We start from the raw sequence: 60,948 nt of genomic DNA, 5'->3' as shown, positions 1-60,948 counted from the left end.
TTGTAGGGATTCGGATGAGGTTCCGTCTTTAAACCCAACTTGCAAACAACATCTTCAGCGACAATGTTGGTGCAACTTCTTGAATCAATCACCATATCACATTTTTTGTCATTGCATCGCATCCTGGTCTAAAAAATACTGCCAATCTTTATCTTCCTCATTGGAAACTTTCTGTGTAGCCAAGAGGGGGTGAATAACATAGCACTACTAACGCTCGCTATCACTATCAACATCAATCTCACTAGGCTCACGCTCATGTTCAACCACCAGATTGGCTGTCCCTGTGGGCCGTTGCTTCTTTGGATCAAATGGCTTGTCAATGTGGGCTACCAAGGGCACTGAGCAATCATATGGCCATACCCCTTGCACGTGAAGCACGGAATAGCCGTTTTCGGCATCACCGAATTCCTACCATATCCACACTGAGGTGGAGAATAAGGTCTATCTGTTTCTTATCTTTCCAGTTGTCCTACCGTCACACCAGTACCCCCATCCCCTTTCCATTTTCTGCAGCACCCATACCCTTCTTTCTCTCCTTCAACTCCACTGAAACCCCAACCGCAACAATCCCTTTCTTCCTCGCTGTAACAGCGACCAAAAATTAAAAACAAAAAAGCACCAAAAAACCCCATCCATTCATCCTTCTCCCCAACTCCATCGTTTCGATTCCACCCCATAGGGTTCCGCCAGAAACCAGAAACAGAAAAGAAAAAAAAAAAAAAAAGAGAAACAGAAAATCGAAGCAGAAGAAAGAAATTTACATACCTGGTTCAGAAGTTTGCGTCCACATTGCAGTCGAACTCAGAGCAGACGAAGTAGAATCCCCCACCCACCAGAGTAGTTGGCTTCATCGAATTTGCAGTCTCCTCCCCTGGTTCTTCTCTCGGTCAAAGGTTGAAGACGAAGTGTCTTCTCATCTCGCAAAATCGATAACTTTCCCCATTTACTTTGTGCCCGCTTGATAACCATACGGGTGTTTCTGTTCTGGTTATGTGCTGAGAAACAGCAGAACAGTTTTTTCATTTTCTGTGTTGAGAAACCATTTTTGACCCGCTTGGTAAACCTGTTCTGGAAACGTTTCCAGAAGACAATTGGAACACCATTGGTGCTTGATAAAATCTGTTTATGGGAACATGTAATGTGACCAATTTTTATAATATTTGTCTTGAATAATGTACTTTAAATAATAAAGGTTAAAATAAACATTGTAATTAAAAGTTTTATGGTCCAATAAAAGTCTACAACAAAGCAAGATGCCAAAAATGCTCAAATGGGGTTTTAATTTCTTCTTTTGTTTAAATCAAGCTTCTGAACAGCATCAAGGATATCTTTAAATATCCTTGACCTTTCCTTTGCGTCTTGAATTTCTCTAGTTAACAGAAGTAGCTTCCATCATATTCCAGTCATTATGGATTCACCAGCTCATGCTTCGATACTAGAAAATCTAATTCAAGATATATTTTTTTGCTAGGAAGTGGGACTATTATTTCATGGAGGAGTGCAAAGCAATCACTGATTGCAGTCTCCACTATGCCAGCTATGATGCCATGACATAGACTATTTTGTTAAGAAATTTCATTTTAGGACTTCACTAGTGGTAGATAGCATCTCAAAACCACTAAAATTTATTATGATAATTCTGCTACGGTTCACTTTCAAAGAACAATAAAACTACAATTAAATCTAAAAATATTAGGATCATGTATATCACTGTTTGGAACAAACTGGAAAAGCAATATATATATCCATAGTACACATCAACTAAATTCATGCTCAATAAATATATCCATAGTGCACATCCATACTAAATTGGATTAGATACAAGTAGAATTCAAGGTTTAGATATCAATACAAGTTCATCTATCCATACAATTTATTATGACATAAAGACTCGAAAAAAGAAATTGGATTATCTATATTACCACCATGGTTGGGTCCTCTGTTTTGGCCGGTTTAAAGAAACATCAAATGAAAGTTGATCATGAGGGTACAAACTGCAGTGATATATATAAGGGCTTTCAAACTGCTATTTGGCAATCAGATATATGAGAACATATAAAAAGAAACTTGGTGACATAAGTAGCAGTAGAACTGACTACTACCCAGACTCGGTGACATGAAAATCCTCCTTGTATTATGATCCATTTCCTGATATATAATTCCCTCAACATAATCTTTATATTCTAATCTAATACAATGGGAGGTGATTGGTGAAGGGGGTTCATGCCTCCTAGAGTAAAGAACAGAAACTATAGCACACACATAGATCAAAACACAAGTTACTAATTGCGTTTATTGATCAATGGGATGCCACCATACCATTCATGAATCATGAGTCAATAGTCCATTCCCACCATCCCCCCCCCTCTCATTACTGTCCAAGCAATGAACCAATAGACAGCTAAGACATTCAAAACTAGTAGCTATCAAAGCCAACCAGAAATCAATTTTCGTCAATTCAAAACTCACTCTAATCAATTGGTACAATGCTACAGATTTATAGACTACTAAATTGAACCAAAATTAGAATCTGGACCCCAATTTCATTTATCTAGATGCTACCTATAATTCAGCAATACTATGTTTTTGTCTAATCATGTCTCTCCTAAAAAGGAGGTAATGCAAAAGGCTCTAATATAGAAGAACCAGAATCGACAAACAGAACAAGATCACCCAAAACAGAGAAAGAATCATCTATAAGTATGTTAAATGGGTTTTCTTTGAAAAAGGTGAGGTTAAGTTGTTCGTGTATCTATAGATGAGCAATAGCTGCCAGTGGCAACACATGTTCTAGAGCATACTATCAATGCACAGTTGCACCTGCATGATCTTCTCTTATTTTTTTGAGTGGAATCTCCCCTCCCCCTCCCTCATGATCTTCTCTTCTTTTTTTCTCCATCTTATCCTCCCTCTATATTCTAACCTTGAATTTGTAAATGAAAGTTGTCGGGAAGGGTATATATATTCTTAAGGAAAGATACTGCTACAACCTCCAATATGGAACCTCGACCTACAATGCAATTTGAGGAAAGTCAGTTCCTCTTTAAGAGCATGACACTACTACAACCTCCAATGTGGAGCACACAACCCTCAAATATCAATGCTCAAACGCCACTTGCAACAACACAACCCAAAAAATTTGGCAACTTCTCAATTAACTTTAAGAAAGTGATAGACCTCACCAAGGCAGGATGCCTTCACAATTCAAGCCAGACCCCCATTGGGTCAAGGCCCAATGCATGTGTAACCCAACTCAAGGCTTATTTCCACTAAAATACCTGAGCACACACCCCTCCTTGCTACCCTACAACTGAACACACACACCCCCCTGCTGCCCAATACCTGAACACACACCCCCCTTGCTGCCCAATACCTGAGTACACACACCCCCCCCTTGCTGCCCAATACCTGAGCACACACACACCCCTCCTTGCTGCCCTACAACTGAGCACACACTCCCCTTGCTGCTCAACACCTGAGCACACACCACCCCATTGCTGCCCTACACTTGAGCACCCCCCGCCTTGCTGCCCAATACCTGAGCACACACCCCCCTTGCTGCCCTACACCTGAGCACACCCCCCCCCCTACTTCTTTGATTTTTTTAAGACTTCATAGCATTAACTATTCTTCCATGAATTCTCTCCTTGTTTTCTTTTTCTTCCATTCTAAAAAATTGAAGATATGGAAAATTTTTGTTGCCAGTATCTTCCTCCATGAATTTTCTCCTCCTTTTCTTTTTCTTCCATTCTTAAAATTGAAGATATGGAAAATTTGGGCTACCAACATCTTGTTGATTGAAAAGAATATCAATAATTATTAATGCATTTTAATAAACAAACAAACAGAGAATCTATATATCTCACCCAAAGGACTCAGAGGGAGAAAGGGAGGTTAGAACTTAAAAGAAGTTGAATGAAGAGGAAATCTTACTTATTGGGTCTTGTGTAGTCACACAGACATAACCTCACCGAGGTGGGGAGTAAGGACGAACTGGTAGTGTAGGTGCCACAGAAGAATCACTAGCTTGTGGTTTATTAACCGAAGCTGACTTCTCCTGAAAAGAAGACTGATGTGGGCGAAAACTACCACCTCTAGAATATGTGTCAGTAAACTTTCTTCGATTATAATGTTTCCTCAAATTTTCCTCAATCTGATAGGCCACCTGAACTGCTTCCTCCATAGTAGGTAATCTACTGGCGGCAACTGCGACACTGATTTCTGGTTGCAAGCCATTGCAGAACTGCGCCACTAAGACTTCCTCGTCCCACTCAAACTTAGATCGAGTGGCTAAGTAATAGAACTTGGCTACGTCTCCTCAACTGACAAATTATCTTGCCTCAACTGCACAAATTTGAGGTGTATGCGTTGCTTGTAATCAGCCGGTTGGAATCTTCGGTCCATTGTAGTGCGCATCTCAGCCCATGTAGTAACTTAGCCAAGACCTCGAGTACAGTTCTGCTGTTGATGTTTGATCCACCAAACTCGGGCCATGCCTTTCAACTTACCCTCTGCAAATATTAGTTTCCTGGCCTCTAGCAAATTGTACCATCTAAAGAAAATTTTCAAGCTATGAACCCAGTCAAGATATTGCTTCGGGTCGTGGTGCCCATAAAAATAAAGGATTTCCAACTTTGCTGCTTTGTCCACTCCTTCATATTGTCCAACCCCATATGATGGTAGTGGTGTTGGTGGTGGTGGTGGGATGTGATTCGAAGATTCCATAAATAGCATGGGACTCTTTCCTTTCTCAGAAGCCACCAATCGATCAATCGAAGCTTGCATAGATTCCATCATTGTTTGAATGGAATTAATAGTGGTGATAAGAGTGTCCAATTTGGCATCTATTTCAGCCTTATAAGAATTTAACTGCTGGTGAAGTTCACTGTTGGTTACCGTGGTTATGCTAAAGCAAGAAAACACTCAAAAGACAAAGATTGAATGGCAAAACAGTAAATAAACGGATGGCAGAAGTATAAATATGGAAATTTCAATGATAAGCACAAGTATAACGTATAGGAGAGGGTTAAATATGAAAACAAATTAGAATATGGATAGAAGGGATAAGCGGAAAAGAGGGGCAGTTTAGGGAAACAAAAAAGTAAAGAAAGAATCGTGGGTTGGGGATATGTTAGGAAATAATTTTGGGCTTGATTGATAACCTTACGAGAAACAGTTTCTAGTAATTTTTTATTTTAAGAAACACACAAACATAAAAAAATCGTTTAATAACAAAGTGTTGTGACTGTTTTTTAAACAAAAATCAAAATTTATGTTCCCTAAAAGTTTTTGACAGATGTTTTGTCGTTTCTCAGCCCAAAATTGCAGACTTGTTCTCGATAAAATTGAAACCATACCTAACCACTTACCCAGCTCTCGCAAGGTCGTCCTCTTCACATCACAGGGTCTGAGAAGAAAATCCTAACGGCGGCAAGCTTGGTAGATCCATCGACGACCTCAGGTACCATCTATCTCTCCTGACTTTCTCTCTCGCTCTCTCGCTCTCTCGCTCGCTGTCTCTGTTTTTCTCTCTCGCTCTTCCGTTTCTTCTGTTTGATGTCGGAGATTTATCAGTCCTTGGCCAACCGAACGAGCCCCGGTAGTGGGGATAGATCCTCTAGGAGACAGAGGAAGAAGGGCAAGGAACGGCAGGGAAGGCGGAAATGGGAACCTGAGCATTTCGTGAAGATCGTCAACTGCACCCCCACGCCGTCACGTCCTTTGCAGGGCCTCTGGAAGGTGCCATTCCTCTTCCCTTTCAACTGTTTTTTTTTGGTTTTGTTTTGTTTATTTATTGCATTGCCTTGGACAATTGAGGACTGCGAGTAGTTTGTTAGGGTTGTTTTCTCTCTTCCATTCTCTCGTCTCTTTATTCTGTCCTCGGCATTGGCATTTCTCTTCCTCTTATACAAACTGTTTATATTCACACTTTACGAAGGAGAAATCAAACTGTCATATACTAGTAAGGAAACAAATTCAGGAACAGAAGAAACTCTCTTTTATTGATTGTGTAAGGAGATAATTCAATTATCAAACACACATTAAGCTTTTTCTGCCAAATACAGTAGATTTCAAAACCTATGGCAGCAACAAAGAAAGGGGAAAATAGGCTATCGGTTAGAATATAGAGGGAGGATAAGAAGGAGAAAAAAAGAAGAGAAGATCATGAGGGAGGGGGAGGGGAGATTCCATTCAATTTTCTAAAACAGAAAATCCAGATTTTACATGTAGAAACAAAAGGGACTTAATTTTGAAGATTAAAATTAAGGTAGGTAAAGAGAAGAATTGGAGATTTGAATGCTTACAAGAATGGGATAAGAGAGATGGACAGGAAGGGGATGGATCCTTTGGGCTTTGATACCAGATAATGCAGAACCAGCGGGGTGGTCTGCTATGGTAGGCTTCACAGAAAGACAGTAGAAGAATTAGAAGAAAGGAGGGGAAGGGAAGAGGGACCTCACGTTCACACACACACACACACACTCTCACAGAGCTTCACAAACAACTTTCATTAATCAAATCTTCAAATCTGTTTCTCTTGTACGATTACAATGAATAAATAGAGAATAGCATAGAAACCTAACTAAAATAGAAACAACCCAAAATGGAATCTACTAAAATAGACCATAGCTAAAGAAAGGACACTACCTAAGATACTCCTACGTAATCTACCCATGATATAAAATAAACCAAATTAAATATTGCATCCTAACTCCTAAGTGAACTACCAGCCCTTGCCAGACCAGAAAACCGGTTTAGGACCAGTCCTTGGTTTGGGCTTCCAAAGTGGGTCATGTCGGTCCAGCCAGGCTAAGTCAACTGCTTCAACCAGGTTAAGTTGCATTCCAGAGACATAAATGTAGAGAATAGCAACAAACTCTTCTAATGCTTTTACTGTTGCTGCTTTTAACTTCCATTAATTTCATCCCGATTCGTTGTAAGGAATACAACTGCAGGAATCATGACATTAAGACATTTAAACAATGAACAATTGAACACTAGTACTCAGTCCTGCTTTTGATCTGTAACGTGGTGGTTGAATCAGTTGTATTCTATTGGTTGAATCATTACTTGCAATTCTAAGATTAATAATCTTGATTGTCAAGTTGCTTGAGTAGGTCCTCAACTGTAGTAATGATTTACTTGAATGATCATTCTATTTTCTATTAGTTGCTTGAATTAGTACATTCCTGACCTATCTCTTAATTCTTGTGGAACTTCATTTAGTTACTTAGATGATACTATGTACTGAGCTTCATACCCTGCAATTGAAGCTGCCTTTTTTGTAAACAATTCTAACTGTATAATGACATTCACTTGATACTTTGATAGTAATCGGAAGAGTAAGTCCATCATGCACTTCTTTGTACAAAATTTTCAAATAGATAATATTTACTTATGTCCAACTGTAGATATTTTCCATGTTCACATAAGGTTATTTAATCAAGGTCCACTGCAAATCCCAACAATTATATTTTCATCGGGGGAGGGGGTTTAGAAGCAGATTCTAGCTTTTGTTGTCCACTTATGCTACCTACACAAAATCTGTTTCTTTACTATGTCTAAACTCCATGCAGATCATTTTTGTGGTGAGCTTGTTCTAGAAAACCTGTAGCTAATGAGCTTGCATGTGATGGGGCTGGGGGCCAACCTTCATGTTTTGGGATTGTTACTTCTTCATTATGTGTCTTTGTTAGTTGATGCTCGCGGTATATTTGGAATGTTATGTGTTGATGTTCATGGCCTGCCTCATGAGACTTGCATTTAGAATGAAAATCACAGACAATTTGAAAATGCTAATCAGATGATGGGAGTTCCATTCATTTTAGAGGTCCGTGGAGGATAGGCTGCCAAACTACATAGCCTCAGGCCCATCAAAATACTCTTAAGCAGCCATTCCATAGATGTCTTGGAACAAGCTCCAGTGGATCATTAACTCTGAAGGAGTGTGTAGATATGTTGTCCATGATGCTTGTTTGGAGTGTGTTCATGGTAGTTTCAGTGACATTTTACTTTGCTTTTAGTTTTGTGTAATCTGGGTTCTAGTTCTAATGTTCTATTATAATTTTAGGGTGGGTGCTTTTAGAAGCTAAATCCCTTCCATCATATGGTTTGCGAGTTTGCTCCTTCCATTTTATGAAGCTTTACAAAGTCCTTGGGAGAAGTTGACTTGTTTTTGTTTTTTTGTTTTTGAGGGGGGGGGGGGGGGTTCTCCCTTTCACTTTCCGTCTTATCATGCTTGACATGACAACTGAATCTTATGTTTATCTCTAAAATTTAAATAATATTACTTATACCCCAATTATGTTATTGAAAATTTGAACTGTAGATTTTTTCTAGTTTGTTACTATAATAGACACAGTAAAGGAGAAGGAAGATTATGCTCTTTCCCTCCCCATTCACGTTTTTGTTGATTATTTATTAGTGTTATTGTTGCTATAAAATGTTATAAAGTCCCAAATAATGGGATAAGTATTTCGATAGTGAGATAATTAGGTTGTATTCACTATTCACACAGACATTAGATGGTTGTCATGTTTATGACCATTGAAAAGTCGACAAATTGAATATTACTACCCCATTTCCATACTATTTTCCCCCGTCAAAGGTGTATGGTTTCATATTGGCTGTTCTTAACTAAATGGTAGAATCTTTTATCTAAAGAAATGACTTTAATAAAATGTTGAAATGACATGAGAAAGCAAGGGTGCATTCAAGGTCTCTTTTGATAGTATATGCTAATAGAAACCTTCTTTTAAATGTATTATATTTATTATACCTATTTTTCTATTAATATTTTCGTAGATTCTTCCATAAGAAATCCTTCGTATAATTAATAAATCAGTTAGTCATGTGAAACATATTTATGCTGCCTATGTTTTATGATTTATATTGATGGCTTGCTAATTCATTCATTCAACTCACTATCTTGGTTTATGGTCTTGGAAATAAAGAATGAACGATTGAGGTTGGAGGTTGAGATTTGAGGAAACGAATGCTATTACTTTCTTAATTATTATCTACATTTCATCTATTCATGTGAGATTTTTTCCCCCCTTTTTTTGCAGCTATTGGACAAACAGGGTGGCAGTGATGGTTTTTTAACTCGTTCGATTCTTCGTTCTCACCACTCACCCTGTTCTGTGTTCCTGGCTCTAAGATTGTTTCAAGTTTGGTTATACTCCACATGCTGTATTGTTCTCAAATACCGATGGACGGATGATCCTGGTCTTACTATCAAGGGAAATGCTAGATTCTGTTGTTGCATTTCATGTTTCCCCATCTTCTGTCCTAAATAATACCGCTGCTTGAGGTACATCCTGTAGCACCAAAACTCATTTTTTGCGTTCATAGAATATACAAAAAATATCAAATCCTAAATGCACCATCATTCCACTTCAGCCCAAAAAAATAAAAAACAAACTCGAGTTTTGAGTATAGAATGAAATTGAAACCGTAGTTATTCTTGAGTTGGATATCAACCACAATTGTCTTCTGTTCTCATATTTTCTCGTCTTGTTTTTTCTTCCAATTCTCAGAGATGCAACTTCAAACACTTGCTCCATCAAAATATTATCCTAATGCACCTTGTCTACCAATTTTTTCTTTTTGTTCCATCCGCTTCCAGCCCATAGGCTCATATAGTAAAGGTCTCTCCAACTCAAATTTCATTAGTGAGTTTTGTAGTTTGAGAAAGGTTACTGAATCTTTAACTAGTTGGAGGAAGCATGATGGTTTAGTTAGTATCAGATGTGAGGGTTTCAAAGAAAATGATGATAGTTTTTATATGAGGAGGTGTGTGGAGCTTGCAAGAAAGGCAATTGGGTGCACAAGCCCAAACCCCATGGTTGGATGTGTCATTGTCAACGATGGACATATTGTAGGTGAAGGGTTTCACCCAAAAGCAGGGCAGCCTCATGCTGAGGTAACGATCGTTTGAACTTTTTCCAGTTTTTCTTTATTTACTTGAAAAATACAAACTACATTGTCAAGTTTTAAGTTTATTGACCTTGATTTGCAGTAGGTATATTGGACTATATCTGTTATTTTTCCTTTTCCTATGCTCATTTAAATATTCGTGTTTTATTACCTTTTTATTTTTATTTTTTGGTGATCTTTCTCTTGCTCATTTTCGCAGAAAAAAATATTTCAGTTTGGTTTATTGTTTAGGTATAGTATGAAAGAGAGGAATTTTGTTATTGATTTGTGCAACTGCTGGTGAGGTTTTTGAGGTAATCTGTGAAATGTGTAGGTTTTTGCCTTGAGGGATGCTGGGGATTTGGCTGAAAATGCAACAGCTTATGTCAGCTTAGAACCTTGTAACCATCATGGGAGAACTCCACCCTGCACTGAAGCATTGATTCGGGCCAAGGTGAAAGAGGTGGTGGTTGGAATGGTGGACCCAAACCCAATTGTGGCTTCAAAAGGTGTAGAAAGGCTAAGAGACTCTGGAATTTATGTGAGGACGGGTATTGAGGAAGAACTATGCAGGAGGCTTAATGAAGCATATATCCATCGAATGCTTACAGGGAAGCCTTTCACCACGCTTAGGTAGACTAAGTTGACTACTCCTCTCGGTTTAGAAAGAATTTAAACCCTCCAAGCATAAATAAAAAAAATAGATCTTTTTATTGTGCAGTTGTTTCATACAGAAGTGTAGCCTAAATTAAGGCTGCGTTTGATATACATTCTTGGAATGTATTCTAGGTCGATTTCGCATTCTTGGACGATAATGACAACTATTTTTATGATCCGAGAATGCAAAATTGACTTGGAATGTATCCCAAGAATGCATACCAAACACAGCCTAATTGTCAAATAATTTGTGTATATGCTCTAGATTTGGCTTTTAAACTTAGTTTGTCCATGAGTTATCAATTTCATAGTATGACTACCACAAAATTTGAACGTCTCAAGAGATCTAGCTAGAAGTATTGATTGTTGATACTAAATGTACACCTATAACAAAATCTTTTTGTACCTGACTTTATTTTCTGTAAACTTTGATTATAGAAATTTTTAATCTTTAATAAGTAAATTTCTTAGGAAGCTCCTCATTATAAGTATGAATTGTTATGTTCTTATTCCCATTTTCTTTTTGACTTGCAGATACTCTCTGTCAGTCAATGGCTGCATCCTAAATCAAATAGGACATGGAGCCACAGAGGCCGGTGGATACTATTCAGAATTACTTCAGGAATATGATGCAGTTATGCTTTCTAGTGCCACATCTTCTCTGTCCTTCCCTATATCCAAAGAACCTAGAGCCAATCAACCTCTACAAATTATCATAGCTACACGTCCAGAATCATTATTACAGTTGCCTGTTCTCACCACAGAGACCACTTCCCGGGTGATAATTTTTACCACAAAAAGCATAGTTGCTGGCCTAGAAATGGCTCAACAGGGAATTGAAATTGTGGCATTTGATCAGATAAATTTAAATATAATCCTGGATTATTGTGCAAAGCAGGGGTTGTGTAGTGTTTTGATGGACTTGCAGGGGGATTGCACTGATTTTCGAGAGCTGCTTGAAGAGGGTCTTGTGCAAGGGTTGTTACAGAAAGTAGTGATGGAAGTGGTACCACTCTGGAATCAGGGTGAAGGAAGTTCAGTTCTTGCATTAAAGAACTCAGATAAGAGATCTCTTGGTTTAAGAAACTTAAAATCAAGGACTATAAGGGAGATCGTTTTGGTGGATGGCTATTTTTGTGAGAGTTAGATGAGACCCTCGAACAAATCAAGTGATGACTCTGAATCATGCAATGAAGTAGGATGCTTGTGTGGAATTAAGAGAAGGAAAGAGGTTTCTTGATAAGTTCTCTCTCTCTCAATTGTTGTGGTTTTTTTCTTTCTCAGAAAACAATTTGTTGTTTTTCATATCTTGACATGTTATTTACTATTGACTTTGATTTGAAAAGTTTTAGTATGCTCAGAGATGAATGTTCATTGACTTTGAACTTGGAGTAGATAAAATGATAGAGAATTTAAACATAAAACATTCATCACTGAAAAACCCCAAGAATTAATTTTGGCTTTTGGCTGTTTGCATTGCAGAGAATACGGTAGAAGAGTAGAATTGTGATAATATATTTTTATTCTTAAAATATTTGGATTTGGTTTTCTAGTTTTACTTAGGCTCCGTTTGGTTGAAAGGGAAACGGGAAAGGGAAGTGAAAGAAATTTTTTTTCTCCCTTTTAAGACGTTTGGTTGCAAAGAAGTGAAGTGAAATTAATTTAGCTAAGTTGTTTGGTTGGCTGTAAAATTGATGTAAAATTTTTAAAATTTGTAAACCCACTTTACTAATTTGCACTTATTAAGGTTTTTTCTTGGTAATTTATTAAAAAAATAGAAAAACATACACTGAAATTCAAAAGAACACAGTTTATCTCAATGCATAAAATTTCAATTTTAGTGAATTACAGTGAAAACAAACTTTTGTTATATATCAAAGAATTTTGATGACTTTGAAATTAAGTGTGAAAATACATCATAATTACCCAGTTGAAACCCACACCCAGATGCGCATAGGCAATTAGAAAGCCTTTGAATTCTAACAATTTGGATGGTTGAGAGAGGGTATTGCTCATCAGTTCGGGGATATTATTGGATATTCATAAGTAGGTGAGTAAACATGTATAGTCATTATTGACCATTGTGGTAAAACCTAGCTATAAATTTGGTCCTTATGATTCAAAATGCAAACATTCAACAGACACCTCTTCTGCAATTTTCCAACCTTGTGTGGCAGAGAAAAATAAAACAATTTCCAATGATAAGCTGGATAAAGGAAATGTTAACTACAATCAGTTGGTTTTTACCTCAATCAACTAAAGAGTATATTTTGCTTACCAAAAAAAAAAAAAAAAAAAACCCACAAGTGGTCCCAAACAAGACCAGCCTCAATGGCATGTCTGTATCAGATTGCAATGTCAAGTTCCTAATTTGAAGTTTTCTATACGTTGTGAGTACTGCATACAAGGGCAAGGATAGGGTCACAACCATTCCTAGGTAAACATAGTTTTTCCAAAATAGTAAAGCCCTTGGCCATTCTCTGAAAACTTTTGTTCATGTCTTCCTTCAAGCTATTTGATCTAGCCATGATAATCATCTTGGAAGTAGCAAATCCTGTAACCTGAACTTCCTTACATTTTTTACTAATTGTACGAATCTGCGAGTATTGGGTATAGGTTACAATCGTCTAGGCGACGAATTGCCCAATTCCATATCCAATCTCTCGACTCAGCTCAGGATATTCACTATGGGTTCAAACATGATACATGGAAGCATTCCTGTGGGAATTGGTAACCTTATCAGTTTGACATTACTTGGCATGGAAGGGAATATGTTCACTGGTACTATCCCTGCTGCCTTGGGGACACTTAAGAAATTACAGAAATTGTATTTAAACTATAACAGATTGTCAGGTCTAATTCCTTCCTCCATAAGCAACTTGACCCAATTGATTGCAGTGTTCATGGAGGAGAATAACTTAGAAGGAAAGATACCTGCTAGTCTGGGAAATTGTCAAAATTTGTTGCAATTGAACCTCTCTTTTAATAACCTAAGTGGTACCATACCAAAAGAAGTTATTAGTATTTCTTCCCTTTCCATTTCATTTGCAGTGAAACATAATTCTTTGACTGGTTCGTTACCAGTAGAAGTAGGTAACTTGAAAAATCTCGTGGAGTTGGAAGTCTCTGAGAACAAATTTTCAGGTGAAATACCAAGCACACTTGGCAGTTGTGTTAGCTTGGTACGCCTATACATGGCTGGTAACTCCTTCCAAGGATATTTTCCACTCTCCTTTGAGGCTTTAAGAGCACTAGACGAAGTGGATCTTTCACTCAATAAGCTTTCTGGGATGATACCACAATATCTTGAGCATTTCTCATTCTTGAAGAAACTTAATCTCTCTTTCAATGATTTCGAAGGCGAAGTACCAAATCTAGGGCCCTTTGCAAATGCAAGTGCAATTTCAGTAGTTGGAAACAGGGGTCTCTGTGGTGGTATGCCAAAATTACAATTGCCCAGATGCTCCAAAGAAGCCCCTCATAGAGGAGGGAAGGTTTCTTCATCAGGTATAAGAATCATACTTCCTATTGTGATTTTGACGATTGTTGTCATTTCATGTCTCGTTACTATCTTCTTTTGGACGAGACGCCCACGGAAGAGAGCTTTAGTAGCATCTTCTTCTAATGATTGGCAATCACGTATCTCTTACTCGGAGCTATTTAGATCAACTAATGGATTCTCAGAGGATAATTTGGTTGGTCTTGGTAACTTTGGTTCTGTGTATAAAGCAGTTATACAAGAAAGTGAAGCAGTAGTTGCTGTGAAGGTATTGAACCTTCAGCAACGAGGAGCTTCTAAAAGTTTTGCAGCTGAATGCGAGACCTTGAAAAACATTCGGCATCGAAATCTTCTCAAGATATTGACAGTCTGCTCAAGTATTGATTTTGAAAAGAAGGAATTCAATGCTAAAGTTTACGAATTCATGCCCAATGGGAATCTCGACGAATGGTTGCATCCAAGAATTGGTCAAATCAAGCCTCTAAACCTTATTCAGAGGTTAAACATAGCCATCGATGTAGCTGCTGCCTTGGAATATCTTCATTTTGATTGTGAAACACCAATCATTCATTGTGATCTGCCAAGCAATGTGCTTCTTGACAAAGATATGACTGCTCATGTTGGTGACTTTGGACTTGCACAATTTCTTTCCGAAAGATCCATTACTTCCTCCAACAGTCAAAGCATATCAATTGGGTTAAAAGGATCTATTGGGTACGTTCCTCCAGGTATGAGCGTCATCCCAATTATAGTGCTTCCATAATTTCTAAATTGATCTGTTAATTAAACTTCCATATGTCGTTTCTTTTGGTATATATATAGTGTGATACGTTCCTCTTTGATCTAAGGATGTTAAACGGTCTGGTTTAAATTGTTAATTAACGGTCTCAATTTTGAAACCATAACTGAACCATTTATTAAACGTTTTCACGGTTTCGATTTTAAACGGTTCGGTTCCGGTGAACGGTTTCTGCTTGATTTTTGCACCTTATGTACATTTAAGAGTGTTAAACGGTTTATTCGGCTAAATAGTTCGGTTTGGTTTAAATTGTTTAATCAAACAGCCTCAATTTTGAAACCATAATGGAACCATTTCTTAAACGGTTTTACGGTTTCGGTTTTAACAGTTCGATTTGGTTTCGGTAAACGGTTTTGGTTCGATTTTGACACTGTTACTTTGATCACTAAAAGATTATATAATATATGATGAATTGTAGAGCACGGTATGGGAGCCCAAGTGTGCGTACTTGGTGATACATTCAGGTATGGGATCCTATTACTGGAGCTGTTTACAGGCAAAAGCCCCACTCATGACATGTTTAAAGATGGTCGAAGCCTCCATGAATTTGCTGCAGCAGCGTGGCCTGAACGAGTGATGGAGATTGCAGATCCTCTAATGTTCTTGGAAGAAGAGGAGGTCAGAAATTAAATAGAGGTATCACCAATAATCCCTCAAGGAAGTAGAAGTGGCAATGATGAAGAAAAAATCAAAGAAAGCTTGATTCCAATAATTCATATCGGCCTCTCTTGTTCTGATCTGTTACCAAGAAATCAGATAACAATGAAGGATGTTGGAAACAAATTGCATGCTGTTAGAGATTCAATTCTTCGAAAATCAAAATAGGAACAATAAGAAGATATATAAAAATATATTGTCAAAAAAAAGAATAAGAGGAGGGAAGTAGTAGTTTTGTGTTTTTTTTGTTTTTTTTTTTAATCTTTGTTGCTTGTAATTTTAACTTTGTTCCAAGGGAGATTAACAGTGTGACTGTCTCCCTGGCTTGGAGGGCTCTGTTGGTGACATGTGCAACGGTTTGACCCAATGCCATTCCATGGATTCTGGAGATGTGTTTTTCTCTTTCCATGTGTTTTACATGTTGACTATGATTAAAATGTTATTCTACTAAAAAAAAGTGTTCATGCTTTAGCTTTATGAATAAATTTGGGTGTAGTCACCCGCCCTGAGCCCGAACAGGGCCTGGGCTAAGATTTCTGGCCCTGAGGGCGGGTTAGGGCCAAAAATTCCTGGCCCTGAGTCAGGGTCGGGTCGGGTCAGGGTTGAGACCTTGGGTCAGCTCGACCCTGATTTTGGCCCTGAAAAAATTTATTTATTTATTAAAAAATAGAAGCTATTATTCATATATCAATTGCGCTTAGGTAGTTTGTTTTGTGTAAAAATCAATTGTTACCAAAAGGTCTTGGGTTCAAGCCTCCTCTCTTACATCTTTCATAGTCTTGTTATTTTAATTTAATTATTGCAGGACCCGGGCCAATCAGGGCAGGCTTGGGTTGGGCTTGGCCCGTCAGCGTCAGGGTTAGGGTCAAGGTATTTAGGCCCTGAGTCAGGGTCAGGGCGGGCCTGGGCCCAGCTAAGGGGACTCAGGGTTGGGCTAGGGTTTTAAAAGGCCCGGCCCAACCCGACCCTGTTGCAGCCCTAATTAATAGTATGAAAAACCAGCCCATTTATGGCATATATTTGTTTGGTAAGCATTTATTGCATTTTTTTTTTCGGTAAAAACATTTATTGCATATCAATGTCATAAATAGAAGAGGGGTGACTGGATGAGCCCACCTAAATGTACCACATGAAAAAAATAAAGTTGATACTGGAATCTTGATACCAATGCAGGGAGTCACATCATATTTTAGGCCCCTTATTAATTTTTGGTTAAGAAAGCATTTTTGAAAGATATATAACTCAAATTTCCAACCATTAACAATGGAGGATGTTGGAAACAAATTGCATTTCGTTAGAGATTCAATTCTTCGAAAATCCAAATAGGAACAAGAAGAAGATATATGAAAATATATTATCCCAAAAAAAAAAAAAAAAAAAAAAAGAATAAAAGGAGGGAAGTAGTAATTTTGTGGTTTTTTTTTTTGTTAAAATAATGAAATTGTATTAATCTTTGGTTTATATTTACATATTTTTTGTATTTAAAGTGCTCATGCTTTAGCTTAATGGATAAATTTGGGAGTAATTTAAGAATTCATAGTATGAAAAACCAGCCCATTTATTGTATATATTTTTTTGGTAAGACAGTTATTGCATATCAATGTCAAAAATAGAAGAGGGTGATTGGGTGACCCCACCTATAAATGTACCACATGAAAAAAATAAAGTTGATGCTAGAATCTTGATAACAATGCAGGGAGTCACATCATATTTTAGGCCCCTTATTAAATTTTGGATGAGAACTAGGGCTGTAAACGGATCGGATTCGGCTCGGATAGTGCTATATCCGCATCCGCATCCGCATCTGATTAGTTATCGGACAGATTCGGATAGTGCTAAACGGATATGGACACGGATACGGATCGGATATTTTATCCGTTTACATGTAAATATAGTTTTTCGGATAGCTATAGCCTATCCGTATCTGCATCCGTTTAGCTTTCGGACGGATTCGGATAATGCTAAACGGATACGGACACGGATACGAAAACAGATTTCGGCTATTCATTTACACCCCTAATGAGAACATAGTTGGAAAACCAGGTTTAATTTCTGACTAGACTCGTCTTTTAGAAAAACATGGTGACTCAGCCTTGTCAAACCTCAAGGCGATTCATGTTTTTTTTTTTAATTTTTAATACAATAAATATGTAAAAATTAGTAAAAAATAAAAAAAATACAGAAAAAATATGGGAAAAAAACAGATAAAACAATGAATCACATACCAATGCATTTTGAGTTTATACCATTGAATAAGAGAAGGGAGTCGAAGAGTTGAGAATTCTTATTGTTTTAAAATACAGATTTACTATTTTACTGAACTCAAATTCTAAGTGAACCGGCTTTACGATTTTTTAAAAAACGATTGAACTCGTCGAGTTTGTCATGACTCGGGAAAAAATATCGAGTCTTATTTGAGTCGCACGATGTATGACCCAGTCTCGTCATTTTTTACCTAACCTAGTCTACATGACTCTTGACTAGGTTTTCCAAAATTTTGACTCGACTCGGGTGACTTGTCCCAGTCAAAACCCAGTTTTTCAACTATGGATAGGAAAGCATTTTTGAAAGATACATACCCCCAATTCCCAACCACCAACACCATAACCCCTTGAGAACCGAACTAATTATATATAAAAGGATTTTTTATTATCAGTTTATTATGTTTGAAGCTGAAACGGTACCGAAAGAAAGCTTTTCCGATCTGATACGAAGAATTGATCCTCATGCAGTATAGGGTATTCGAAACAATATCTAAATATAGGTTTAGGGTTACCTCTTTAGTGCCACAAATGCAGCACCTCCAACGATTCACAACACTTGAACACCGAACCCACAAAGGTAGGAATCAATCTCCACTCAATATTTTGATGGAGAAGAACAAAGTGGAACTCTTCCTCTAACAATGACAATCTCTAACTCTTTGAGAATAAGAGAAAAGAAAAGGATAGAGAATTTCAATTTTGGGAGAAATTTTTTGTCTCAAAATTTATGAGCTAATAATTGAATTGTTATCGTTCTCTCCTCTTTAAAGATATATTTATAGCCAAACCTTGATTCCTTTCCTTATTGGGATTACAAGTGTCAAGTGATGCGATCCTATTGGATCGTATACCAAGGTAGCCTACACTGAGTCATATCCAATCGACTAATTACATTAATTAGACACAAGTGCACCTTAGTTTTGGTAAAAACCACTAAACCCATAATTGATATAAAACATTACGTATAGGTCCCTCCACTTTACAACATCTCACAATGAATCTCAAGGCATGGACTTAATTTACTGTCACTACCCTTGTCCATTGAACAACTAGTATAAAGCCTCTTGATCACTATTGAACAACAAAACAACACGATAAAATATTTATAAAATATATTTATTAAATAATAATAATTTTATAATACTTTTGTAAACACTTTACAAACCACCGAGCTTGGGATTTTTGTCCAATCAAGTTCAAGATTCTCTTTTTAGATATTCTCCCTACACGGGAAGTGGATTCCTTATTAATTAAGCACCACTTTTTTCTACAGGTAGACATAATTGACCTAGCACAGTGATGTATAGCCAGTCATGTGTATTTTTTGCTAAAAGATAATTTATTAAAAAAACCACCAAAAAAGAAAAATATACACAGAACTAGGGGCGAAAACAGCCCCTAAAAAAATGCCTAATAATTTCCCCACCTTCGGCATTGCCATCAGCAGGGAAAATAAAAGGCCAAACAAACAGAAGCAAAAAACAATCTCAGGAATAGACAAGTCTGAATCTCGGTCTACCCTGAGCATACAAAGCAAAGTCATCCAAAATCAAGGCCGGAAAAGACACCATCAACGAAGATATCTGTTGAGTTGCCACAGATTTAGCCAAGCAAGTAATCAGCAATAGGATTCGCTTCCCAGAAGCAGTGAGAGATCTTCCACACAATCGAGTTTAAGTACGTTAAAGACCATTCCAGCACTACCAGAGGAACCAGGGAACAATAGACCTCAATGACCCGGCTGGCAATTTGAGGGTTGAAGGGTCGGAGGTGGACCCGAATTTAAGTGAAGACAAGATTGGGTCTTCGGACTCTGATGCTGGCTCGTCTGCTGGCTTGGACCAAGGGTGCGACTAGGGTATGGTTATTCTAGAGGGGTCTGTGGACCTTGTGCCTGATTCCATGATTGGTGGTGATTTAGGGGGAGTGACTATTGCTCGGCCTAATTGTGGTACGGTGGGTAGAGGGTCAATATCGCATGGTGGGTTGATGAATGTAGAAGCTACGCGTACGATTAGAACTCATAGCTCTTACCATGGAATCCAGCTATTGATGCAACTGCGAGGGGTGTCAATCTGGCTAAGGATGATGGTGGGGCAGTGTCCAAGAAGATGAACAAAAAAGGTCAGAATAAAAAATTTGACAAAACCAACTCTTCAAAGTGTTGATGAAGGTCCTTTTCTGGAATATTAGGGGGGCAATGAAGGCTGCTGGTCGTCGGGCCTTAAGTAACATTTTGAGGGATCTATCTCCTGATGTGTTGTGTTTAGCGGAGCCTAAGATCTATGTGGATAAATTTCTTGCTTTGATTTTTAATAAAAGGGGGGTTTGTTGCGGATGTTATTGCCAACAATTGTCCAGCAGGTTGTCCCCATCTGTGGGTTATTTGAAAATTACAATTTCCTCGACCCTCTATTATTTCGTCTTTTGATCAACAACTGTCAGTGGGGCTGGACTAGCTGGGTCAGAGAGTGCATCTTTCCTTTATTCATGCGAACTGTTTTCGTGCCAAAAGAAGGGAGTTCTGGCTTGATTTGGTGAATTTGGCTTCTTGCCAGGTCCCTTGGTATGTGGAAGGTGACTTCAATGTGACCTTACTTTCCAGTGAGAAGCGGGGTCCGGGTCGATTTAATATTGGTTCGGTGGCTAACTTCCAAGAAATTGTAGATTCCTGTTCTCTTTTTCAACTCCCCTCTCAGGGAATTTCTTTACCTGGTCGAATAATAGAAGAAGAGGTAATGTGGCTACTATTCTGGACAGAGGTTTTTTTCCATAGAGATGGCTAGATTTGTTTCAAGATTGTGCCCAGAGAGTGCTTCCCCTTATGGCTTCAGATCATTCTCCTATTTTGGTTTTTTCTGTAGGTGTTCCTAAACCTGCAAATTGTCCGTTTTGGTTTCATAAATTCTAGTCGAAGCATGAGGATTCATGAGGGTGGTGTCTGATTTCTGACAAGGAACGATTGTTGGCAATCCAATTTTGGGCTTTTGTAAAAAGCTCAAAGGGCTCAAATTTGTTCTTAAATCTTGGTCCAGACAGGCTTTTCCTAATATTAATCAAGCTTTTGATGCTGCTGAAGCCAAATTGAAAGAAGTGCAGGAGAATATTGAGAGAAATGGCATGTCAGACACTCTTTTTAATCTGGAAGCTGAGGTTAAGATGGTTCTACTTAAAGCTACTGAGTTGCATGAGAAATTATGGGCGGAGAAATCAAGAAATAGATGGCTTAAAGAAGGAGACAGGAATTCTAAAATTTTCCATCTATCAACCAAAATTCGGAGAGGGAAAAGCTTAATTCGGTCCATTAAAAAGGAAGATGGCAAGGTAGTTTCTTCTCAATCTGATATTGTTGATTATGTGGTTAGGTTTTATGAATCTTTTCATAAAAAAATTCCCCTTTCTGCTCACCATGATCTTCTTGATTGTATCGCGTGAGAGATTCATGTTGTTGATAATATGTGTTTGGTGATGGTTCCCTCTTCGGTGGAAATTAAATCTACAATGTGGGATTTAGACCTTGATAGTTCGCCTGGTCCACACGGTTTTTCTAGATTATTTTTTAGAAAATGTAGGGAGGTGGTGTCCAATGACTTCAGTGCTGGTGTTAAATTCTTTTTCTCATCGGGTAGGCTTCCAAGGAGTGTCAATAATTGTTTTATTACCCTTATCCCAAATATTGAAGGGGCTTAATCTTTGGATAAATTCAAGCCTATTTGTATGGGAAATTTTCTGTGCAAAACTATCTCTAAAATTTTGGCGATGAGACTGGCTATCAAGTTTCCTAGATTGGTGTCAAAAGAACAAGGGGCTTTTCAGAAGGAAAAAATTATTTCTGACAATATTAGCATGGCTTCGGAGTTGGCTAATATCATGTTCTCGGTGACTAGAGGAGGTGGGATGGGCATTAAAGTTGACATTCAGAAGGCTTACGACACCCTCTCCTGGGATTTCCTGTTTGCAGTGCTTAGAAAGATAGGTTTCTCTGAAGTTTGGGTGGGGGTGGATTCATGAAATTCTTCTCTCTTCTAGAATTTTGGTCTTGCTCAATGGTGGCCTTGTGGGTTTTTTTGGCGTTGAAAGAGGCCTTAGGAAAGGAGATCCCATCTCTCCTATGCTTTTCATTTTGGCAGAAGAGGTGCTCTGTAGAGGTCTTCGGGCTTTATTGATGAATAACAAGATCAAAGCTCTCCCTAGTCCTAGAGGGGTTGCGACACCTACCATCTATTATTTGCTGACAACATTTTTATTTTCATGAATGCTTCTAGCAAGTATACTCAAAATCTGAAGTCTTTCCAGGTGAAATACTAGGAGTTCTCGGGTCAGATGGTGAGCTTGGATAAAAGCAAGTTATTTTTTGGTGGAGTTCCTGTGCAAAGGAGAAATAGTATTTCTACTGATCTTGGAATTCCTGTTTGCTCTTTGCCTATGAAGTACTTGGGTGTTGAGATTTTCAAGGGCCGTGTCAAGCGCGATCATATTCTCCCCCTCCTGGATAAAATAAAGGCGCGTCTTTTTGGTTGGAAAGGTAGGCTTCTCTCTATGGCTGGGCGTGTGGAGTTGGTCAAATCGGTGATTGTGGGCATTTTGGTGCATAACTTCTCTATCTATTGATGGCTTGATTCCTTGGTGAAAATTCTGGAGAGGTGGATGATTTTATTTTTGAGTAAAGTGGCTGATTTTATTTTTGAGGATCGATGGTGCCTTCCTCAAGTGGATCCGGTGTTTTTGAAAGATGCTTTTGATTCGGTTCGGCAGATTTCTATCCCCCCTCGGCCTTGGAAGATAGGTGCTTTTGGTCGTTATCCCCTGATGGTGTCTTCTCGACGAAGTCGGCTTGGGAAGCGATCCAGGTGAGGAATCCTAAGCCGCCGTGGCTACAATTAGTTTGGAATAAACATCTTTAGCCAAAGCAATCTATTTTTTGTTGGAGATTGATTAATGGTAAACTGCCTATTGATGATCACATTAAGAAGCGTGGCATTCCTGTTACTTCTCAATGTGAGTTGTGCTGTCGGGCTGAGGAGTCGTTTTACCATATTTTTTGTGATTGCCCATTTTCCCAATTTCTCTGGTCTTCTTTCTCGAGTTTATTTGGGGTTGGTTGATAGCATCACAACTCTCTTTCGAATATGAGTATCTGGTGGAAAAACAAGGCGAGAGTTGTCTCTCTCACGGAGGTGTGGATTTGTGGTTTTTCCCTTATCTCTTATTTTATATGGCCTGAGAGAAATTCTAGAAGATTTGATGGGTGATGTTGCTATCAGTCTTTAGTTTGGTATTAGGTTATTAGGGAAATTTCTTTTATTTTCTCTTCCAAGCCTTGCCAATCGGTAGCTTTGCAGGACTTCCTTCTAGGAAGGAGGCTCAACGTTCCTTTGAGTCCCTGTGGCCCGGCTCAGTCCTTGGAGGTTTGGTCTTGTCCTTCTCCAGGATGTGTGAAGTTAAACATTGATGGATGTTCCCTGGGTAATCCAGGAAATTCAGGAGCTGGAGGTGTCTTCTGTAATTCTGATGCTCAGGTTATTTTTTCTTTCAGAAATTTCCTAGGAGTGGCGACTAATTTTGAGGCTGAGTTCCACGCTTTTATCTTGGGTTTGGAGTTTGTAAAATCCTAAGGCTTCTCAAATCTCTAGATTGAGTGTGACTCAGTAGCTGTTTTCATGCTCGCTTTGAGGGCGGTGGTCCCCTGGTTCCTCTGCCAATGCTGGTATGGTCTGTTATCGTATTTGGGTTCGATTGCTTGGAAGATTTCTCAATGTTTCCGAGAAGCAAATCCAATTGCTGATTTGTTTGCTAAATCGGCAGCATTGCATCAATGTTCTTTAGTCATGGTTTCTTTCCCAGCCTCGATTCAGGACACCCTAGTTGTGGATGCCTAGGGTAGATCAAGATTTCGTCTTGTTTATTCGTGATTTTTTTGTCTTTGATCGAGGCATTTTCCTCTTCCGTTGATGGCTTTGCCGAAGGTGGGAGAAGATTAGGTGTTTGCTCTTGAGGGGTTTTTGTCCTCTATTTTTGTATTTTTCTTTTTCTTGGTTGCTTTATTAATATATGATCCTTTAGCGAAAAAAGAAAAAAAAAACACAACACTACTACTTCCCTCCTTTTATTCTTTTATTATTATTTTTTGGACACTATATTTTCATATATCTTCTTCTTGTTCCTATTTGGATTATCGAAGAATTGAATCTCTAACAACATGCAATTTGTTTCCAACATCCTTCATTGTTAATGGTTGGGAATTTGGGTTATATATCTTTAAAAAATGCCTTCTTATCCAAAAATTAATAAGAGGCCTAAAATATGATGCGACTCCCTGCATTGGCATCAAGATTCCTGCATCAACTTTATTTTTTCCATGTGGTACATTTAGGTGGGCTCACCCAGTCATGGTCCCCTCTTCTATTTATGACATTAGTATGCAATAAATGTTCTTAACAAAAAAATATATGCAATAAATGTCTTACCAAAAAAATATATGCACTAAATGGGCTTTAAAGCATGAACACTTTTTTTTTTTTTTTTTTTTGTAGAAAAACATTTTATTCATAGTCAACATGTAAAACACATGGAAAGAGAAAAACACATCTCCAGAATCCATGGAATGGAATTGAGCCAAATCGTCGTATATGTCACTGACAGAGCCCTCCAAGTTTGGGAGACAGCCACACTGTTAATCTCCCTTGAAACAAAGTTAAAATTACAAGCAACAAAGATTAAAAAAAAAATTAAAAAAAAAAAAAAAACAATTTAATACAATTTCATAATTTTAACAAAAAAAAGCACAAAAATACTACTTCCCTCCTTTTATTTTTGTTTATTTTTATTTTTATTTTTTTTGACAATATATTTTCATATATTTTCTTCTTGTTCCTATTTTGATTTTCGAAGAATTGAATCTCTAACAGCGTGCAATTTGTTTCCAACATCCATCATTGTTATCCGATTTCTTGGTAACAGATCAGAACAAGAGAGACCGATATGAATTATTGGAACCAAGCTTTCTTTGATTTTTTCTTCAGCATTGCCACTTCTACTCCCTTGAGGGATTATTGGTGATACCTGTATTTCATTTCTGACCTCCTCTTCTTCCAAGAACATTAGAGGATCTGCAATCTCCATCACTCGTTCAGGCCACGCTGCTGTAGCAAATTCATGGAGACTTCGACCATCTTTAAACATGTCATTAGTGGGACTTTTGCCTGTAAACATCTCTAGTAATAGGATCCCATAGCTGAATGTATCACCAAGTATCGACACTTGGGCTCCCATACCGTACTCTACAATTCATCAGGATATATTATTATATCTTTTAGTGATTAAAGTAAGGTTGTCAAAATCAACCGAAACCAAACCAAACTGTTTAAACCGAAAGTATAAAATTAATTGTTTAATAAATGGTTCTGTTATGGTTTCAAAATTGATACCATTTAATTAAACGATTTAAATTGAATCGGACCGTGTAGTTGAATACACCGTTTAACACTCTTAAATGTACAAAAAGGAATAAAAATCAAGCAGAAACCGTTTACCAAAATCGAAACTATGAAAACGTTTAATAAATGATTTGGTTATGGTTTCAAAATTGAGACCCTTTAATTAAAGGGTTAAACCAAACCGAACCGTTTAACACCCATAGATCAATTCAAGAGGAACGTTATCACACTAACAACATATGGAAGTTTAATTAACAGATCAATTTAGAAATTATGGAAGCACTTTAATTGGGATGAAGCCCATACCTGGAGGAACGTACCCAATAGATCCTTTTAACTGAATTGATATGCTTTGACTGTTGGAAGAAGTAATGGATCTTTCGGAAAGAAATTGTGCAAGTCCAAAGGCACCAACATGAGCAGTCATATCTTTGTCAAGAAGCACATTGCTTGGCTTCAGATCACAATGAATGATTGGTGTTTCACAATCAAAATGAAGATATTCCAAGGCAGCAGCTACATAGAAGGCTATGTTTAACCTCTGAATAAGGTTTAGAGGCTTCATTTGACCAATTCTTGGATGCAACCATTCGTCGAGATTTCCATTGGGCATGAACTCGTAAACTAGAGCATTGAATTCCTTCCTTTCAAAATCAATACTTGAGCAGACTGTCAATATCTTGAGAAGATTTCGATGCCGAATGTTTTTCAAGGTCTCGCATTCAGCTGCAAAACTTTTAGAAGCTCCTCGTTGCTGAAGGTTCAATACCTTCACAGCAACTACTGTTTCACTTGCTTGTAGAACTGCTTTATACACAGAACCAAAGCTACCAAGACCAACCAAATTATCCTCTGAGAATCCATTAGTTGATCTAAATAGCTCCGAGTAAGAGATACGCAATTGCCAATCATTAGAAGAAGATGCTGCTAAAGCTCTCTTCCGTGGGCGTCTCGTCCAAAAGAAGATAGTAACGAGACATGAAATGACAACAATCGTCAAAATCACAATAGGAAGTATGATTCTTATACTTGATGCAGAATCCTTCCCTCCTCTATGAGGGCCTTTTTTGGAGCATCTGGGCAATTGTAGTTTTGGCATACCACCACAGAGACCCTTGTTTCCAACTACTGAAATTGCACTTGCATTTGCAAAGAGACCTAGATTTGGTACATCGCCTTCGAAATCATTGAAAGAGAGATTGAGTTTCTTCAAGAATAAGAAATGCCCTAGATATTGTGGTATCATCCTAGAAAGCTTATTGCGTGAAAGATCCACTTCGTCTAGTGCTCTTAAAGCCTCAAAGGAGAGTGGAAAAGATCCTTGGAAGGAGTTACCAGCCATGTATAGGCGTACCAAGCTAACACAACTGCCAAGTGTGCTTGGTATTTCACCTGAAAAATTGTTCTGAGACTTCCAACTCCATGAGATTTTTCAAGTTACCTACTTCTACCGGTAACAAACCAGTCTAAGAGTTATGTTTCACTGCAAATGAAATGGAAAGGGAAGAAATACTAATAACTTCTTTTGGTATGGTACCATTTAGGTTATTAAAAGAGAGGTTCAATTGCAGCAAATTTTGACAATTTCCAAGACTGGCAGGTATGTTTCCTTCTAAGTTATTCTCCTCCATGAACACTTTAATCAATTGGGTCAAGTTGCCTATGGAGGAAGGAATTAGACCCGAAAATCTGTTATTATTCAAATACAATTCCTGTAATTTCTTAATCTTCCCCAATGTATCAGGGATACTACCACTGAAAATGTTTCCACTCATGCCAAGTAGTGTCAGATTGACAAGGTTACCAATCCACACAGGAATGCTTCCATGTATCATGTTTGAACCCATCTTGAATCGGCTGAGCTGAGTGGAGAGATTGGTTATAGAATCGGGCAATTTGCCTCCGAGGCGATTGATTTCTATTCCCAACATTTGCAGATTTGTACAATTAATCAAAAAGGTGAGGAAGTTTAGGTCACTGGATTGCCCACTTCCGAGATGATTGTCATTAAAATTAAGTCTAATTAAACGCTTTAAGCTCCCTAGACTCACAGGCACAAGACCAGTGATTCGGTTCTGGGCAAAATCAAGTATCACAAGCCCAGAAGCATTCGACAATGACACAGGAATTGATCCAGTAAAATTGTTTACACCTCCAGCAAATACCTCAAGATTAGGGAGAGTGAGGCCTACATCAATGGGAAGGCTACCCTGCAAACGGTTTTGTGTGACAGAGACGTAATAAATGGAGGAGATATTGTAAAGTGACGAAGGGATCTAACCCGTGAGCTCATTACCATAGACTTGAAATTTTCCCAAGCACCAAAGCCGTCCAAGGTCATGAGGTATGTTTCCATGGAAACTATTTTGTTTAAGATTGAGTATGGTTAGAGATGAAAGATTTCCTATCCACGGTGGGATGCTTCCTGTGAGATTGTTGACTCCCAGGTTGAGAAGTCGTATCTTGGAGAGTGAACTAAGCTGGTCTGTGATATACCCTGTGATTTTGTTGTAAGATACTTCTAGGGTTTTGAGTTCCGTGCAGTGAGTGAGCTTGAGAGGAATCTTGCCTCCTATGGAATTATATGCCAGACTGAGATTTTGTAGAGTCTCAAGCGACCGATTTCTTGAGGAATCTCACCTTGGAAACCATTATTTTGTAGATTGATTGCAAAGAGGGAGGTAAGATTTCCAATGAAAGGAGACAAAGATCCAACTAACCTTTTAGATTCTAAGTTGAGAACAGTAACTCTTTGGGTTGCAGGGTTGCATGTCACTCCGGTCCACGTACAGAAATGGAGAGAATCGTTCCAAGAGTTCATGATGCGTAGTGGGTCTCCAATGATTCCATCCTTGAAGGCGAGTAAAGCCTGGAGATCGGAGTGGTTTCCAATCTTGGAAGTTGCAATTGAGTGATTCAACCATACGCAAGAGAGGAAAATAGATCGAATGAAGATTGACCTAAAGACTCTTATCAGTCTCACTTCTGGCTGATGATGATGATCCATTGAGGTCTTTGGAGTTTGGATAGCCTTGCAGAAAAGAAGCTAGGTTGCAAATATATGTGCAATTCTAGAGAGTCAGTGGGGACCACATAGCGTTACGCATAATAAATTCTCTAATGATCTAATTAATGTCTTTCGTTTGTGGAATAAATATTTCAATATGGTACGAGAGATTGCTAGGCTCTTGTCTTTACACGTTCGTCGAAGGGTCTTTATTAGGGCTGCAAGTTTGGTCCTGTCGGCCCGAACCCGTCCTGAGCCCGAACAGGGCCTGGGCTAAGATTTTTGGCCCTGAGGACGAGTTAGGGCAAAAAATTCGTGGCCCTGAGTCAGGGTCGGGTCGGGTCAGGGTTGAGACCTCGGGTCAGCCCGACCCTAATTTTGACCTCGAAGAAATTTCTTTATCTATAAAAAAATAGAAGGTATTATTCATATAAACAAGCGCATAGCACAATTGGCAATTTGTGTTGTGTAAAAACCACTTATTATCAAAAGGTCTTGGGTTCAAGCCATCTCTCTCACATCTTACATAATCTATCTTAATTTAATTATTGCAGGGCCAGGGCCCATCAGGGTCAAGGTATTTAGGCCCTGAGTCAGGGTTAGGGAGGGCCTGGGCTTAGCTAAGGGGACTCAGGGTTGGGCTAGGGTTTTAAAAAGCCCGGCCCAACCCGACCCTGTTGCAGCCTTAGTCTTCATGCCTTAAAAACGTTGATGAATGACACTTCCAAATATTCTAATAGAACCATGCTGTATTTACCATGGTTCAAGCATCTAAAATTTGATTGATGAATCGTCCAATTTAGAATGGAAACGGTAGAGTCCGATCTCGATTCCTATGGATTCTAATCACAGATTTTGGAATTGAAATCAGATTGGCCGATATGATCTGATCTAATTTTCTTTGTTGCATCATACCGATTCCAGGGTTGATTCCCGCTTGTAGGGCCGATCCCACTTCTACATTAAAATGGATTGGAATAGAAAACCTTGACGGACTCGATTCCTATGGATTCTAATCACAGATTTTGGAATTGAAATCAGATTGGCCGATATGATCTGATCTAATTTTCTTTGTTGCATCATACCGATTCCAGGGTTGATTCCCGCTTGTAGGGCCGATCCCACTTCTACATTAAAATGGATTGGAATAGAAAACCTTGACGGATTCAATCCGATTCATCAATTCGACACTTGCGAAACAAAACAGTAGAGTGAATTTAGACTCAATAATCTATCAAAAAAAAAAAAAAAAAAGTCTCGACAAGGATAGGTTCTAACCTTATTAATGTTCTTTTTCTTCTTTTTCTTAGCATTAATTTCGAGATGTGGAATGCCCAGAAAAACTCATGTTGCTGTCGAGATCTTCCTCTTGTGGTTCGGTTCAGGCCTACACACAGTAGAAATAGAAGATAGAGTGGGTGTCCCCCCCGGAATTCGTTCCCGGGGGACTCTCCGATGCCTAAGTTAGATCTTAGAGTAAAACAGTAGTTAATGGGGCCAGAGACGTAAAACTTGGTTCTGGTCTGAGCCAATGGAACAGTAGTAGGAGCGATGGGTGCAGGTCTCTCTTTCGTTACCTTAACTTATTTGGGCGTAGTTTCCTTATTTATATGGCGTTGTCTTAAATGTCCTTCTTGTTCTTAGGGTTGTGTATTCCTCAAGTTGGGCAGGAGATCCGAGCAGGAACCGTTAACAGAATTTGTCAGTACCTGAGCTAGTGTTTTCAGTGATTGTGCTCTTGGTAGGCCACATGTAAAGTTCCTTACGCATGATTTCAGCATGAGACAATGGCTGAAGGTCCAACAGGGTTGTGAGTTCTTATTTCCTAAACCATTCTTTGGTTTTGTCCTGTTACATATGTCCTTATGCTATTGGAGATTGGATTTTGTATATATCATAAGTCCCCCACTCCTTCAAGTCTTGTAGAAAGTTGGAGTAAAGTAGAAGTTTGAAAAATCGGTGTGGCTCAAGGCATAGTGTGCTCTGTTGCTTTTCTTGTTGATATATCATAAGTCCCCCACTCCTTTGAGTCTCATACAGGGTCGATGGAGTATGATATTCGAATCTATTGTTCAGGCGGGAGGCTGTCAATCCTTTGTCATTCGATAGATGCGGGAGTGACAGTATTCTTTCGAGAATCACTCGGTTGGGACTCTCTGGTCTCTGTTAGATTAGAATCTTTGGTCTTGTCATTCATCAAGCAGCCCTTCTTGATGTTGGTTTGTCATTCTTTTTTATTAGGAAGCGGCTTTGACGAGCTTCAAACTTGTCAGTAGTTAATGCGGGCATTTTTTTTAAATCATGAAATAGGGCATGTGATGATCTTGGTCGTTCGCTGCTATGTATTTGAACCATTGGATCTGGCAAGTGGTTTCTTGTTGAAACGTATATATGTGTGCCTCTTCTCTTATGGGGGCGTTTCTTTAGCTGCAAGTTATCTTTCCCAGGTTTCTTCTTTGGTTCTTCAAGTTTTTGTCTTTTTGTGAAGTTCTTCAATTTGTTATGTTGTGATTTTTGCTATCTGTCTTCTGGGAGAATGGGGGGGGGGGGAAAGGTATTTCGAAGCCCATTAGGGGAGATGACACTTCTACCGGTGAGTTGGACCGTTCTTCGTCTAGAGAAAGGGGTTCTGGTGACTCTTCCAACTTGTTGTATCCTTCAGGCCAAGAATTGTCATCGCAGAGCCCTGAGAAGAGGAAATCGGAGTCCAACTGAGGGGTGGTCACTTGGTAAAGGTCCGAGGGATTTTCACTTTGTACTTGAAGAGAAGGATTTGGATGCCATTAGGGTCAAGCATCACATTCCAGCATCGTCAAGATATCTTTACCCAAAAGAACAGAGATGGCCCTGTCCAGGAGGCCTGGAGCTGCTATTTTCTATGAAGATATGTTCCTATCTGGTCTGCATTTTACCTTGCATCCCCTGTTCGTCGGTGTCCCTTGCCATTGTGGGATTGCTCTAGTTCAACTATCTCCCAATGCTTGGAAGTTTATTGTTGGATTTGTTGTAGCTAGTAGGCAGAACGGATTTGATCCTTCCGTCAAAGTCTTTTCTCACTGTCATGATAAAATCACAAGGGGAGACACTTTCCTGGTATTACTTTTATTTACTCCCTTTTTCCTACTTTCTTGCTTTTTTCCCCTTTTGGGAGTATTTTTGTTGCTTCCATCTCCTTTTGCAAAATATGATTCTTATACTTGATGTAGAAACCCTCCCTCCTCTATGAGGGGCTTCTTTGGAGCATCTGGGGAAATTGTAGTTTTGGCATACCAACACAGAGACCCATGTTTCCAACTACTGAAATTGCACTTGCATTTGCAAAGAGCCCTAGAATTGGTACTTCGCCTTCGAAATCATTAAAAGAGACATTGAGTATCTTCAAGAATGAGAAATGCCCAAGATATTGTGGTATCATCCTAGAAAGCTTAATGCGTGAATGATCCACTTCATCTAGTGCTCTTAAAGTCTCAAATGAGAGTGGAAAGGATCCTTGGAAAGATTTTCCTTGGAAAGAGTTACCAGCCATGTATAGGCGTTCCAAGCTAACACAACTGCAAAGTGTTTTTGAGTTCAAGTTACCCACTTCTACTAGTAATGAACCAGTCAAAGAGTTAAGTTTCACGGCAAATGAAATGGAAAGGGAAGAAATACCAATAACTTCTTTTGGTAAGGTATAATTTAGGTTATTAGAATAGAGGTTCACTTGTGGCAAATTTTGATAATTTCCAAGACTGGCATGCATGTTTCCATCTAAGTTATTCTCCTCCATGAACACTGCAATCAATTGGGTGAAGTTGCCTCTGGAGGAAGGAATTAGACCTGACAATCTGTTATAGTTCAAATACAATTTTTGTAATTTCTTAAGTTTCCCCAAGGTAGCAAAGTTACTACCAGTGAATGTGTTCTCTTCCATGCCGAGTAGTGTCAAACTGACAAGGTTACCAATCCCCACAGGAATGCTTCCATGTATCATTTTTGAACCCATAGTCAATATGCTGAGCTGAGTTGAGATTTGGAATCAGGTAATTCGCCTCCTAAATGATTGTTAGCTATACCCAATACTCGTAGATTCGTACAATTAGTAAAAAATGTGAGGAAGTTCAGGTTACTAGATTTTCCACTTCCAAGATGATTGTCATTGAAATTCCATCTACTTAAGCGCCTTAAGCTCCCCAGACTCAAAGGCACTAGACTAGTAATACGGTTCTCGGAGTAATTAAGTATCTCAAGCTTATAAGCATTTGACAATAACACAGGAATAGATCCAATAAGATTGTTTATACCCCAAGTGTATACCTGAAGATTAGGGAGAGTGAAACCTACATCGATTGGAAACGGTTTTGAGTGACAGAGAATAAATAAATGTGGGAGATATTGTAAGGGGATGATGGGATCTCACCAGAGAGCTCATTAGCGTAAACTTGAAATATTCCTAAGTGAGATAGTTGTCCAAGGTCATCAGGTATGCTTCCTTGGAAACTATTTTGTGTAAGAGAGAGTATGGTTAGAGATGAAAGATTCGCTATCCACGATGAGATGCTTCCTGTGAGAAAGTTGACTCCCAGGCCGAGATATCGTATCTTGAAGAGTGAACAAAGCTGGTCTGGATGTAACCTATGATGTTGTTGTAAGATTCTTCAATGATTTTGAGTTTCATGCAGTGATTGAGATTTTGTAAGAGTCTCAAATGACCGATTTCTTGAGGAATCTCACCTTGGAAGTCGTTATTTTGTAGGTTGATTGAAAAGAGAGACGTAAGATTTCCAATGGAAGGAGATAAAGATCCAACCAACCTTTGAGATTCTAAGTTGGAGAACTGTTGTGAATGTTACCATTTTATAGCCGTTATCTAGCCATTGGCTTGTGGTGTATGAATGAAATTCTCTTTTTGTCTTTGTGGATGTAGGTTTAATACCGAACCACGTTAAACTCCTTGTGCCATTTGTTCTTCTTAAATTCTATATGGTATCAAAGAAGAAGTTTGGAACTTAGAGATCCCATCTTGATGACTAAGCTCAACACTTGCTACAGCTGTTGCACTTAAGCATTATTTCTTGAAAGCACAAAGAATAATTCTCAAGCCTTAAGGCGTTGCCACTTCTGAACAAGTGGAAGTGACTGTACATCTTTAGTAATATCCCTTCTTTTTTCCCAGATGTGAGTTGTTCTCTAACTCAATAAGGAGAGAACAAGATAGGAGGTCGTGAGCACAAGAGAAGTCGTTGGAGTTTTTTTCTCTCGGTTCTCTTAGAAAAAGTGAACTACAGGTGCTTACCTAGAGAATTTTTTTTTCATTTCCTTTTTCTTCCATTTTTTGTCTCTTGCAATTCCGTTTCTTCCTTGTGGTTATTGTTGTTCTTGCTAAGTCTCTGTAGGAAAATTTTTGGTTAAAGGATCCTTCGCCTAGAAGTTTCCTTGGCTTGAGAGAAACTCTCGTAGATTTGACTGGCGGTACTCCAATCATTCTCAAATTTGGGACCGGATTTCCAGGGAGATTGTGGTTATTTTTTCGTCTTGGCCTTCTCAATCCCTTTCCATCCAAAATTTTTTGTTAGGAAGCAGTTTGAATATTCCTTTGAGACCCCATGGCCCTTCTCGGATTTTGGAGATTTTTTGGTCTCGGCCATCCCCAGGTTGTGTTAAATTAAATGTTGATGGTTGTTCCCTGGGCAATCTAGGAAGATCAGGGGTAGGCGGTGTCTTCCTTAATTCTGATGCTCAGGTTATTTTTTCATTTAGGGAATTTCTGAGGGTGGCAACTAATTTTGAGGCTGAGTTCCATGCTTTAATTCTGGGTTTGGAATTTGCAAAAGCCGAAGGCATCTCTGATCTCTAGATTGAGTGTGACTCAGTGGTAGTCTTGATGCTTGTTACCCCCACTGGGTTATCCTGATCCACCACAAGCTGAATCTCACCACGATTCTCAAGGTTTGAATTACTTAAATTCTCCACGTTATTTATACCAACATGGGAAGTTTCCAAAGTGGGAGAGATTCCTTGAGAGGGAACCAAATCATGGCTTCTCCTATTGGAAGGAGCAGAATTAGGAAAGTTGTCCAAGGAACGGCGATTCTGAGGGAGATCAAATTTCCTTGTAAGGAAACGCCATCTTGGTGATTGTCCCCACTGTGACGGACCTGGGCAGGAGGCGCAACAGCCAAACCAGGCTGGGAACCACCAATACCGCCACCACCAAGAGATTGCCTCCCTCCACGAGAATTACCGATAGAAGCCTAAGGCAAATCACTAGGACCAACTTGCCTACCCCTATTCAAACTGTCATCCCCTGGCGTAACCTGCTGCACCTTAGTAGCCTTGGCTTCATCCTCCTTCTTCTGGCGATAACCATTACTCATATGACCCACTCTCTTATAATAACTACATCGGTCGAGTTCGTCTTCATAGACAATGAACTGCTTAAAGAAATAAGGAATCTCTGAATGGGGCTGCTTTCGTTCAACTTGGAATTCATAGACCCTTGAATAAGAAGACGAATCTTCCACTTCCACCAGCATACGGGCAAAATGCCACATCACCCCATTCCGAGTACGCCTGTCTAGATCCACAGGCTGACCAATAGCCTTGGCCATCGACAGAAGAACGTCTTCATGCCAATATTCAAAAGGGAGATCTAGAAAGCGAACCCAAACAAGTTTCATATCCACATGCTTGTCATGAATACAAAAATCCGGCTTCCAACGTTGAAAATGAATTAGTTGCCTATCGAACCTCACAAGAGATCTTCTCTACATCTGAGACATGTCACATTCCTGTGAAAACTGGAAGACGAAAAATCCTCTCCCCAAAGCTATCATAGACACTTCCCCCTTGAGAGACCATTGCCCCCTAGCCAAAGCACGAAGATCTTGCTAAGCTTGTTGATAATCTTCTTGAGGAATAACAATCCTCATAATATTCCTAGCCTGAATCGGAGAAGGTAGGGACTCGATATTCACCTTTTCAGGACCACTACCGACCACTGCCGCATAAGAATGAGGTTTGGCGATCCCTACTGCACCATCACCACCCTTCCCCTCCAACGTCTTGGCATCCGAATCACCTTCCAAATCCCCCTGTTGATCGTCACCAGAGAGAGAGTCATCATCACCTACCACCACTCCCCGCTACATACTTCCTCTTCAAGATTGGAACTGCCTTTTTTTTTTGTTAAAATAATGAAATTGTATTAATCTTTGGTTTATATTTACATATTTTTCCTATTTAAAATGTTCATGAATTAGCTTTATGAATAAATTTGGGTGTAATCTAAGAATTCAAAGTATGAAAAACCAGCCCATTTATTGCATATCAGCATCATAAATAGAAGAGGGGTGACCCTACCTAAATCTACCATAAGAAAAAAAATAAAGTTGATGCTGGAATCTTGATACCAATGGAGGGAGTCACATCATACTTTAGGCTCTTATTAATTTTTGGATTGGAAAGCATTTTTGAAAGATATATAACCTCCAATTCCCAACCACTAACACCAGATTGCAAAAGCCAGCCCATTTATTCCATATCAATGTCATAAACTTCTGTTGGAAAAGGAATTCAATTTTGAATCAGAATTCGATTCCCACTAGGAAAACCCAGAGGTAATTACTCCATCACTTAATACTAGGGTTTTTCAGTATATAAAGATATGTTGTGAAAAACCTTGGTAGACACTCATAATTTTGTTGAGGTTTTCCATCTTCTCCAGTTTCCTTCTTTACCAGTCTCTGATCAGGGTTTTGGCAAAAACCCAATTGATTGTGAAGGAGTTTGCATTCAAGGGAACGCAAAGTTGTACGTGTCCGTGTGACTCATTGTGAAAGTGCTAAGTTCATGTGGAGGCTTTGCGTGTCACACCCGCAAACCACCCCCTAGAAGGATTCGGCTAGTGACCTGAATACCTGAAATATTCGAAGACCTCAAGGATCCAGATGTAGTATTTACACGACACAAACACAATACCATATCAAGATAAAAGTATCTCATTGATCAGAGTGAGCGAAAAGTACAATTCACAAGTTTATATATATATTATTTACATTCAGATCCCCTTTTTCTCAAACAGCCTGGATTTACATAGTTTCATCCATCGGGCCAGAAACAAGCTATACTAAAATATTTACAGTGGAAATACATTCGCCATAAAGAGTAGAGTTTTAACAAAAGAAAACAAATGAAAAGACTACGCCATCAGTCCCAGTTCTCCAAGTAGTCCCCTTCGCCACCATCGTATCCACCTGCAAGATCATCTAAAAGAAAATATTCCATAGGGGTGAGCTCCACCGAGCCCAGCAAGTAAAGCATAGACCACACACAAGCAATCACACATACAAAGCAAAAATCCTAATGCATGGATTCAATTTTAAACCTAATTTTCACCTAACAAATAATGCCTAAATCTCTAAGTCGTACTACGCCAACAACTCGGGAAAACAGACTTGGGTCCGTCATCTCAACCCAAGCCGAAATCCTCAATTGTTGCTAGGAGCCCACACCGATCGTAATCCCCAGATCCCCCCATGGGTAGACTCCAATAACATAGCCTGGACCCTACCCCGATATTTCACACACTCCTCAGTGACAGGGATCTATGATCACGTAGCACCTGGACCCCTGCTGGTAAGGGTTGTAGTACCAAGGAATGACGTCCCTAGCCATGTGCAGACTATATGGCATAGTACCAGGTGTATAGTGCTCCCGCATCCCATACTACGACGCGCCATACCTCTTGTTTCCAAGCCGTCTACAACATCTATTCTAGCATACAAATCACACCTTCAAACATATCCCACATTTCATCATAATTCCACAATTTCATAATCATAAGATATGAATGAAGTAATTAATAAGACAAGTTCTAACAAGAATAAATTCATATATATGCATGTTTTCTGATAATTAATCTAAAATGATAAACACTCCAAAATAAAATCAAGGCCTGTCCCCACTCACCTGGCTTTAGTTGATTTTGCGCTGCCGGGTTAGTTCACGAGTCGTTTACCTGTAGGTTCAATGATCCAAGAGTTAGGTCCTAATATTTATAAACCAAACATATATATTAGGCGATATTCTAATGTTTTTGGAGTTCCAATATAGGTTAGGGTTAATTTAAAACAGGTTTGAAGCTAAGAGAACACCTGACAGCAACACTGGTCTGTGTCTCTGATTGACCAGTGACTTCCAACAGAGACAAACAGTAAATGAAAAATTGACTCAAGAGTTAGGTTTCTAATAGTTATCAACTAAACATTCATGCTAGATGATATTCTAATGATACTGAAATCCCAAGATAAGTTAGGGTCGATTCGGAATAGATTTGGAGTTAAGAAACACCTTTCAATAACACTGGTTTATGTCTCTGGTTGACCAGTAACTTCCACCAGAGACAACCAAAAATAAAAAATAAAAAGGAAAACAGAGTTTTAATTGAGGTTTTGGGTTGGTATTCCCCAATTGACATCAGGGATGATTCCTACAAATAAGATTGAGTTCTTGTGACTCAAAATAGGCTAGGGAGATGGGCAATTTGGGGAATTGGGGTTAAGTTAATGATCATGGTTGTTTAGATATGCAAGAAATGTTCAAAATTATTTTACATGAGTTGAACCAATTGAGTATGGTTGGGAACTAACTTATACAGTAGGATTAAACTAAATAGGGTGCTAATTGATGGTAGCACCATCAATCTATGACCTAGATGAAACTTCCTAATAGAGTCTAGCATATAAGAAGGTAGCTTAACTACCAAACAAGCTTCTAATTAAACTCACACCCATGAAGCTGGGTGTTCAGATTTTCTCAAATCAAGGATAAGTTTGATACAGAAAACAGGGTAAGGGAAACTGAAATTTAGATAGCATCAGGTATGGATGAAAAAACTCTTACCAAAACAGATTTTCTTTTGACTTCAGCCTTCTTCTTCTCCTCTTCTTCTTCTTCTTCTTCTTCTTCTTCTTTCTATTTCACTCAGCTTTCGTTCGTTTAGAGCTGAAGAGAGGTGAATAGTGGGAGAGGTTTTATTTTTATATAAGTGTATTAGTCGGTCTCCTAAATCTTATCTCTATTTAATTAAAAATGATTATTTAGCCATTTTTGTGTACGAAGGTTAAGTAAACGGGTCCCACGTACCAACGTTGTTGGATAAACATTTCAACAAGCTAAATGAGATGCGACGACAAGATCCCCGACTTGAGGCACCGGGTCCCGCACTCCTGAGACAGGAATCTGCAGTAACAGTACTCTGCTTGATATATGTGGTTGACCAGAAGATCCACCAGAGTGTGTTTTATGTGCTGACCAAGTGTTGAAACGCCTCGAGTTTGGCGATTTCACATACAAATACATTTCTAACAATGTTTTCATGCCCTAAATACCTAAGAATTATGGTCAGAGTTGCTTACCCAGAATTGTACATTTATTTGTGAACTTTGCAATTGCATGGGGGAGGTATGCGTCGTTTTATCGGCAGGTGACGTATTGATGCAAGAATTCCATCTTCCGTGTCTACTCGCTCAAACACCCAATCCACGTTCCACAGGGTACACGAGGGCTACAACTTCGGGTTCCGGGCCTACAATTAGATTCGGGTAAAAAAAGCCAAGCTGTAACATTCTCCCCACCTTATAGAAATTTCATCCTCGAAATTTGACATGTTTGGGGGTCCGTACAAGTGAGGACAATCACATTCATCTTTTTGCCACCCAGATGTTCTTTTATCGGGGCGATTACTTCATAGTACCTTTTTGTCTTGTATGGGCATGCTACTTTCGTTTGATTGAGCTACCAACGTTCAATTCTCAAATATCCAGCCCTCAACAAGTGATGTAAATCACACTCAGGTTTGGTTAATCTAAGACTCTACTTAATATAAAGACCCAAAGGAAATCGAACCCCAAATGTACACTTCAATAAATCAACTGATCAAGTTATCCCCGTGTATTCCACCCACTTTCTTACAACTTTGGGTTATATAGTATAAGTTTATACTACCTTGCTTACAATTCTTTTTCCTGTGAAGACCTTCACTTCATGTTCTTCAATATCTAACTCAACTTTAGAATGAATAGGGTATTAATGGGATCACTACTGTTCACTCCCAATGACAGAGGGGATATTCGGTGATCCATTACTCCACTCATACCTATTGTTGAACAAGGTTTTGTCAAAAATCCTTCAGTTCTAGTTCCTTTTTGTCCTCGGTTGTCCTTGGCTACATTAACATCCATTTCCATCAGAGCATGCTGGAGTTGAATTAGGATAGGGTCCTTTGGGAGCCTTAGTAGGTGTCCCAGACACTTATGAAGTCATAGGTCTCTTCTTAGACCCTGATCGTGTTGCGTTCTTAACTCCTTGTCCTTCTTCTACAAATTTATCGGGCACAAGCAGTGTGTTATATACAAGAGAAATCCCTAGTATGGGTTGTGCCTGTTGCACAGCTTGAATTTGTGCATTCAAGCAAATCATGAACTGCTGCTGCGGTTGTCGCATCGCAGCAATTGTATTGCTCATGAACAATCCCTGTTGTTGTTGGAAATCTTTCATCACACCTCCTATGATTGCAATAGCATCTTGAGTTGTACGCACTGGTGGAATTGTGGGGGTTGTAAGCATGGTAGGATTAGATGGCCCAATTATTTCCTTATCTTACATTACTGCTTGGAATTGGGTACTCATAGTTTGCATGAAGGCTCGTTTTTCCTGTTGCATAGACTGCATCATATTGGCCACAATGACAGCTACCTCACTAGCAGTCATATCAGGGGAAGGTGTAGGTGCATGAGTTGGAAGGCTTCAAGTACTGGTGTAGGAGGAACCTCAGGTACACTTACAGAGGAAGCAAAAATTTCTATGTTCTGAATAATGGGTTCATCGAGATGTCGAAGCGGATGAATGATAGGAGGACACACTCCACGAGGAACATTTCTGTTGGATCGAGTTCGAACCGAGATTGTTTTCTAAAAAGAAAATTTGGGAATATATATACTTACTTGGATTCAATAAAAAGATTTGACATATCACATATGTTGGGACAATGTTATACTCTCTAAATATTAGAATAGAATCAATCAAGGATACATGCTTCACAAAAGTATGATTTAAGATCTTAAATTTACAGTCGAAATGTTTAGATAGAAGGATGATGAGGCAGGATTAAGCAGAAACATATACTCGTGTGTCCTAACTTAAACACTGGATTTGGTCTGACCGTGGATGGAGTAAGATTTTGATATGGGTTGTTTGAGTCTGGAGTTATTCTATTCCTTTTCCGATTACGCAGAAGTCCTTGGCTGTCAGGGTTCAATTGTGGTACAACTAGGTCTGGAGATATTTACAATTCATTGATTATCTTTTCGAGTTTATTATTCAGCTCATGAGCGTCGTAATTGTCATAACAGTATTCTTCGATTGGTCTTAAGGTGTAATTCATTTGCTAATCTCCTTATGGCATTAATTTTTCGCTTTGGCTGTAGTCAACTAGAGTAGGTTCAAACTAGGAGTTCGATCAAACCACATAGTTCTCTATCCGTTACTGCACATTTGAGAATCTTAATTTTTGTACTTAGGGAAGCGTATTCCATTAGATGGGTATAATTTATCTTGTGAGTATAGAGGTTAAATCATGGGTGAGGTGTCCAAAACTAAGTTTCAAAAGTATTCAACCCAATCCCAATCGAATTTCATTGTCTAGCCAGTCTCTGGTCTGTGTGAGGTGTCGATCAGTCACATCAACCAGAGTGACGGGGATAGGTTTTTTTTTTTTTTTTAAAAACCCAAATCACACTTTATTTTCTCCATTTCTTATTAGACTTTTGGAAGAGCGGTTGCTCTTAGATCGACCAGAGACTATCTTTTTTTTTTTAGCATTCTCTCATCATTCTAAGACTTTTCTTCAAGGTTCTTGTGCTCAATATTGCAAAAAGGTAAGTTTTATTTGAAATCCTTAAATTTTTTTGTAAATTTTTTTTTAATTTTTACAAACCCTAGGTCTTTTCTTGTCAAATCATTTTTTTTTTTGCTATAAGCTATGCTTCTAATTCTTGTTTGTGATGTTTATGTGTATTATAAATTTTTTTTTTTTTTTTTTGAAAACTTCTAACTCTTTTCATCTCTTATTGTTTCCTTGTAGCCATGTCTTCAAATAGAGTCGGTGGTGCATCAAAGAAGACTTTGGTTAGTAAATGCCAACGACAAGAGTCACTAACCCAGCCATCATCATCATCATCCTCATCAACTGAGGATGAGCCATATGTTGCTTCAACAGAGGAGGAAGAGGAAATGGGGAATTTAATGAGGATCGATTCTTGAATTACTCCAATTCTCAAAAAAAATATGGGGTGTTATCGTGTGAAGAAGGTGGAGGATGGTAAGATGATCAATACAGAGCATCCCAGGAAATGAATTTTATGAGCGTTCCAATGCTTTGGGTTTGATTTTACTGATGAGGCGAAAAGTGGAGAGGGAACAGAACCAATCAACAATGCTACCCTCAAAAGAATGTAATTATTTGACTAGGCTAGTAGCGATGAGGAAGGAGGACCGCATCAGGGTGCCACTATTGGAGGTCATGCTGGGGCCTCATCATTACAGGGACCGTTACCACCAGTTGGAGTTTATGGTTGGGAGGACGTGATGGCTTGCCTTGACAGCTTGGGTACAGGGCTCACCAATATATCTATCCGGATGAATCAGGGCTTCGCAAGAGTGAAGGGCAGATTGGGTATCATGGAGCGGAGGTTGGACTTCTGGGATGCACGTTTTCAAGTTGATTCGCATCCTCCGCCATCAGCACAGGACCCGCCTCAGGAGTAGACTTAGACCTTAGGATCTTTTGGAGTTGCTAGCTATGTTTATGTTTTTTTTTTTGTTTTTTGTTTCTTGCAGTCCTGATGTAAAAGCTTATGCTCTTAATTAATATATACATTATCGACTTTTGCACCTGACTAGTCTCTTATGGTGTTCTTCTACCCCAAATTTATACTTATGTTATTTATTTATTTATTTATTTGTTTTTGGCTTTAGACTTTTTTACTTTTGCTTCCTTCGCTTGTGAGTGTAAATAGAGCATCACGCTCTGATACCATCTTTGTCACACCCACAAACCACTCCTAGGAGGATTCGGCTAGTGACCTGAATACCCAAAGTATTCGAAGACCTCTAGGATCCAAATGTAGTATTTACATGTCACAAACACAATACCATATCAAGATAAAAGTATCTCATTGATTAGAGTGAGTGGAAAGTACAATTCACAAGTTTATATATATATTATTTACATTCAGATCCCCTTTTTCTCAAACAGCTTGGATTTATATAGTTTCATCCATCAGGCCAGAAATAAGCTATATTAAAATATTTACAGTGAAAATACATTCGCCATAAAGAGTAGAGTTTTAACAAAAGAAAACAAATGAAAAGACTACGTCATCAGTCCCTGTTCTCCAAGTAGTCCCCTCCGCCACCATCGTATCCATCTGCAAGATCATCTAAAAGAAAATATTTCATAGGGGTGAGCTCCACCGAGCCTAGCAAATAAAGGATAGACCACACACAAGCAATCACACATACAAAGCAAAAATCCTAATGCATGGATTCAATTTTAAACCTAATTTCCACCTAACAAGTAATGCCTAAGTCTCTAAGTTGTACTACGCCAACAACTCGAGAAAACAGACTTGGGTCCGTCATCTCAACCCAAGCCAAAATCCTCAGTTGTTGCTAGGAGCCCACACCGGTCGTAATCCCCAGATCTCCCCGTGGGTAGACTCCGATAATCATAGCTTGGACCCCACCTTGGTATTCCACACACTCCTTAGCGACAGAGAGCTATGATCACCCAGCACCTGGACCCCTTCTGGTAAGGGTTGTCGTACCAAGGAATGACGTCCCTAGTCATGTGCAGACTATATGGCATAGTACAAGGTGTACAGTGCTCCCGCATCCCATACTATGGTGCACCATACCTCTCGTTTTCAAGCCGTCTACGGCATCTATTCTAGCATAAAAATCACACCGTCAAACATATCCCACATTTCATCATAATTCCACAATTTCATAATCACAAGATATGAATGAAGTAATTAATAAGACAAGTTCTAACAAGAATAAATTCACACATATGCATGTTTTCTGATAATTAATCTAAAATGATAAACACTCCAAAATAAAATCAAGGCCTATCCCCACTCACCTTGCTTTAGTTGATTTTGCACTGCCGGGTTAGTTCAAGAGTCGTTTGTCGGTAGGTTCAATGATCCAAGAGTTAGGTCCTAATATTTATAAACCAAACATATATATTAGGCGATATTCTAATGTTTCTGGAGTTCCAATATAGGTTAGGGTTAATTTAAAACAGGTTTGAAGCTAAGAGAACACCTGACAGCAACACTGGTCTGTGTCTCTGGTTGACCAGTGACTTCCAACAAAGACAAACAGTAAATGAAAAATTGACTCAAGAGTTAGGTTTCTAATAGTTATCAACTAAACATGCATGCTAGATGATATTCTAATGATACTGAAATCCCAAGATAAGTTAGGGTCGATTCGGAATAGATTTGGAGTTAAGAAACACCTTTCAATAACACTGGTCTATGTCTCTGGTTGACCAGTAACTTCCACCAGAGACAACCAGAAACAAAAAATAAAAAGGAAAACAGAGTTTTAATTGAGGTTTTGGGTTGCTATTCCCCAATTGACATCAGGGATGATTCCTACATATAAGATTGAGTTCTTGTGACTCAAAATAGGCTAGGGTGGTGGGCAATTTGGGGAATTGGAGTTAAGTTAATGATCATGGTTTAGATATGCAAGAAATGTTCAGAATTATTTTACATGAGCTGAACCAATTGAGTATGGTTGGGAACTAACTTATACAGCAGGATTAAACTAAATAAGGTGCTAATTGATGGTAGCACTATCAATCTATGACCTAGATGAAACTTCCGAATAGAGTCTAGCATATAGGAAGGTAGCTTAACTACCAAACAAGCTTCTAATTAAACTCACACCCATGAAGCTGGGTGCTCAGATTTTCTCAAATCAAGGATAAGTTTGATACAGAAAACAGGGTAAGGTAAACTGAAATTTAGATAGCATCAGGTATGGATGACAAATCTCTTACCAAAATAGATTTTCTTTTGACTTCAGCCTTCTTCTTCTCCTCCTCTTCTTCTTCTTCTTCTTCTTCTTCTTTTTCTTCTTCTTCTTCTTTCTACTTCATCCAGCTTTCGTTCGTTTAGAGCTGAAAAGAGGTGAATAGTGGGAGAGGTTTTATTTTTATATAAGTGTATTAGTCGGTCTCCTAAATCTTATCTCTATTTAATTAAAAATGATTATTTAGCCGTTTTTGTGTACGAAGGTTAATTAAACGGGTCCCACGTATCAGCGTTGTTGAAGAAACATTTCAACAAGCTAAATGAGACGCGGCAGCAAGATCCCTGACTTGAGGCACCGGGTCCCGCACTCCTGAGGCAGGAATTTGCAGTAACAATACTTTGGTTGATATATGTCATTGACCAGAAGATCTACCAGAGTGTGTTTTATGTGCTGACCAAGTGTCGGAACGCCCCGAGTTTGGCGGTTTCACGTACAAATACATTTCTAACAATGTTTTCATGCCCTAAATACCTAAGAATTATGGTCAGAGTCGCTTACCCAGAATTGTACATTTATTTGTGAACTTTGCAACTGTACGGGGGAGGTATGCATCGTTTTATCGGCAGGTGACGTATTGATGCAAGAATTCCATCTTCCGTGTCTACTCGCTCAAACACCCAATCCACGTTCCACAGGGTACACGAGGGCTACAACTTTGGGTTTCGGGCCTACAATCAGATTCGGGTCGAAAAAGCCAAGCTGTAACATTGCGTTTGTGAAGTTTAAGGTAACGATCGTAACCCTAAGTTTCATTTTGAGATTTGAATGACTTCTCCCATCGGTTGCAACGATTCCAATTCGCTTTCGCCGAATTGTACTCACAATTCTAACAACTTCTATTTTGATTCTCCTAGAAAAGTAAATTTTCTCAGCTCTTTCTCCCTTTTTAATTCAAAATACCTAAATTACATGTGATCCCCATCCCTCCAACTGTGTCCCCTGCCTTCCAGTATAACTAATCTCTGCTTTTTAATTTTTATTATTGATAGCTTCTAATATGTTGAGAGTTTTCTTGTATGGTATCTCAATAAAAAATGCATTTTGTGAGAACACACAAAAGACACTTGAGAATTCTATTTCCCATGATACATGTCTTTGCCAGATACCATATTATTTTTCATATCTCCAACATCAAGTTATCAAGATGAGTAACTTAAGGAAGAAATTACAAAACCATCATAATTTTAAAGTCTATAGAAGTTTTAGCTGCATTATGTCCTTTTGAATCACTCCGTTAAATCTGTCTTGTCCATAGTTTGGTCCATACCAATGAGACCCACTAAAGCACAGTTAATTTTGATGGCCGCGACATTGTTGCCAGAGTAGAGAATGAGTTTAGTCGTACAAGCATTGATGTGGTGGGATGTCCAACAGTTCCATTGTTTATAATTTTGTTACTGAATCTTTTGATGGAACTAGTTGGATGAATTGGTAACATGCTTGGATGCGTTACCTATTAATGTATAGTTGATCATGCAAGATTATAGGAGCATGATTAACATATGTGGTTGTATGGCTGGAGTGTATACCGTGAATGTAGATTACGGGATTATAAGTGTAGATTATGGGATTATAGGAGTATATTACGGGAGGGATCTTTTTTTTTTGCTAAAGGTCAGCAAACTATTGTATTAATCTGTAAGAAAAGAAATAATTACAGAGAATGCCTGAAACAAATCCAATGGAGATCCTTCCCCACCTTCGGCATGACCATCAATAGGGAAAAAAAACTCCATCCAAATAACTGAAACAACAAAACAAAATCACCTAGAAAATATGTATCTAGGTCTTAGTTGGGCATTCCATCTAATGTCATTGAGAATACAATAAGGAGCCGCACCCCAAATAACTGAGGTCCTTGTTGATGCTGCTTGCTTGGCTAAAATGCCCGCTACCACATTTGTTTCTCTGAAGTAATGAGTTATCTTACAAGAAATCTCCGCCAAATAGCTACTATAAAAATGCCATCTCTGTTGAAAACTCCATGGAATTGAATTATTTTTCACACAACTTACCAACGAAGCAGAATCGCTTTCATTCCACATCTTATCTATCTTCATCAAAAAAGCATGAGAAGACTCTTGAAAAAGCCTTCAAACTCTGCCATGAAGTTGGTACCAACTCTAGTATAATATGCAAAACAAACCGTGTTCTCCCATTGTAATTTCTCAAAATTCCACCAGCCCCTGACCGACCTGGGTTACCTAGTAAGCAACCATCAATATTTAGCTTAAACCAGTCCTGGAGAGGCGGCTGCCAAATAACTTCAATAATCTTCCTGCTGGGCTGTCTAGTTTTATTTACAAATAATTTCCTTGAAAGCAACAAATCTGCCATAGAAGAGATTTGCAATAGAACAACTGATGACACATCTTTGAAATCCTTGAGAATCATTTTGACAATAGATGAAGGATTATGGTGCTTATTCTCAAATCTATGTCTATTCCGTTCCATCCAAAGTTGATACGAGACGAGAATAACCAAAGCTGGCCATATTTTTGGGAGCACAACACTGGCCTTTTTCCTCTTCCACCATGAAAATAGCTCCTGAATAGAAGGAAAACCAGTCCATCTCTGATCAAAAGGGGAGAGAACCGCAGACCACACATGGGCAGCAAATTCACACTCTAGAAAAATGTGATTAACATATTCTTGGCATTTATTACATAAATCACAACGAGACACACCTGAGACTGCCCGCTTTGCAACATTTTCATCAGTTGGAAGACTTCCATGCAACAAACGCCAACCAAAAATTGAAGATCTTGGGAGCACACCTTTTTGCCAAACCAAGTTCGGCCATCCTTGCTGTGATAAGTGTAACCGCAAACTTTCCCAAGTCGATTTCATCGAGAAAGCCCCAAGTTGCAACCGCCCGTGGGAGATTCAAGACTATAGTAATAGAAAAGAATCACAAGAGATTTCAGCTAGAGTGAAAACAGAGCGCTAGACATGGAAGATCAAGACTGTAACAGCAAAAACAGTTCATGAGGGATTTCGGCTAGAGTCAAAATAGAGCAACCTAATTTCTGATACCTTGTTAGTTGAAGAAAATTATCACTGTTTTTGTTTCTTCGGTATGCACAATGCACAATATATAGAGGCACCAAGAGTGAAGGAGGTCATGGTCTTCGACGCCTTAAAGAGGGGAAAATAATTACATACTCAAGGAGATCCACCCCTCCTCCCAAGCAAGTGCAAGACCCAAGGGGGGAAGAATTACCAATAACCAAACAAGACATAGAGCATCCCCACCACCCAGCGGAGCACTAACAAAAACCAAAACCAAGCTATACAAAAGCAAACATTACAAAAAAACCCCAACAAAGAAGGCTACCAAAACTAATACTTACACTTACACAAATGCATCATCTTAAAGTCTATTTGAGAGAGATCCCCCTATTTCTCCAAAGGAAAGAATTTTGAGGGGTTCTTTTCCCCTTAGTATTGACTCTACGAAACTAATCCTCAACCTCCATACAGACATCTCCAATAATGCCGGGGTGGGTCCAAATGTTATTCCAAAAATCCAAAAATTCCTCTCCCTCCATAAATGATCGATGGTATAGCAAAATGCCGACTTAGAAATACATCACATGGTATCTCCGTTGAAAGTTTTATTGACCCACAAAGACTCCAAGATTACTCTGTTCTCTGGTCTCCTTGACGGAGCACACAACTTAAGGATGTCTCTCAAAATCTGGGAACACTCAAAGAAAAGGTGGTCTCTAATCTCCATACAAGCCCAACAGAAGCAGTAGTAGGGAAAGCAAGGATATTCCTTTTCAAAAGCTGGTGTTTAGAGGGCAGCTCATCTATGGATGCAAAAGACTGATTGAGATTTCTACTCTCCCTTTTATGTTCAGATGAAGGGAAGAGAAACAAAAAATAGTGCAAGGCGTCTATTGAGGGCTGGGGATTGGAGACGATCGTGCACTCTGACTCTAGAGACATTTTTTGAGGAAAAGGACCATGTTAGTTGAGATTTGACGAATCTTTGTCATAGTCCTTAGTGGGAAAAGGACGGGAGCATCACCTTGGGGTAAATGTTCTTTTGGAATCACCACCTAGATCAGGGCTTAGGACCCATAAATGTCTCCCCCTTTCCAGGAAGTACTATATTTGAATTAGTGATGGACAAGCCAAAGGTCTACCTCAGATATTGGGGTAAGTTCAAATTTACCGGTTGGGAAGGCATGAGGCACCTCAATAGCCGTCCGGCCAATGGCTAGTCTCTTTCTATGTAGACCAACTCCTACGCTAATTAGTCCCAGTAACTAGTCCTAGATACTAGCTTGCATGTTAATGATATTGCTTGAATGTAAATGAAAGTTGCAAAATGTATGTATGTATGCAATATTTATGGTAAATGTGTGCAATATATTTAAACATATAATAATATAAAATATATATGGGGACGGTGTGCAATATATATTTGGGTGATCTTTTCTCGATATTAAATTTTTTGGAGAGATTTCTGGCGTTTCTGAAGCTGTTGTGGGGCGTGGTGGCTTGGAAGGAGATACTGATGCTAGAGTCCTGGAAGGTCAGGGAGGTTTAGCGGCAGGTTCTAGGGACTCTCCTTTTCAACCGCAGGTGGAGGCTCGTGGGGGGAATAACCTTTCTCCTATGCAGCAATGGTTGGAGCACCCAAATGTCTGAATTTAGAAGATTTGCTAGAGCCTATTCAAGCAGGGACATGAGGATTGTCATTCCTCAAGCAGATTATGAGCAAAATCTAGAGAAATTCTGCTTCGCCTTAATCGGCTGTGTTAATTTTCGCTTTGGTTCTATGGATGACCTCAGGGTTTATGCCAGGAAGCACTGGAATCTCAAATATGGAGTTGTTATGACAGCATTGGGTAAAGGCTTTGTGGTATTCCAATTCTCCTCAGAAGGCGATATATCCCAAATTTGAAGGAGATTCCCAGTGAGGTTTGGGAAGCAATTGATTCGCTTCCAACTTTGGAAGCCACACTTCAACATTCATGACAAGTATGTCGATAAGAAACTCGTATGGGTTAGATTTTTGGATCTCCCCTTCGAGTACTAGCACGAGAATGTACTTTTGTTAATGGCTATGGTGTTAGGTCCTCCAGTGACCTTGGATCATCGAACACACAATGGCGTAATGGGGCACTTTGCTCGTGTCTTGGTGGAGTTGGAGGATTCACCATCGTTTTCAAGAGTTTATGAGTTCTAAGTGGAGCGTAAGCAGCCAAGTTTGGATGAATTTTTCTGTGTCAAACAGTTCGCAGAGTATGAAGACGAACTGAATAGATGTGGGTATTGCAAAAATCTGGGTCACATTGTGGGGACCTGTCGGGTGAAGCTCCAAGATGAATCCAAGACTGCTTGGTCTTAGCCTCCTTAGACTATCCCTAGTGCTTTGTACGTGGAAGAAGGTGGAGTTCCACCGCCAGCCAGGGTGGTCGCTACTCCTCCTCAAGCATCTCATGGTGGCAGCTCTATTTTGGAAGGTCCGATCGGCAATCAAAGAGTTTCCTTGTTGGAGGGCAGATCTTGCTGTTCAGAGTAGGGTTGATAATGTGAGTTCCATCAGGGATGAGATTATGATGCAGCCAGCGTGGAAGGTGACAAGGTAAAAGCCGCAGTATCACACCCCAAGACCCTGCGGAGATCGGCCCAGATCAAAGAGAGACTCGGCCAGCGTGGTGACCAATCTTTCCATGGATAGACGATGATCACATCTCCACTAATAAGGAAAGATTGATTGCATCTCCCTCTCCCCTAATAAGGATTGATTTTATTTACTGAATAAATCCCAACCTATTGGGCTGATTTGTAGTTTCCTTTTTTTCTTTTCTTTCTTGTAATTCTAGTCTATATTAAAGGTACTAGGAGGGAAAGAAAGGCAAATTTGGATATTGAATTAATTTTCTCTTTAGAGCTTAGAACTCCATTAGAGTTTCTGCAAGTTCCTTCTTCTTATTCGATTAATCAACTCACTTGTCACGTTCGTGTGAACTCGATTCTCCTGATCCAAGCCTTCACCTAGGCTACGCCAGTTTGGTATCAGAGCTTTGGCGGAGAACGAGAGACAGAATGCCACCAAGGCGATGCGGAGGTCACGCAGTCCCTGTTGAGGAAATTAATGCAAGAGACGAGGTCTTGCGCCTGCAGCAAGAAATTGCAGCCTTGCGTCTTGAGAATGAAGAGTTGAAGAATGCCGCCTGACGTCCGATTCCGAGTGAGGAGACGTCCGACCAGCACTCGCCTTCTTCTAATGAAACATCACCGGTGCGGGAGAGGAGAACTCACCACGATAGGTTTTCCCCTCAAGATCGGCGCAAGCCTGAATGGGACAAAAATGCCCATCGTGACATTCCCAAATTCTTGGGCACAACGTCCCCTGATGAGATCGTCGACTGGCTAGCCTTAGTTAACGAGATTTTTCAATACAAAGAAGTTCCTGAACACCGACGCATTGGAATCATTACCATGAGACTCTATGGGAAGGTTGTTACGTGGTGAAGGGGTGACAAATAGCTTCGTGCCAATGCTGGTAAGGCACCCATCACGCGTTGGAGTAAGTTGGAAGAAAAAATTCAAAAGATCTTTCTTCCACACAGCTATCATCGAGATTTGTACCAGAAGTTCCAACCCTTACAACAAGGAACTCGCATGGTGGAACAATATACCTCTGATTTTAATGATTTGGTGGTTCGCAATAACATTACTGAGGGCCTTGAAGGTTGAACAGGCATGATCCAGGAAGTCCACTTTCCCAACTTCAAAACGGATTACCCCAACTTCAGGCGGTTCTAGCAAGGGGGACGTGCTACCCCCCAAACTCAACAATCCCAACCACCGAATCGTTCTGCTCCATCAAGGGGTACCAACCAAAACCCGATTCCTGGGCTGCGGTGTTATACATGTGGAGAACTTGGACATCGTTCCAATAGCTGTCCCACGAAGAAATCTAATGGGAAGGGCCTCTTGTTGGAATACGACTTAGAGGGTCATGAGGAGGAACCATCCTATCTTGAATCCGCTAGAGATCCGGGGTATGATAGTGAAGGTGAGCATGTATTCCAGGCGGATTTCAGAGAATTGTTAATGATGCGCAAGATTTATTTGACGCCTAGACAAGAGACCGGCAGCCAATGGCTACGCAACAACATCTTTCACTCCGCTTGTACTATCTCAGGGAAGGTGTGCCAACTAATTGTCGACTCAGACTGTTGTGAGAATGTGATCTCGGAAGAGGCGGTGCGCAAGCTGCAATTGGAACAATAGAACCACCCAATACCTTACAAAATGACCTGGCTAAAGTGTGGGATTGAGGTAACCGTCAACAAACGATGTCAGGTATCGTTATCCATCTCCAATACGTACTTTGACAAAGTTTGGTGTGACATCCTTCCCATGGATGCGAGTCATTTAATTCTGGGTCATCCGTGGCAGTTTGATAGGAAGACAATACATGATGGGTGTAAGAATACCTATTCCTTTGAATATAATGGCAAGAAAATTCTCTTAGCCCCATCTAAGGAGTCTCTTAAGACTCCGGTTGCTGAAAGTTCTAACTTATTGTCTCTAAAAGATTTGCGTAGCATGACCAATGACACACAGGTGATCTATATCCTATTGAACAAATTTGACGAGGAGACACCTAACTCACCTGTGCCAGAGTCGGTTAGGCCGTTGTTGAAGGAATTCTACGATGTGTTCCCCACTGAGTTGCCACAAGGCCTTCCACCTATGCATGATATTCAGCATTAGATAGATCTGGTGCCTGGGGCGTCCCTCCCCAACTTACCCCATTATCGCATGAGCCCCTCCGAGCATGAGGAACTGCGGCGTCAGATTACAGAGTTGATGGAAAAGGGCTTCGTACGGGAGAGCATCAGTCCCTGTGCAGTCCCAGCCCTGCTTGTTCCCAAGAAGAATGGTGGCTGGCACATGTGCATTCATAGTTGGGCGATAAACAAAATCACAATCAAATATCGCTTCCCGATTCCGAGGTTGGACAATTTACTGGACCAGCTTTCTGGTGCTACCATTTTTTCAAAGCTTGATTTGAAGAGCGGTTATCACCAGATCCGTATCCAGCTAGGGAATGAGTGGAAAACCGCTTTCAAGACACGCGATGGGCTGTTCAAGTGGCTGGTTATGCCATTTGGGTTATCAAACGCGCCATCCACCTTTATGTGGTTCATGACTCAGATCTTGTGCCCCTACTTTGGGAGGTTTGCCGTAGTTTATTTTGATGATATTTTGATTTTTAGCAAGTCTACTGATGACCATTTGCAGCACCTCTGGGAGATCCTCTCCGTCTTGCGCAGGGAACATCTATTTGCTGCCACCGATAAATGTTATTTCATGAAGGAGAAGATTTTATTTTTGGGCGTCAACGTTTCTGGTGGCATCTCTATAGATGACGCCAAAATAAGGGTGATTCAAGATTGGCCAGTTCCTAAAAATATTCACGAGGTCAGAAGCTTCCATGGGTTGGCATCATTTTATCGACAGTTTATTCCACACTTCAATTCCATTGCTGCGCCTCTGACCGCATGCATGAAGAAGGGTCAATTCGAGTGGAATGATGTTGCACAACAAAGCTTTGAAGAGTTAAAAGACCGGTTAAGCACAGCCCCTGTTCTAGCGCTCCTTGATTTTAACATTTTAGTTGAGGTGCATTGCGATGCATCCATTACTGGTATTGGTGCCGTACTCAGTCAGGGAGGCCGGCCCATTGCTTATTTTAGTGAGAAGCTCACGAGTGCACGGCAGCGTTATAGCACCTATGATCTGGAATTCTATGCACTTTATTGTACTCTGGAACATTGGCTGCATTATCTGATACACAGGAAATTTGTGCTTTACACCGACCACGAGGCACTCAAATATATTGCAGGACAGTAAAAATTAAATTCCAAGCGCTCCAAGTGGGCAGAATATTTGCAAGAATTCAATTTCATTATAAAGCATAAATTTGGCACACAGAACAAGGTAGCAGACCCCCTGAGTTGCAAGCGCACCCTCCTCTACACCATGCGCACCACCATTCTGGGATTTGAGTCATTCCAGGAACTCTATGCGGAGGACTTATTTTTTTTAACCATTTTGGAGGGTGTACACCATAATAAATGTGCTGATTTCACTCTATGTGAGGGGTTCCTTTTTAAAGGAAATCGAATTTGCATCCCTGATTGTTCGTTACGCCTCAAGGTAATAGCGGAATTGTATAATGAAGGCCACTTTGGACATGATAAAACGCTGCAGCTAGTGTCATCCCGTTATTTTTGGCCTCACCTCAAGTGGGACGTGGAACCATTTTTCATGCGCTGCCGGGTTTGTCAAACCTCAAAGGGGACAGCTACAAACACAGGGCTTTATTTACCGCTGCCCATCCCTAAGCCCCTTGGTTAGACATCTCTATGGATTTTGTCTTGGGATTGCCACGCACTCAACGCAGTATGGACTCCATCTTTGTAGTTGTCGACAGGTTTTCTAAGATGGCCCGTTTCATTCCCTGTCGAAAGACAATGGATGCCTCGCGAATAGCAGATTTCTTCTTCAAGGAGGTATTCAAACTCCATGGCATTCCAAACACCATCACGTCCGATCGTGACACAAAATTCCTTAGTCACTTTTGGTGACAGTTGTGGAAAGGCATAGGTACCAAACTGCAGTTTAGCACCGTATTCCACCCGCAGACCGATGGCCAAACTGAGGCGGTCAATCGATCATTAGGGAATTTATTGAGAAGTTTGGTCGACGACAACCCCAGGGCATGGGATGTCCGCTTGGCTATGGGAGAATTTGCTTTCAATTGTTCTGTCAATCGTTCCGTGGGGTTCAGCCCGTTCATGATCGTGTATGCAAGACAACCCCAAACGGCATTAGACCTTGCGCCAATTCCATATCTAGGGAAACCCTCTTCTACAGTCAAAGATTTTATTAGCCAATTGCAGGTCATCCATGAAGATGTGTAGGCCCGTTTGGAGACCGCTTCAGCCAACTACAAGGCCGCCGCAAATAAGAAGAGGCGTGAGGTAATTTTTGAACCAGGCGATTTTATGTGGGTACTAATTCCCCCTGAACGCCAGCCAATTGGGAGTTACAGCAAGCTGAATGATAGGAAAGCCGGGCCATTTGAAGTATTGGAACGTATCAATCCTAATGCCTATCGAGTGCAACTTCCCTCCCACATGCGGATCTCTAATGTTTTCAATGTTCGCCACCTAACCCCTTACTTGGGTGATTCCAATGACGGGGGTTCAAATTCGGGGACGAATTCTTTTCAACCTAGGGGGAATGATGCAGCCAGCGTGGAAGGTGACAAGGTAGAAGCCGCAGCATCACACCCCAAGACCCTGCGGAGATCGGCCCGGATCAAAGAGAGGCTCGGCCAGCGTGGTGACCAATCTTCCTATGGATAGATGATGATCACATCTCCACTAATAAGGAAAGATTGATTGCATCTCCCTCTCCCCTAATAAGGATTGATTTTATTTACTGAATAAATCCCAACCTATTGGGCTGATTTGTAGTTTCCTTTTTTTCTTTTCTTTCTTGTAATTCTGGTCTATATGAAAGGTACCAGGAGGGAAAGAAAGGCAGATTTGGATATTGAATTAATTTTCTCTTTAGAGCTTGGAACGCCATTAGAGTTTCTGCAAGTTCCTTCTTCTTGTTCGATTAATCAACTCACTTGTCACGTTTGTGTGAACTCGATTCTCCCGATCCAAGCCTTCACCTAGGCTATGCCAGATTACCAGGCAGGATCTCCCTTTCCTTCCTAGTTGACATCTCCAAATTTGGAAGGAGAGCAAGATCTCATCAATCAGGGAGCAAATACAGGTAAGTCAATAAACCCCTTATTTCAAATTTCAAATGGAGATTTGCTTGAGGATTCTCACCCCTCTAGTTTAGTGGTGGACCTGGGCCGTGCAAGTTATCTTGGTCCGGTTTTTTAAAGTTCTGGGCCAGGAACTGGTCCAAACTCGGTTTTGGCATTGGAAGAGGGAGAACTATCCGAGTCTAATGATGGGTCGTCCCTTAGTGGTAATCAGGAACCTGGTGTGGAGTCTGGTCCTGTTTTAGGTGAAGATGACTATAACGAAGATACAAGCACCTTGGCCTTGTCGGAGAGTGTGCTTGCTGCTTCTCATGGCCAGGATTCTACTAGTGTTTCGCACAATGGGGGTAAAGTTTTTGCTATTTCTGGTCAAGGTGGTAAGGGTATTAATGTGAGAGGGGGTCTCACTCCAATTCTTGAGACCACTCGGTCTCTTAGGACTCGGAGTTCGTACCAGGAACCCCAAACCATTGATGCGGCTGTTCAAGGCATTTAGAATGAGAAGAATGGTGGTGATGCTGCTAAAAAAAAATTAAAAGTAAGGTAGGTCTGTCTTCTAAGGCTTACAAAGGCAAAAATCCTCAATGTATTATTGTTAAATTAGGACTGTAAAGATTGAAAGGAGAAGAGAAAAGAGAGAGAGAGACCAGATTTAATGTGGTTCGGTTAGAACAACCTACGTCCACAGTGAGAATGCTCTTTTTTGTGTATCTTATTCAATGAGATTACAGTCCTTATATATTAAGGATTCTTGATTAGGAGGTGGAGAGATTGAGGGAATAGATGGAGTGATTGAGGTAGGAATCCCTCTATACATGGTAATGGGATATTGAGTAATCCACCTACTATATTGGGTTTCCTTGATTGGATTCCTATCTTTTAGGTTGGCTGAGATAGCCGTTAGAGCATGGCTCTTCTTATCTTCCAGCTGGTGGTTGGTAGAGAGAACCGTTGGAGAAAGATTCTCCCTTATAATTATGAAGTTGCTCTTCTCGAATATCAGGGGAGTTAGGAAGGCCGCTGGTGGAAGAGCCTTGAGTTCATTGTTGAAAGACCATTCTCTGGAATTAGTTTGTCTGGCTGAGCCAAAGGTGGAGGTGAGTAATTGTCTGGTTATGTTCTTTAATAGAAGAGGTTAAACAAACGGATGTCATCGCCAATTCTAGAGCTAATTCATGTCCTAATCTTTGGGACGTTTGGAAGTGTCATCTTCCTCGTCCGGTGGTGGTTTCGATGTCGGACCACAAAGTCAGTGATGGAGTCGATTGGTTGAATCAAAGGGTGCACATCTCCTTTATTCATGCAAATTGCTTTCGCACTAATAGGCGTCAGCTTTGGATCGATTTGGTCAATCTTTCTTCTATTTTTCTCCCTTGGCATATGGTAGGCGACTTTAATGCTACCTTATCGAGTGATGAGAAGAGAGGTCTAGGTAGATTCAATTTGGGTTCTGTAGTGGAGTTCCAAGCTATGATTGACTCTTGTTGCTTGATTAGTGCTGCTTCTCAGGGAAGAAAGTTTACTTCATCTCACAATATACGGAATGGGAATGTTGCAGTGGTGCTCGATAGATGTTTATTCAATGATCGTTGGCCTGTGTGGCTCGGGTAAAGAAATCCTTGGCCTGTGTGGCTCGGATAAGAAATCCCTGATTTAGATGATTTGAGAGCTCAATCCGAAGAAAGATTTGATTTTTGCCATTTGAAAAGAGATCCTTGATAGTGGGAATTCTTTGCTAGTGTGGCCCAGGTAGCAGACGTAAGATTGGTGAATGTGAACTACTCTAAAAGTGCTTGTCTTTCTCATTATCTTTATCTTTTCTCTTACATTTGGATTCTTGCACTGCTATATATATCTTGTAAGAAAGCGTTGTCACCCAATTCACCCTCTCTTGGGTGTTGCAGTACGATCCTACACTATCTATGATATCGATGTGCAATAAATGAGCTGGTTTTTCACTATGAATCTTAATTTACTACTAAGTTTATTCAGTAATCTAAAACCTGAATGAACACTTTATATAGGAAAATATGTAAATACAAACCTAAGATTAATACAGTTCCATTTTTTTATCAAAAAAAGACACAAAACTACAACTTCCATCCTTTAATTTTTTTTTCCAATATATTTTCATATATCTTCCTCTTGTTCCAAATTTGATTTTCGAAGAATTGAATCTCTAACAGCTTTCAATTTGTTTCCAACATCCTTCATAGTTATCCGATTTCTCCGTGATATGTCAGAACATGAGAGGCCAATATGAATTATTGGAACTAAGCTTTCACTGATAATTATTTCTACAGCCGCATTGCCACTTCTGCTCCCTTGATGGATTATAGGTGATTCCTCTATTACATTTCTGAACTCCTCTTCTTCCAAGAACAATAGAGGATCTGCAATCTCCATTACTCGTTCAGGCCACGCTGCTGCAACAAATTCATGGAGGCTTTGACCATCTTTAAACATGTCATCAGTGGGACTATTGCCTGTAAACATCTCCAGTAATAGGATCCCATAGCTGAATGTATCACCAAGTATGGACACTTGGGCTCCTATACTGTACTCTACAATTCATCAGGATAATATAATCTTTTAGTGATCCAAAGTAAGGGTGTCAAAATAAAACCGAAACCGTTTACCAAAACCAAATTGAACCGTTTAAACCAAAACTGCAAAACCGTTTAATAAATGGTTCCATTATGGTTCCAAAATTGAGGCCGTTTAATAAAACGGTTTAAACCGAACTGGACCGTTTAGTCAAATAAACTGTTTAACACTCTTAAATGTACATAAATGTGCCAAAATCAAGCAGAAACCGTTTATCAAAATCGAATCGTTTAAAATCGAAATAGTGAAAACGTTTAATAAATGGTTCGATTATGGTTTCAAAATTGAGGCTATTTAATTAAACGGTTTAAACCAAACAGCACCGTATAACACCCTTAGATCAAAGAGGAACATATCACACTATACATGTACCAAAAGAAACAACATATGGAAATTTAATTAACAGATCAATTTAGAAATTATGGAAGCACTATAATTGGGATGACGCTCATACCTGGAGGAACGTACCCAATAGATCCTTTTAACCCAATTGATATGCTTTGATTGTTGGAGGAAGTAATGGATCTTTCAGAAAGAAATTGTGCAAGTCCAAAGTCACCAACATGAGCCGTCATATCTTTGTCAAGAAGCACATTGCTTGGCTTTAGATCACAATGAATGATAGGTGTTTCGCAATCAAAATGAAGATATTCCAATGCAGCAGCTACATCGATGGCTATGTTTAACCTCTGAATAAGGTTTAGAGGCTTGATCTGACCAATTCTTGGATGCAACCATTCGTCGAGATTCCCATTGGACATGAACTCGTAAACTAGAGCATTGAATTCCTTCCTTTCAAAATCAATACTTGAGCAGACTGTCAATATCTTGAGAAGATTTCGATGCCGAATGTTTTTCAAGGTTTCGCATTCAGCTGCAAAACTTTTAGAAGCTCCTCGTTGCTGAAGGTTCAATACCTTCACTGCAACTACTGTTTCACTTTCTTGTAGAACTGCTTTATACACAGAACCAAAGCTACCAAGACCAACAAAATTATCCATTGAGAATCCATTAGTTGATCTATTTAGCTCTGAGTAAGAGAGACGAAATTGCCAATTATAAGAAGATGCAGAAAAAGCTCTCTTCCTTGGGCGTCTCATCCAGAAGTAGATACCAACCAAACATGAAATGACAACAATAGTCAAAACCACAATGGAAATTATTATTTTTAGGGTTAGACTTGATGCAAAACCCTTCAATTTGGAGCATCTAGGTAATTGTAGCTTTGGTATACCACCACAGAGACCCTTGTTTCCAATGATTCCAATTGCATTTGCATTTGCAAAGATCCCCTCATTTGGTACTTGTCCCTCGAAATCATTGAAAGAGAGATTGAGTTTCTTCAAGGATGATAAATGTACAAGATATTGTGGAATCACTCCTGATAGCTTATTGCGTGAAAAGTCCACTTCTTGTAGTGCTCTTAAAGCCTCAAAGGAGATAGGGAATGATCCTTGGAAGGAGTTACCAGCCATGTATAGGCGTTCCAAGCTAACACAACTGCCAAGTGCGTTAGGTATTTCACCTGAAAAATTGTTCTCAGAGACTTCCAACTCCACGGGATTTTTCAAGTTACCTACTTCTATTGGTAACGAACCAGTCAAAGAGTTATGTTTCACTGCAAATGAAATGGAAAAGGAAGAAATACTAATAACTTCTTTTGGTATGGTACCATTTAGGTTATTAAAAGAGAGGTTCAATTGCAGCAAATTTTGACAATTTCCAAGACTGGCAGGTATGTTTCCTTCTAAGTTATTCTCCTCCATGAACACTCCAATCAATTGGGTCAAGTTGCCTATGGAGGAAGGAATTAGACCTGAAAATCTGTTATTATTCAAATGCAATTCCTGTAATTTCTTAAGTTTCCCCAAGGCAGCAGGGATATTACCAGTGAACATGTTCCCTTCCATGCCAAGTAATGTCAAACTGACAAGGTTACCGATCCCCACAGGAATGCTTCCATGTATCATGTTTGAACCCATAGTGAAAATGCTGAGCTGAGTCGAGAGATTGGATATGGAATCGGGCAATTCGTCTCCTAGACGATTGTAAGCTATACCCAATACTCGCAGATTCGTACAATTAGTTAAAAATGTAAGGAAGTTCAGGTTACCGGATTTGCCACTTCCAAGATGATTATCATCGAAATTAAGTCTACTTAAGTGCTTTAAGCTCCCTAGACTCACAGGCACAGGACCAGTAATATGGTTCTCGGCGAAATCAAGTATCTCAAGCTCAGAAGCATTTGACAATGACATAGGAATGGATCCGGTAAGATTATTTACACCCCCAGCAATTACCTCAAGATTAGGGAGAGTGAGGCCAACATCGATGGGAAGACTACTCTGCAAACGGTTTTGTGTGACTGAGAAGTAATAAATGGAGGAGATATTGTAAAGTGACGATGGGATCTCACCCGTGAGCTCATTACCGTAGACTGTAAATTTTCCCAAGCAACAAAGCCGTCCAAGGTCATGAGGTATGCTTCCTTGGAAACTATTTCTTGCCAGAGTGAGAAGGTATAGAGATGAAAGATTCCCTATCCACGGTGGGATGCTTCCCGTGAGAAAATTACCTCCGAGGCCGAGATTTTGTATCTTGGAGAGTGAACTAAGCTGGTCTGGAATGTACCCTATAATGTTGTTCAAAGATAAATTAAGGGTTTTGAGATCCGTGCAATGAGTGAGATTAGAAGGAATCTTGCCTCCTATGGAATTGGAAGTGAGACTGAGATGTTGTAAGCATCTCAAACGACCGATTTCTTGAGGAATCTCGCCATGGAAGCCGTTATTTTGAAGGTTGATTGAAGAAAGGAAAGTAAGATTTTCAATAGAAGGAGACAAAGATCCAACCAACCTTTGAGATTCTAAGTTGAGAACAGTAACTCTTTCGGTTGCCGGGTTGCATGTCACTCCGGTCCATTTACAGAAATGGAGAGAATCATTCCAAGAGTTCATGATACGAAGTGGGTCTTGAGTTATTCCATCCTTGAAGGCGAGTAAAGCTAGGAAATCTGAGTGGTTTCCGGGGTTGGAGGTGACAGATGAGAGGTGTGAACCCACACAGAAGAGGAGAATGGCTTGAGTGAAGATTGACCAAAAGAGTCTTAACCTGATCATCACTTCTG

General features: G+C 39.6%; 5 protein-coding genes and 1 long non-coding RNA gene across 6 annotated transcripts; 2 read left to right on the top strand and 4 right to left on the bottom strand.

The window, feature by feature from the left end:
• Positions 1-562: 562 nt before the first annotated feature.
• Positions 563-12,305, bottom strand: LOC122652087. Its single transcript, XR_006331555.1, has 3 exons — positions 12,135-12,305; positions 6,041-6,052; positions 563-574 (listed from the first exon to the last, which is right to left on the bottom strand). It is a non-coding gene; the product is annotated as an uncharacterized LOC122652087 (long non-coding RNA).
• LOC122652086 (riboflavin biosynthesis protein PYRD, chloroplastic) lies at positions 9,052-11,753 on the top strand. The gene is made up of 3 exons (XM_043845756.1): positions 9,052-9,925; positions 10,253-10,551; positions 11,110-11,753. Exons 1-3 carry the CDS (start codon positions 9,542-9,544, stop codon positions 11,720-11,722), a joined length of 1,296 nt encoding a protein of 431 aa, XP_043701691.1. The 5' UTR covers positions 9,052-9,541; the 3' UTR covers positions 11,723-11,753.
• Positions 12,306-13,109: 804 nt separating the features above from the next.
• On the top strand, positions 13,110-21,229 carry LOC122650536 (putative receptor-like protein kinase At3g47110). Its single transcript, XM_043843941.1, has 5 exons — positions 13,110-14,802; positions 15,370-15,491; positions 20,353-20,529; positions 20,659-20,733; positions 20,834-21,229. Exons 1-5 carry the CDS (start codon positions 13,263-13,265, stop codon positions 21,227-21,229), a joined length of 2,310 nt encoding a protein of 769 aa, XP_043699876.1. The 5' UTR covers positions 13,110-13,262.
• Positions 21,230-24,667: 3,438 nt separating this feature from the next.
• Positions 24,668-28,074, bottom strand: LOC122649665 (probable LRR receptor-like serine/threonine-protein kinase At3g47570). The gene is made up of 3 exons (XM_043842899.1): positions 27,951-28,074; positions 25,537-26,622; positions 24,668-25,074 (listed from the first exon to the last, which is right to left on the bottom strand). The coding sequence occupies exons 2-3, from the start codon at positions 26,570-26,572 to the stop codon at positions 24,668-24,670; spliced, it is 1,443 nt and encodes a 480-aa protein (XP_043698834.1). The 5' UTR covers positions 26,573-26,622; positions 27,951-28,074.
• Positions 26,697-32,222, bottom strand: LOC122650535 (LRR receptor-like serine/threonine-protein kinase EFR). The gene is made up of 3 exons (XM_043843940.1): positions 31,508-32,222; positions 27,527-27,591; positions 26,697-27,440 (listed from the first exon to the last, which is right to left on the bottom strand). Exons 1-3 carry the CDS (start codon positions 32,220-32,222, stop codon positions 26,697-26,699), a joined length of 1,524 nt encoding a protein of 507 aa, XP_043699875.1.
• A 25,122-nt stretch (positions 32,223-57,344) lies between these two features.
• On the bottom strand, positions 57,345-60,941 carry LOC122650534 (putative receptor-like protein kinase At3g47110). Its single transcript, XM_043843939.1, has 2 exons — positions 58,276-60,941; positions 57,345-57,778 (listed from the first exon to the last, which is right to left on the bottom strand). Exons 1-2 carry the CDS (start codon positions 60,938-60,940, stop codon positions 57,345-57,347), a joined length of 3,099 nt encoding a protein of 1,032 aa, XP_043699874.1. The 5' UTR covers position 60,941.
• Positions 60,942-60,948: the final 7 nt, after the last annotated feature.

The sequence above is a fragment of the Telopea speciosissima genome, chromosome 2 (assembly GCF_018873765.1).
Source record: "Telopea speciosissima isolate NSW1024214 ecotype Mountain lineage chromosome 2, Tspe_v1, whole genome shotgun sequence".
Taxonomy (NCBI): domain Eukaryota; kingdom Viridiplantae; phylum Streptophyta; class Magnoliopsida; order Proteales; family Proteaceae; genus Telopea; species Telopea speciosissima.
The sequence above is the reverse complement of the archived record's forward strand: the minus strand, read 5'-3'. Positions and strand labels throughout refer to the sequence as shown.

Coding starts and splice junctions, on each gene's coding strand:
- LOC122650536 (XM_043843941.1), top strand. CDS start 13,263: ATGGGTTCAAACATGATACATGGAAGCATTCCTGTGGGAATTGGTAAC. Junction 14,803..15,369: donor TATTGGGTACGTTCCTCCAG/GTATGAGCGTCA, acceptor AGCTGTTTACAG/GCAAAAGCCCCACTCATGAC. Junction 20,734..20,833: donor TGAGGATTCATGAGGGTGGT/GTCTGATTTCTG, acceptor TGGTCCAGACAG/GCTTTTCCTAATATTAATCA.
- LOC122652086 (XM_043845756.1), top strand. CDS start 9,542: ATGCAACTTCAAACACTTGCTCCATCAAAATATTATCCTAATGCACCT. Junction 9,926..10,252: donor CAGGGCAGCCTCATGCTGAG/GTAACGATCGTT, acceptor TGAAATGTGTAG/GTTTTTGCCTTGAGGGATGC. Junction 10,552..11,109: donor AAGCCTTTCACCACGCTTAG/GTAGACTAAGTT, acceptor TTTGACTTGCAG/ATACTCTCTGTCAGTCAATG.
- LOC122649665 (XM_043842899.1), bottom strand. CDS start 26,572: ATGGCTGGTAACTCCTTCCAAGGATCTTTTCCACTCTCCTTTGAGGCT. Junction 25,075..25,536: donor TATTGGGTACGTTCCTCCAG/GTATGGGCTTCA, acceptor GATGAATTGTAG/AGTACGGTATGGGAGCCCAA.
- LOC122650535 (XM_043843940.1), bottom strand. CDS start 32,222: ATGGGTTCAAAAATGATACATGGAAGCATTCCTGTGGGGATTGGTAAC. Junction 27,592..31,507: donor AAACATGGGTCTCTGTGTTG/GTATGCCAAAAC, acceptor TAAACAAAATAG/TTTCCATGGAAACATACCTC. Junction 27,441..27,526: donor GGGAAAATTTCAAGTCTATG/GTAATGAGCTCA, acceptor AACCGTTTGCAG/GGTAGCCTTCCCATTGATGT.
- LOC122650534 (XM_043843939.1), bottom strand. CDS start 60,940: ATGATCAGGTTAAGACTCTTTTGGTCAATCTTCACTCAAGCCATTCTC. Junction 57,779..58,275: donor TATTGGGTACGTTCCTCCAG/GTATGAGCGTCA, acceptor GATGAATTGTAG/AGTACAGTATAGGAGCCCAA.